At 35.4% G+C, this 72,089-nt stretch overlaps 3 protein-coding genes across 4 annotated transcripts; 2 read left to right on the top strand and 1 right to left on the bottom strand.

Annotated features, from left to right (window-relative positions):
* Nucleotides 1–18,826: 18,826 nt before the first annotated feature.
* Nucleotides 18,827–19,231, top strand: LOC120080343. The gene has a single exon (XM_039034988.1). The coding sequence runs from the start codon at nucleotides 18,827–18,829 to the stop codon at nucleotides 19,229–19,231; it is 405 nt and encodes a 134-aa protein (XP_038890916.1).
* A 14,054-nt stretch (nucleotides 19,232–33,285) lies between these two features.
* LOC120087886 (stress-associated endoplasmic reticulum protein 2-like) lies at nucleotides 33,286–34,671 on the top strand. Its single transcript, XM_039044927.1, has 3 exons — nucleotides 33,286–33,423; nucleotides 33,624–33,780; nucleotides 34,295–34,671. The coding sequence occupies exons 1-3, from the start codon at nucleotides 33,421–33,423 to the stop codon at nucleotides 34,339–34,341; spliced, it is 207 nt and encodes a 68-aa protein (XP_038900855.1). The 5' UTR covers nucleotides 33,286–33,420; the 3' UTR covers nucleotides 34,342–34,671.
* Nucleotides 34,672–59,946: 25,275 nt separating this feature from the next.
* On the bottom strand, nucleotides 59,947–62,855 carry LOC120089154 (pentatricopeptide repeat-containing protein At4g37170). Of its 2 annotated transcripts, XR_005485085.1 has the most exons (3): nucleotides 62,511–62,855; nucleotides 62,110–62,190; nucleotides 61,841–61,977 (listed from the first exon to the last, which is right to left on the bottom strand). XR_005485085.1 is itself a non-coding variant. In XM_039046569.1 (2 exons), the coding sequence occupies exon 2, from the start codon at nucleotides 62,063–62,065 to the stop codon at nucleotides 60,005–60,007; it is 2,061 nt and encodes a 686-aa protein (XP_038902497.1). In that variant the 5' UTR covers nucleotides 62,066–62,190; nucleotides 62,511–62,847; the 3' UTR covers nucleotides 59,947–60,004. The 2 variants fall into 2 exon arrangements, 1 of the variants encoding a protein (XP_038902497.1); XM_039046569.1 differs by having other exon boundaries at nucleotides 59,947–62,190; nucleotides 62,511–62,847.
* Between the last annotated feature and the right edge of the window lie 9,234 nt (nucleotides 62,856–72,089).

Raw genomic sequence — 72,089 nt, 5'->3', positions numbered from 1 at the left:
GTTTCAGTTTATACAACACTGTGCATAAGCAAAAGTGTCTTACGGCTTGAACATTTATGTAGTGTAGATGATTCAGAATATACTAATGTAACCTTTGGTTTTGAACTCTATCTCTAACAGCATCTAACGCTCTAAAGAATTTGCCTAAAAACTCCATAGGAAGCGACCCTCACTTCCACATTCACGTAGGTGAGTCTATCAAGGGTACTCCTAGGCACCCCACTTGTCATCAAGTATACCTTCAGGATATCATCCTTAAACCCTAAGCTCTGTGTTTGGTTTAGCATGATTCACTATATATCAAACCTTACCAGTTCAAAGGATCTGCCAATTTTCATCGGTTTGTATATGAGGGTTGGTAAAAAAATCCCCGAGGCCCCAACCTGTTCAGGTCGGAGATTCCCCGGTTTGACCGAGGATGGGATCAAACAAGGGAAAATATTTGGGTCTCGTCCAAGGATGGGGACGGTATCCCATTAATCTCCGATCCCGATTGTTATATTTATTATTTTATAAATATATATTTGTAATATATAAAAGAATTGATTTATATATATGTTTACTCTTTATTGTTCGGCCAACGCCCAAAACTTGAAAACTAAAAAAACCCCTAAATTAAACACTATTCAACCCTAAATTAAAAAGCCCAGTTGACTGCACCAAAAAGTTTCCCTTTCCACCTTCCCTTCTGTTTTGGCGAAGACCGAAGTCAGAAGTGCCCTACCGCCAACCGCCAGCTCCTACCCTCCTTACCTACCGAGTACGAGTACTGACTATCGTGCCGTCTGCCTACGTCTGTGAGTTCGTGAGCCAAGCGTCTGGGTGTTGCGCGTCTGGCCATCTGGGCTAAGGGCGAAGTGACTGGACTGAAGCCAAACTCTGAAGGGTCTGGCCCGCCGTCTGGTTGTTGCGTCTAGCCATCTGGGTGAGTGTGAAGGAAGACCGAGCATCTGGCCGTCTGGGTGTTGCGTCTAGCCGTCTGGGTGAGCGTAAAGGAAGACCGAGCGTTTGGGTGAAGACTGAAGGCAACTGTCGACTGGCCGTGTCTGGGTGTTGCGTGAAGGAAGACCGAGCGTTTGGGTGAAGACTGAAGGTGACTGCCGACTGGCCGTGTCTGGGTGTTGCGTGAGCCATTTGAGTTCACTTTGGAAAACCTTAAAAACTAGACGTAATTAGTAATACCTAACAAGACTGTCTGTTCAAGGTAATACATGAGTTTGCTTTCAAGACTGTCCATTTGAAAAATAGAAGTATATATTTTGATTGTTTTGTTTTGTTTTCATTTGAAGTGAAGAAGACTTTGTGTTATTCCGAGAGGCGAGATCTGTCCGTTCAAGCTTCAAGCCGGTTCCGTCTGAGATTATTGTCGTTCAAGCCGGTAAAAATTTCTTTTGCCATTTGAAAAGTATGTTTGTGTATGTTTGAATGCTTTGAATTTTAGGCTTGAATATGTTTGAAAAATATGTTTTGAATTTTGAGGTTGAAGCTTTGTATATGTTTGAATGCTTTGAAATGTAAGTCCAAGTCTAAAGAGGGTTTTTAAATTAAATCTTTGGTAGGTTGAAAACAATGTCTTCATCACCTTCTACAAATGAAGATTCTCCAAGTCCAATTCCAAGTCCAATCGCAGATCCAACCCCAAATTCAATCCCAAATTCAACCCCAAATTTAACTCCATGCTCTTTGAATGATGATAAATTGAATGTTGATAATTGTGTTATTCTTGGTGAGGATATTGAGAAGGGATCTTTAAAGAGAAGATTGACATTGGTTGTTCGGAACCATTTTAAGAAACAAAAAATAGATGAAGTAGATAAGGCGGTTTGTAGTTATTGCAAACGAAAATTAGGGGTGAAAGTAAAAATGGAACCAAACATTTGCATGACCATATTAAGATATGTCCATATAAAGGACAAAAGGACAAAAGAACATACTATCCCTATTGAATCCTAACAGAGAGAAGAATAATATATTGAGTTTATATAACTTTGATCAGGAAGCTACAAAAAAAATATTAGCTAGGATGATAATAAAACATGAATATCCTCTTTCAATAGTTGAGCATGAAAGTTTTAGGGAATTTTTTAATGTCATCCAACCATTGTTTAAGATGGTGTCAAGAAACACAATAAAGAAGGAGATTTTGAAAATTTATGAGACTGAAAAGTTGAAAATCATGACATTGTTGAATGAGATCAAAGGAAAAATTGTCCTTACAACGGACATGTGGACTTCCAACAACCAAACAAAAGGTTATATGGTTGTCACTCCACATTTTGTTGATGATAGTTGGGTTTTGCAAAACAAAATAATTAGGTTTATATATGTCCCTTCTCCATGCACATCTGAGATGCTTCATAAAGAAATAATGGAATGTCTATTAGACTGAAATATTGATCGAAAATTGTCATCTGTAACTGTAGATAATTGTGGTACAAATGACTCCATGGTTAATATGTTTGTTGATAGTTTGTGTGAAACTTAATATTGGATGGGAGGATGGGAGTTTATTTTATATGCGGTGTTGTGCTCATATTCTGAACTTAATTGTGAAAGATGGGTTGACAGTGATAGGAGATGGGATCGAAAAAGTACGTAGTAGTGTGTCTTCTTGGGTGCATACACAAAAATAGGAGAAATTTGAGGAAACTACTCGACAGTTGAATGTTTATGATGGTTAGATATTGAGTCTTGATTGTTGTACTAGGTGGAATTCTACATATTTTATGTTAGCCACTACATTAAAGTACAAGGCCGTTTTTTATCGATTAAAACAATGAGACCAAAGTACAAATATTTGCTTTGGATCAAGATTGGGTATTAGAAAAAGCGATATATGAGAAACTGAAAATATTTCATCACGTGACTGAAATATTTTCTGGATAAAAAATCCTACTGCTAATCTTTTTTTTCCAAAAATTTGTAAATTGAAATTGGCTATTTCTGAGTGGACGAATTCTGACATTCAAAAGATAAGAGACATGACATTGTTGAATGAGATCAAAGGAAAAATTGCCCTTACAACGGACATGTGGACTTCCAACCACCAAACAAAAGGTTATATGGTTGTCACAGCACATTTTGTTGATGATAGTTGGGTTTTGCAAAACAAAATAATCAGGTTTATATATGTCCCTTATCCACACTTATGAGATACTTCATGAAGAAATAATGGAATGTCTGTTAGACTGAAATATTGTTCGAAAATTGTCATCTGTAACTGTAGATAATTGTAGTACAAATGACTCCATGATTAAATTGAAATTGGCTATTTCTGAGTGGACGAATTCTGGCACTCAAGAGATAAGAGACATGGCTTCAAATATAATTTCAAAGTTTGATAAGTATTGGAAGAAAATTCATGAGGTAATGGTCATAGTTGCAGTTTTAGATCCATATTACAAATTGAAGTGGATTGAGTTTTACTTCCCTAGAATTTATAGAGATAGTTTTTTTTCTTGAAGCGGAAAGGATTAAAAAAAAATTGTTCATATTTGGAAACGAAATATCAGCTGAAGCATGAAGGTGAAGGTGATGATTATCACTCTAAAAATTTAGATGGAACCTCATAGAATATAGAATTTGATGATTTTAATGATTATGACTTGTTTGTATCAAATTCCAATAATATGAATTAGAAGCGCATATTTGGATGAATCTGTCTTACCTCGAACATTTGATTTTAACATTTTGAGTTGGTGGAAATTGAATGGTGTTAAATATCCAATTTTACAAGAAATTGCAAGAGACATATTAGCCATCTCGTTATATTAGAGTCTGCTTTTAGAACCTGTGGTGGGATTGTAAGCCCATATGTAACAAACTTCATTTGAAGACGATAGAGGCTTTGATATGCGCTCAAAATTGGATTGCAACTAAAGTTTTGACAGTTAGTTTGTTTATTTTGTTTTACCTCTTTTTAGCATTTAATATATTAATAAATATTTTCTTTTATTACAAATATTTGATAATATAAGATACTAGCACGGGAAAAGAAATGGTTAAAATTTAGCAACTATTTTAGAAGATGCAGACGATTCTGATGAAGATGGCGTGGTGACTAAGGTATGCTTAAGGATTAACATTATTTTGTGGTCTAGTTTTTTTTTCTTTTTTTTTTTTGTAACATTATTTGTTAATTACATTTTAAATGTGGGAATGAATAATACTCACAACTGATGGAATGATGCCAAGAAAGGAGAAAAATTTGAATGTGAAGTCATCGTTGAAGAGAGAAAGACGAGTTTGATTGAATTTTAAGTTGTAAACTTATTTGAATGTATAAGACGTTTGCCTTTAATTGACTTTCTTATTCAAACTTTATTGAATTTTAAGTTGTAAACTTATTTAATGGATTTGTTAGCTTTTAAATTGTCAATTATGTTTATTTCATAGATTAGTCTATTATTTTTTGTTTATTTTCTGTAGACTAGTCAAATTTTAAATAAAATAACTTGAATTAAAAAATGAGGAATTCGATAAACTTATTTAATGGATTTTTTGTGGACTAATCAAATTTTAAATAAAAAAATGGAAAATCCCTGCAGATAAATGGGGAATGGAGCCCTACGAAGACCCTGTTTCCCCGATGGGGAATCTCCCCCCCTCCCCACCTTCAAATGGCAGGGACAGAGGCGGGGATGGGGGACGCCCCCCACCCCGCCCCTGCCCCGTTGCCAACCCTACCATATATGATCCACTTTAACTGCACCAGTAGTGAGAAACTCTCTAATGGTATTGTGCTTATGACGTATTTGTCGTTTCTTTTTGTTGTAGTAACGGTTTTGAACTTTTGCAATTGCTGCAGTACTATCGCAATGGATCAATATGGCTGGTACCGACTTTTCCCATAAGAGAATTTCTAATAGCAGACTTCTAAGTCAGCTTGCTTTTTCACTTGTTGTCATTTTTTACTCCATCGTAGATTGGCCTAAAATAGTCTGTTTCTTGGACTTCCAAGAGACTCCATCTGCTTTATTAAAGATATAGTCACTTGTAGCATTTGAATCATCCGAAAAAGTTCCAGTTAGCATCATTGAACCCTTCCAAGACAGCGAGAAACTTTTGATAATATAATCCTAAGTTTTGGGTTTTCTTCAAGTACCTCATTACCCTTTCTATAGCATTCCAATGCTCTTTACTAGGTTTGCTTGTAAAACTGCAAAGTAATCCTACAACACAAGCTATGTCAGGCCTAGTGCAGTCAACAGCGTATCTAAGACTTCTTATGATGCTCGCATATTCAGATTAATTAACACTATCACTAGTGTTCTTGAACAACTTAACACTAGGGTCATAAGAAGTACAGGCTGGTTTACAATCAAAGTAATTATATTTTTTAGAATCTTTTCTATATAGTGAGATTGATCCAAAGAAATTTCTTTTTCAAACCTATTCACTTTTATGCCTAAGATTACACTAGCATTTCCTAAGTCTTTCATGTTGAAGTTTGCACTTAATATTGATTTCACATAATTTATGATGTGCAAGTTCGACCAAGAGATCAACAAATCATCTACATATAGACACAAGATAGTGTAGAGATTATTTTCAAACTTATAGTAGATGCATTTGTCAGTTTCATTAACCTTGAAATCTTTAGATAGGATAAGATCGTCAAATTTTTCATGTCATTGCTTAGGAGCTTGTTTTAGTCCATAGAGAGATTTGTCTAATCTACTCACCTTATTTTCTTAACCATGGACTACAAAACCCTCAGGTTGTTCCATGTAAATCTCTTCTTCAAGTTCATCGTTTAGGAAAGTGGTCTTTACATCCATCTAATATATTACGAGGTTATAAAGGGCAACGAGAGAAAGCAGGACACAGATTGAGGTAATTTTAGTGACAGGGGAGAAGGTATCAAAGAAATCTACATTTTCTCTTTGTCTAAAGCCCTTTGCCACTAACCTAGCTTTAAATTTGTTAACAGTTCCATCAAGTCTAAGTTTCCTCCTTAAGATCCATTTGCACCCTATTGCCTTGCAACTTGGGGGTATATCTACTAAGTGCCAAGTCCTATTTGACTCAAGTGAGTTCATCTCATCATTTATGGCTTCTTGCCATAGGTTGGCATCTACTGAGGATAGGGTAACTTTCAGATCTTTAGGATCTTTTTCTACATTATAGGTTAGGAAGTCATTCCCGAAATCTTTGGCGGTTCTAGCTCTTTTGCTTCTTCTAGGTTCTAGGTCAGTTTCCTCTCTAAGGTTAGGATTTTTAACTATGGTTAGACCACTTGATCTTGAAGCCCCATTATTCCTTGATTTAAAAGGAAATCCATCTTCAAAGAAGTCGGCATCATTTGACTGGTTTACTAGATCATAGAACTTATAGACTCTACTATTTAAGGCATAACTTATAAAGACACACTCGTAAGCTCTACTAGCCAACTTTCTCTTTTTCGGGTCTGGAATCCTTACAAAGGCTAGACAACCCCATGTTCTAAAATAAGACAAGTTTGGTTTCTTATTCTTGAGAATTTCGTAAGGTGAAGTTTTGTTTTTAGACTTTGGGATTCTATTCAGGATATAACACACGGTAAGGATGATTTCACCCCACCAACCAGATAAGACTTCTAAACTAAGTAAAATAGCAATTACTAGCTTAGCTAAAGTTCTATTTTTCCTTTTGGCTTTTCCGTTCATTTCAGGAGAATAAGGTGCGGTCTTTTCATGTATTATTCCATGTGAGTTAAAAAACTCATTAAAACTATCTGAGTCGTACTCAGTTCTCCTACCACTACGAAGTCTTTTAACCTTTCTATTAAACCGATTCTCTACTTTAGAAACAAATAGTTTGAAGGTATCAAAAGCATTACTTTTGTTTTTCAGCAAATATACAAAAGTAAAATAAGAGCAGTCATCAATAAAAGTAATAAAATATCTTTTATTTTTCCTAGTCAAGGTGCCATCAAATTCACATAAATCAGAATAAATTAAATCTAGAGGCTCAGAAATCCTAAGTATAGACTTATATGAAGTTTTAGTAATTTTAGCCTAACTACAATACTCACATTTATCAAATTCATTTGTTCCTAACTTAGGTATCATTTTCAGCCTAATCATGTTACTAATTAAATTCTTATTCACATGATAGAGTCTAGCATGCCAAACATTCATTAAACACAACATATACACAGAAGATTTCATTTTATTAAGGTACAAATTTAATTTGAACATTCCCTCAGTTGCATACCCTTTCCTTATGAATACATTATTTTTTGTAAGGGTATATAGGTCTGCCCCTATAATTTGAGTAAACCCGACTTTATTGAGGAGATAGCCCGAGACCAAATTCTTTCTTATCTCCGGAGTGTGCAGGACGTCTTTCAACGTAAGGGTCTTCTTAGAGGTAAACTTCAGTTCCACCTCGCCGGTTCCAGCAACTTTCGTAGAATGGTGATCCCCCAACAGAATATTCTTATCCTTAGTTTTAGTATAAGTTTTAAAGAGACTAAGGTCATGACAAACATGGCACGTAGCACTAGTGTCTATCCACCACCCTTCACAACCACCAATCACATTTACTTTTGTGATCATGGAGACTAATGGTTCTTTTTTTAGGTTTGCCTGACCAGCAGGACGATGCCTATTCCTACAGTTCCTAGCCATATGCCCAGGTTTATTACAAATAAAGCAGAGGAATTATACCGTTTCTCTTAAAGGATGCTTCTATTTTTTCTGTTGGTTTTGGTTGCTGGAGCCATGGTTCTGACTTGCCTCTTTGTCCCCTTTGATTTTTGGTCAGGTCTAACCATGGTAGAGGCGGGTTTCCTAGATACGGCATTCACCTCCTCCCTCTGGTCCTGCTTTTGGGTTTCCTCCTTAATCCTTAGCTAGGTGATAAGACTTTCCAAGTGTTCTTAAAGTCCTTCCATAAAGGGGGCAACTTATCAATAATAACAGCAACTTGGAATTGTTCGTCTAGAGGCATACCTTCAATATTATCTCGTGGGCTATCTCCTAGAGTTCATGGGTCTAGGCCTCCACAGATTTGTCATCCGTTAGTCGGGTGTCGTATTTATTTTGCAGGGCATCCCTGACCTCCTTCGCTGTCTTCATTATACTATAGTAGTCATACAGATAATCAATTAAACCATTTAAAATAAAGTTCTTACAAAGAAAGTCTTTCTCCTCTCAGTCAATAGCTTTTTTTATCTGTTCTTCAGTTGGTTCTTCTGGTACAAGTGTCGACAACTTTATTGACGGTGAAAAAGAACAGCATCTTTTGCTTCCACCATTTGAAGTTCGCTCATTCGAGTCGAAATGGACGATTGAGGTCAGATATCATAATGTCATTGTTACTAGTGAGGGCCATTAGTGATGTGGCTGGGAAACATCTTAAAATTGTTGGAAACGGCAAGATCCTCAGATGATGAATAGGACAAAAACAAACGGTCAGGTCACGACGGTCGAGCAAAGAACAAAACCTGCAAAACAGAAGTTCGTTATGAGTTGCAGAGCTTGCTCTCTTTAAGACGTTTCACAGCTCTGCCTGAATATGCAAGCAGGTCAAGAATATTGCCACATCGTCCCTAGGATAAAACAACTTAAAAAGAAAACTCGATTGGAAATGCACCGTTATTGATAAGAATATACACCCATTCTAACTAACTACTCGGGAAACGGAAAGTGGAAGAGAAAGTAGGAGATGAGAGCTTTCAATTGAAGAATGGAAGGAAGTGAAGAATGATCTGTTCTCTAAAATGCTGAAGGCCATGCCTTTTATAGGCCTTCAGCATGGAACTATCGCGGGAGAAAGAGGCGGGCAGCCACGGAACATGCAAGGGCATGCCAGAAAAGGCGGTCAGAAGACTCGGCCGGAAAACGTGCCAGAAGATGCGCATGCAGAGGACCAAGTTTTTCCGATTTTAATTATTAAAAGAGATAAAAAAAAATAAAAATAAAAATATTTTTATTAAAAAAATAGTAATCACACACATATCTCACCTCGCCTTGCTCACCCGACCGGATGGACGACGACGGTGGCACGTGTGTGGGACGTCCACCGAACCCACATTATCCACATTGGTTTATCTCCTCCCTCCCTCCAAAACATGGGTACCCCTTGGGGCCCAAACCCAAAGCCCAAGGTTGGAGTAAAAAAGGGAGGCTTCCAAATAAAAAATTTTCAATGTAAGATTTTCCAACTAAAGGTTGGTTCCCTCCTATTTTTGAAAATTAAATTTTCACCCAACAGTTGGCACACTATGGGGTAAGAATTTGGTTGTTTTGGTTAGTTTATGAGGTTTTTTGAAAGATCTTGGTTATTTAGTGAAATTTTGGCTTGACGATTGGTCCATTTTTGTAATTTAAGAGGTTGAGATCGAGGTTATAAGGTGTTGTAGTGGCTACCCAAGTCTTCATTGGTTTATTTTTTTTTGGCAAGTTTTGGGGGTAAGTTGTGCAAGGACTGTCGAATTAAATTGTGTAGGTTTTGGGGATTCGTCCCACAAGTGAACTATATGTTTTTGGTTGGTGTTAGGGACTTTGACTCAAGCTTTTGCTAATTTAGGAGGAAGGTCCGATTGCGTGTTTCCTTTTGCCTAGGCCTAAACCCGAGATAAACGATTTATTATCGGTTTGCCCCCGAACCCAAATATATGTTAAGTATTGGTTTCTACGTTGGTTTGGAATATTTTTGACATGCTTGTTGGTCAGTTGAGATTTTTGGAAGCTTACGATTATGTCATGGAATTTCGATGGTATGTGTTGTTGTAGTGTTTGATTGATGGATAAATTTTGAAACTGCTATGAAACCTAAGCATGATTTAAGACTTGATTGTACGCTTATGCCTATATGAGACTGTTACTGATTGTTAGCACTTCCACCGGCCTATGCATATCGCATGTTGTGAGCCTTCAGGCCCCGTCTTATGCCTACGTATGGTGTTCCCTTAGGTTCACCATTTATGTTTATGATTGTGTGCTCCGGGGTCACAACTTTGAAAGCGTGCCTTCGGGTTTGCCCCTTATGCCTATGCCTATGCCTACGATGTTAGGTTTTATATCCTAAAACTCGTGGTTTGTAAATAATAAACTTATTATGATAAATTCAATAAAGTTGTTGAAGTTTCAACAAAGTTGTATTGAATATATGAATTGCTCATAGCATTTTAGAAATAAATCCAATATACTAAAAGATCCATGACTATTACATGAGTACTTGAACTTTATGTGGAGACATAATAGTGGATCAGGTTCGAGTAAATAGTCTAAATGATCTATAGTATACAAATAAGGTTGGGTGCCTTATTTTGGTAATACTATCAGATGTGGCCCACTTTGTAGTTGTTACAAGGAATTGTAAAGTGCTACAGACGAAGTGATCCTGATTCATATATGTGATGACATGAGGAGTGGAGGCATCCTGTGCAATGAGTTTGCACAATATCGGACCATGGAATAAGTCACTCTTACTTTATAACGTTGTTTACTATTGAAGACTGACTATTTCACAACGATGACCTAGGTAACTTAACCTAAATCCTGAGCTAACAATGAACTCCTGTTTATTTGGCATTATCCTTAGATTTGCATGGATGGGGGTTGGCTTAACAGCACCGACTCAATAAGCCTTCCATTTCAGGGGTAAGATCGGGTAAATAATTGGGGTCATAGGGTACAAGATGGAATTCACTTCTACCTGTTTTACAAATAGTAGAGAGGTTATTTCCTAAAGTGCTGACTTCGGGTCTTGAACGAGGGGCTCCAACCTCTCATTGGCCCGAGAGGGACTCGATTTGATGATCGGATCACAAACCAATTGTTCATTAGAGGATCAATGGGACTTAAGAAACAAGAGGTGATCTCGGGGTAAAAGAACCTTTTGACCCAGCCATTATTGCAAACAACTTGTGAAGGGTTAACTTACTAATCATGGTTATATCGAGCGGACACAATATATCTACAATGAGGGGAGTGCAACTTTGGGCTTTAGTAGAGTGACTCAGTAGTTAACGAATGAGAATTAATTCGGTGTAAAGAGTTTAGCCAATTAATCTCAGATCATTGGAGCCCATGATTTGTAGGTCCACTAGGTCCCCCTACTAGCTCACAAACGAATTAACCTTAGAGTAACATGACAAGTTGATTTGAATCGTTCAAATTAGAATTAAGAGAATTAGTAATTATATGTGATATAATTATACGTTTCATTTTGGGATTAAAAGGAACTGTGTTGGATTGTATCAGCAAGCAGCGGAAGTAACAAATATCAATAAGCACTCTAATTCATTATTTTGGCATAAACTAAAGCATGCTCTTGCAGAAACAAGTGGGTTTCAAATCATACCTTTGTAAAACTTCTTTAAAGCTCAATTCCAGCTGCAGATTTCTCCAAATCTTGGAGTAAACCACCTCAAGATCTTCTCCACTATCCTCTTGGAGCTCTAGATTGAGTTGTGAGACTCAAAATAAGCTTGAATGAAGGGAATTTGGAGAAGAACTCACAGCAACAACCCACTTGAAGAACACCTTCTTCAACCCGATTTTTTCAGCAAAAATTCTATCGATTTCATTGCCTCAATTCCACTCAAATCTTCTAAATATATTGCAGACTATCATGCAAAGAAGATGGCTGCATGAGATGCAGCTCATGCTTGGAGTTATTGAATCCAAAGTTTATGGGTTTTGTGTGAGCAACTATGGAGGTATAATGGAAAAAAACCAAAAATCCATTTTATGTGAATTTAATTCTTTTTCAATTTTTCAATTGATTTAAAAAATCAGTTTGTTTTATAAAATTGAAAATATTAAAATCAATTTTGTTTTCTAAAATTGAAAATATTATTAATTTTACAAAATTAATTTTCTAATAAAATTAATAAATAATTATTTAAACAATTTAATAATTCTAATTAATTTAATATCAAATATTAAATTAATTTTACACAAATCTACCTTCATATATTTAAATTATATTTAAATATTAATTCTCAAATTCCATTTAATTAAAATTAAGTATGTAATTATATCTCATATAATTAATAATTCCTTTAATTCTAATTTGAACGTTTCAAATTAACTTATCACGCTACTCTAAAACTAATCCATTTACGAGCTAGTACGGGGACCTCGCGGACCTACAGATTATGGGCTCCAATGATCCGACATTAATTGGCTAAACTCATTAGATCGAATTAACTCCCATTCGTTAACTAATGGGTCAATCCACTAAAGCCCATAGTTGAACTCCCCCTCACTGTAGATATATTATGTCCACTCGATATAACCATGATTAGTAAGTTAACCTTCATAGGTTGTTCGTAATAACGGCTGGGTCAAATATCTGTTTTACCCCTGAGATTACCTCTTGTTCTTTAAGTCCCAATGATCCTCCAATGAACAATTGATTTGTGATCCAATCAACAAATCAAGTCCCTCTCGGGCCAATGAGAGGGTGGGGCCCTTTGTTCAAGACTCGGAGTCAACACTTAAGGGAACAACCTCTCTACAATCCTTAAAAGTGGGTAGGAGTGAATTTCTTCCACCATATGTCCCCAGCTATCTACCCGGTCTTATCCCTAAAATGAGAGTTTATTAAGCCGTTGTTGAGCCAACCCTCACCTATGAAAATCTAAGGATAATCCTGAATAAACAGGAGTTCATAGTTAGCTCAGGATTAAGGTTAAGTTACCTAGGTCATCGTTTTGAAATAGTCAGTTTTAAACAGTAAACAACATTATAAAGTAAGAATGACTAATTTTGTGGTCCGATCTTGTACAAAGCCTTTTGCACAGGACACCCCCATCCCTCATGTCATAACATGTACAAATTAGGATTACATCGTTTGTAGCACTTTACAACTCTTTGTAACAACTACATGGTAGGCTGCATCCAATAGTGTTACCAGAATAAGACACCCAACCTTATTCATATACTATAGATCATTTTGACTATTTACTCGAACCTGATCCACTTTTATGTCTCTACATAAAGTTCAAGTACTCATGTAATAGTCAAGGGACTTTTAAGTTTATTGGATTTCTAATAAGAAAAATATCTATTTAATAACAACTAATTGAATTTTTAGAATAAGTTTTATTGTTTACAAACCACGAGTTTTAGAACATAAAACCCAACAAATTGGAGAACGATTAATATTTATATATGATTTAAATATTAAAGTCATGAATAAGGATTCATGAAAGGTGGAATTGGTGTTAAATTAATTTAATATTTGATATTAAATTAATTGAATTAATTAAATGATTAAATTATTATTAATTTTATTAGAAAAATTAATTTTGAATGAATTTATGTAAAATTAATATAATTTCAAATCTAATTGTTAAAATAAAAATTGAATTGAATTATAATTTTGAAATTTGTTTCAAAATTTCAAAAATAAAGGAAACTGGAATTTGGAAAACCCACAATGTGGGATATTTCCATTAAGAGTTCCTAAGCATATTATGAAGGAAATCAAACATGAGGATTTCCATGAGCAGCGGAAGCGATCGTTCCAAATTTCATGCAAATGAACACAAACAATTATAGTCTTAAAATGGAAACATACAGGTCATGCACAACAAGAAATTACAGTATGCTAAAGGATGATACAAGGGATAGAGGATGAATACCTCTGAAGAACCATTCTTCTTGAATCCCTCGATCAGTCTAAAGTGTCCAAAGCAACACTCGAATGCAACAACTGGAACAACACGACCAACAACACGAACACAACGAACGACCAACAACTCCTCGAAAACAATCGAGTCACATTCGATTCACAAACTGAGTGAGGACACCACCACAATGGTTACCTTGGTATTCTCGGTGTTAGAATCTAGAAGTTGTGGGCTCTGTATGATCTTGACTTGAGGAAGAGACTGGAGGACTACAATCGAGTAGACGATCGAGTAAGTGGGAGATAACACAGTCTATTGTCTAGACAATGTGCTCGATCGTTTAGTAAATGGTAGATATCATATAGACTTAGACTCGATCGTGTAGCTACCATCAGCTGAATGACTATTGTATAGACAAAGCTGCACGATCATTTAGTCTCTGTCAGCTACCTTTTAGTGAACTCTTTCACTTGATAGCTTAATCTGTGAGTTCTTTTCCAAATGAGGAGACTTCTAATTTAAGGAAAAAAAATTTCCTTTTATCTCACGTTATTCATAAAACTACCAATAATCTCCCACTTAATCGGTTATTAGAGAAAAAGAAATTAATTATCATATAATTAATATATTATAAATAAAATATGATAACAAACTTACCATATTATATTTATAACCTATAGTTTTAATATTTCATCTCATGAAACATATAAACCATAGTTCTTTTTCTATTTTATGGTACTTAATGTAAATCATATTTACTTAATTCCTCCACTTGATGTATCTCATACATCACACCAATTTTGTCATATATAATTGAATTTTCTCTTATTAATTTGAACACTTCAAACTAACCTCAAAAACTGATTCTCAACTTGAATTCATTAAGCTACCAAGGGAACCTTATGGATCTATAGGTTGAAGCTTCAACGGTACATGAATAACTGACTAAACTCTTTAGTCACGGGATCCACCATCCGTTAACTGTCGTCACTCCACTAAAGATCGACAGTTGCACTCTTCTCATTACATATATATTTTTATGTCCATATTAACCAATCAATAGTGCGATAACCCTTCACAAATTGCTCGTAAGTATAGTTGGACCAATTTATCGTTTTGCCCCTGTAGTTACATTTAACTTCTTAAGTACCACTGATTTCTCTAATGAATAATAAGTCATAGTCCTACTATGATTGGGTCCTCTCTTCTAAAGAGATGATGTGGCCACTATGTTCAAGACCTGAAATCAGCTCTTAAGGGAGAAATCTATCTACTTACCCCTACTTTAGAGAATGAGTGAATTCCGTCTTGTGTAACTGAGTTCCCAGCTCTCCAATCAGAAAAATCCACAAAAAGGTAAGCTTGTTGAGTTGGCAATCTGGTCACTCTATACCAATCAAAAGACCGCCCTCAAAGGTAGAAGTTTCCAAAACACTCAAGATTAAGGTCATGTCACCTATGGTCGTTTTAGTGATATGTAAGCCTCAATTATCAATGACGTTATATAAAGAAATGAATCTTCTCGTGGTCTGATCTTATACAAACTCTTTGTATAGGGCACCCCTACTCGCATGTCTCCATATGAATGGTCAGGATCAGATCATCTATAGTATTTCACAACACTTGTAAACCTCTACAAAGCCAACCGTATTCGTAGTGTCACCAGGATAACGTATCCTCCCTTTATCCTTATACTATAGACCTTTTAGGTTATTACTTAAGGCATGATCCACTTGTATATCTCATATATATGCTTAATTTTACATACAATAACCACGGATCTTTGTTTATTGGATATGAGTAAATACAAATAAAATAACTCTTATTTCATTAATAACAATGTGTACAAAGTTTACAAACTACGAGACTCTGGGAGAATTAGGACATCAGTCCCAATATTTTAGTCATCAAAACCCACCTAATTCCACCAAGGAGGAGGTGTAATTCATGCAGGAAATTCATTTTCATGAAAGTCATGCAATATATAGCTCAAAATCTGAGTGGAATGGGCATGCATTGAAGAAATTTTTGTTGAAAAATCTGTTTAAAGAAGTGGTCTTCATTCTGCTGAAAATCAGGAAACCTTTCTCCTCCATTTCCCTAATTCAAGCTTATTTTGAGTCCCACAACCCAATCTAAGGCACCAAAAGGATAGTAGGGAAGACCTTGTGATGGTTCACATCCAAAGGAAGGGAGGATTGCAGTTAGAATTCGTGATTCAAGAGGTACTTCAAAGGTTAGTGTTGAAACCCTTTTTTTAGTTTATGAGCATGCTGAATTTAAAGCCAAAGTTAATGAATTAGAATGCTTAATAAACCCGTTTTCTTCCATTTCATGTTTCCTAAGTCCAACATACGATGCTATTGTACACTCGAGTCCCGATGGTGAAGGAACTCCATTTACAGAGAACCTTTGAGCGGAAGAGGATCGTCCAAATCCCATTGTGATTGAACTCAAACTTTTATAGTCAAATAGAACAGATTATGCATAAATCTTAAATTACAGCATGCTTCTAAAATAAAAACAAAGGATAAGAGATTATACCTTTGAAGAACTGTTCTTCAAGATAATCTCTCGATTATTCACGAACGTGTCGAACAATACAACCTCCCTCGAATAGCAACAACCAGAAATTTGATCCTCGAACCAATTGGACACTACCACTTGGTGACCTTGGTATTCTCGGTGTGAGAATCCAGGAATGGGGGACTCTAGCTAATTTTGGTTAGAGGGAAGTTTGGTGTGGAGGAGGATGATGATCGTAAAGGGAATAACACTGTCGGGACAAATGAGTCTATCGCATAGACTTCCTACTCGATCATTTAGTCTCTCAAGTGATCGTATAGTAACTCGATTACTAATTCCTTGTCTCTCGATCACTTGTTCTTTGGAATTATTAAAACAGTTTTATTTATCCCAATTTTTCATAAAACTAAATAACTACCCGCTAAGGGTGGTTATAGAGGAAAAAAAAGTTAATTATCAAATAATTAATAAATCATAAATAAATATGATAACTAACTTATCATATTATATTTATAACCTATCATTTTAATATTACACTATACACAATATATAAACCATAGTTCTTTTTCTCTATTTTATGACATTTAATATAAATCATATTTATATTAAATTTAATAACTATGAATCTCATTCATAGAAATATATTTGAATCGTATTCAAATATTAGTTCCTTCAATCAAACAATAATATATCAAATATATTATGTCAATTATATCATATATAATCAAATCCCCTCTTATTAATTTGAACATTTCAAATTAACCCAAAAACTGATTCTCAAATAAATTCATTGAGCTACCAAGGGGACTTTATAGACCTGTAGCTTGAAGCTTCAACAGTACGTGAATAACTGACTAAATTCTTTAATCACATTATCCATCATCTGTTAACTACCGGGCACTCCACTAAAGATCAACAGCTGTACTCTTCGCACTACAGATATATTTATATATCCATTGGATATAACCAATCAACAGTACGATGACCCTTCACAAATCACTCATAAGTATAGCTAGGCCAATTTACTATTTTGCCCCTATAGTTACATCTAACTCCTTAAGTACCATTGATCCCTCTAATGAACAACAGATCATAGTCCCATTATGACTAAACCCCTCACGAACCAAGAGAGGGTGTGGCGCCACATTGGTCAAGACCCAAACATGAACCCTAAGAGAGCAATTTATCTACTTACCGCTGCTTCGGGGAAGGAGTGAATTCCATCTTGTGTAACTAAGTTCTCAGCTCCCTAATCAGACGAATCTCCAAAATGGTAGGCTTGTTGAGTCGACGATCTGGCCACTCTCACCCATGCAAATCAAAGAACCGCCCTCATAGGCAGGAGTTCACAACTCACTCAGGATTAAGGTCACCTATGGTCATCCTAGTGAAATGAAAGTCTCAATTATGAACGAAGTTATATAGCGAGACTAAACATTTTGTGGTCCGGTCTTATACAAACTTCTTTGTATAGAATATCCCCGCTAGTATGTCTAATACATGAATGATCAGGATCAGATCATTTGTAGCACTTTACAACATTTGTAACACCAGCAAAGCGGGCCATACTCGTAGTGTCACCAAGATAAGGTGTCCAGCCTTATCCATATACTACAGACCATTTACGTTATCACTTAAACATGATTCACTTGTATGTATCTACATACATGTTCAAGTTACAATGATAACCATAGATCTTAGTTTATTGTTTTGTGGTTAATGCAACTAAAATATCATATATTTCATAGACAATGTGAATACAATATCATATATTATAAATGATAGAAACGTTTGTTCATACAAGTGTTTACAAACTACAGGACTCTACGAAATTTAGGGCATCAACCCCAACAAGGCCAAGTCAGTGATTTTTCAGTATCTGTGGACTAGGGTCTTCTTTATTAAGGACGATTATGCATACCTGCAGATAATGGCCTAAAGAGCGAATTGTTGGCAGAAGCTCGCAACTCCCCATTCTCGATACATCTAGGCAGTACCAAAATGTATCAATATTTGAAACGGTATTACTAGTGGTTCGATATGAAAAGAGAGATAGCTGACTATGTGAGCAAATGTTTAGTCTGTCAACAGGTGAATGCCCTAAGGCAGAAACCAGCGAGCTTACTACAACCATTAAATGTGCCAGAATGGAAGTGGGCGAGCTTATCCATGGATTTTATTACGGGTTTGCCCAGGACATCAAAAGGCTTCTCAATGATATGGGTTGTGGTGGACAGGCTCCCTAAGGTGGCGTAGTTCATTCCAGGGAATCCGATGTATGTGTGAGTAAGTGGGTTCAGTTGTACATGAAGGAGATAGTAAGGTTGCATGGTGTGACGGTGTCAATTGTGTCCGAAAAGGATGCTAATTTTACCTCTAGTTTTTGGAAGTGCCTCCAGAAAGCCTTGGGAACACTGTTAAATTTTAGTACAGCCTTCCACCCTCAGATGGACAGCCAAATAGAACGCTTGAAACAAATGTCGGAATATATGTTGCGCGCTTATGCGTTGGATTTTTCAGGGAGTTGGGACTCCCACTTACATTTGACAGAGTTTGCTTATAATAATAACTATAGGCTACCATTGGCACGTCGCCATTTGAAGCTTTGTACGGTAAAGGTTTCAGGTCTCCTGTGTACTGAGGTAAGGTTGGTGAGAGAAATTTGGTGGGAATTGAGCTAGTGGAGATGAAAAATGAAGCCATGCAAAAGATCAGGTCTGTATGCTAATGGCGCAGAGCAGACAGAAGAGTTACGCTAATGTTAGGCAGAAAGATCTTGAGTTGGAGGCCGATGATAAAGTGTTCCTAAAAATGGCGCCAATGAAGGGTGTCCTGAGGTTTGGAAAGAAGGGAAAACTAAGTCGGCGTTTTGTAGGGCCATTCGAGATCTTGGAGCGAATTGGCTCTATGGCTTATCGTTTGACTTTTCCACCGTCTCTCTCTACGGTCCATAATATCTTTCATGTCTCCATGCTGAGGAAATACATAATGAACCCGTCTCACATAGTGGACTTTGAGCCCTTGCAATTGAATGAAAACTTAAGTTATGAAGAGAAGCCTGCACAGATTGTTGCAAGGGAAGTGAAAGTTTTGCGTAATAGAGAAGTGCCACTAATGAAGGTTTTGTGGTAGAATCATCAGTTTGAGGAAGCAACTTGGGAGCGGGAGGACGAGTTGAGAACACTATACCCAAATCAACTTTGGATTTCTGCATCGAGTACTTAATCAACATCTTGTCAATGTATGGTGTCTGAGGCAGTGCTAGCACTTTTTTTTTTCGATCCCAAAAGATCTGAATACCAAGAACAAACTAAGCCTCTCCTAAATCTTTCATTTGGAATTGGGTTGTTAGCCAGTTCTTAATTAAAGTCTTTAAACCTACATCATTCCCAATGAGTAGGATATTGTCTACATATAACACTAGAAAAACTACTGAGTTGTTAATGATTTTCTTGTAGACACAAGGCTCATCAACGTTCTGGTCAAAGCTGTAAGATTTTATTGCAGTATCAAACCTTATGTTCCAAGATCGAGATGTCTGTTTCAGCCCATAAATGGATCGATTCAGCTTGCAAACCTTTTGCTCTTGACCTTGGGCTATGAATCCCTTGGGTTGCACCATATAAATGGTCTCCTCAAGATTACCATTCAGAAAGGCAGTCTTGGCATCCATTTTCCATATCTTATAGTCATAATATGAGACAATGGATAGGAAGATGTGGATAGACTTCAACATGACAACAGGGGAGAAAGTCTCCTCATAGTCAACTCCCTCCACCTGGGTATAACCCTTTACCACAAGTCTTGTCTTGAAGGTTTGCACCTTTCCATCGGCACCTCGTTTCCTCTTGTATATCCATTTGCAACCTATAGGTTTAATCCTATCAGGTTGATCTACAAGATCCCATACTGAGTTGAACTACATAGACTCCATTTCGAGATCCATGGCTTTGACCCATTCATCTCTGTCAATATCCTCCATTGCCTTCTTGTAAGACAATGGATCCTCAACCTTGCCATCGACTACCATAGCCAGGATTTCAGTTAAACCCATATAGCAAACAGGTGGGTTCGCAACCCTCCCACTATGTCGAGGTTCCCTCAACTCTTGAGATAGATTTGACCTACTAGATGAACTTCCATCAACAACTCTTGTTGGTGTAGCAGGCTCTTTAACAACTCTTGTTGAAGTTTTAGTAGTTTCGTTGGAAAGTTCACGTAACACGACTTTACTTCTTGGACTGTGCTCCCTTATATGATCCTCCTCAAGGAAGGAAGCGTTTGTCGATACAAACACCTTGTTTTCCTTAGGATCATAAAAGTAACCTCCTCGTGTCCCTTTCGGGCAGCCTATAAATAGGCATAGCCTTAAACGTGGTTCCAGTTTCTTAAGATTAGCCTCAAGCACATGTGCTGGGCAACCCCAGATGCCCGTTCTACAACTCCAAAGTTGTTTTGACAACACTCTTGAAGGGAATATAGTTGATGATATAAGCTGCAGTCTCTATTGCAAAATCCCAAAACGAGTCTAGTAAGGAAGCGTAACTCATCTTCGACCGAACCGTGTCCAACAGGGTTCTATTTCTCCTCTCTGATACACCATTCTGCTGAGATATACAAGGTGTTGAGAGTTGGGAAATGATTCCATGTTCTATCAAATAGTTCAGGAACTCAGAATCTAAAAACTCTCCACCCCGATCAGATCGAAGTGTTTTAATCCATTTATCTAATGCATTTTCAACTTCATCGTTGAACTCTTTGAACTTTTCAAAGAATTCTGACTTATGTTGCATTAAATAAACATACTCACACCTCGAATAATCATCAGTAAAAGTGATGAAATACTTGTAGCCTCCCCTGGCTCGCATATTCATCGGACCACAAAGGTCTGAATGCACTAACTCTAGAGGCTCTTTGGCTCGATAACCTTTTCCAGTGAAAGGTCTTTTAGTCATCTTGCCTTCAAGGCATGACTCGCACACAGGTAAAGAATTTTCTTCTAACTCGTGTAGAAGTCCATTCTTCACCAACCTCTCAATCTTATTGAGATTGATGTGGCCTAATCGAAGGTGCCAACGTTGGGCATTTTCCTTAGGAGAAACTTTAAGTCGTTTATTTTGAGTTACGAAAGTTTTAAACATCTCTATGTTATGGAGAGAATTTGTTGCTAATGGCCTTAGCACATACAAATTATTTTCCAGTTTAGCTGAACATATCTCAACATCATCTTTCAGAATAAACACTTTATTCACCGAAAAGTTGAGAGTATATTTACATTCAATCAAGCACTTTACAGAAATCAAGTTCCTCTTTAACTCGGGAAAACCATATACATCATTTAAAATGATAAATCTATTCTGTAAAGTCAACTAGAGGCCTCCCACTGCCACAGCTGAGACAACGTGCCCGGTGCCTACTCGCATCGTCATCTCACCAACCTCAAGCTGCCGCTAGGATCTAATCCCTTAAAAAGAAGAACAAACATGATTAATGGCCCCAGAGCTGTCTCTTATACACATCTAGATGTGTATAAGAGACAGGCCGATAGGATCTAATCCCTTAAAAAGAAGAACAAACATGGTTCGCTGTCTCTTATACACATCTAGATGTGTATAAGAGACAGTCCCTATCGCATCGTCATCTCACCAACCTCAAGCTGCCGCTAGGATCTAATCCCTTAAAAAGAAGAACAAACATGATTAATGGCCCCAGAGTCTATAATCCAGGCAGAATCATCATTATCCACTAAACAAGTTTCCAAAACCAGTTAATCATATTTACCTTGTTTAGCCTTGGCCTTAGCCTTCTTCTTCTCCTTTAATCAACGTGGACAATTCTGCTTCCAGTGCTCATCCTGGTTGCAATGGAAACATTTTTCTTTTTCAACCGGCGTTGGTTGCCTACCTCGCTGTGCGACAAGTTGTGAGTTAGTCGGTGCCTTCCCCTTCCCTTTATTACCTTTCTTCTTCTTCCACTTTTTAGTGTTGGAAGTAGAAGGTGCAGACTTAGTTACTGAGGTCAAACCCCGACGGAACTTCTTAGATGATGAAGCAACATTTGCCTCACCAATCTTTTTCTCCTTGCTGAAAGCAAAGATTGGAATGGTCTACAACTCGTTAAGGAGAGTTTTAAGGGTGTAATAAAATTTGTTCATAACAGCGTTGCTGACAAAGTGTAGGAAGCTTTCTGGCATGTGTGCAGAATAAAGCTAACCTGGCTGCCTTCATCGATGTGAACCCCATTCATCTCTGTCACATTAAAGTTGACCATCATGTTTAGAACATGTTCTCGAACAAATGTATCCCCCTCCATTTTGGAGTTGAAGATGCACTTAAGAGCTTCATGCTTGAGCTATCCGGACGGTTTTCCGAACATTCCCATTAGGGACTCTATGATCTCACGAGAAGAGACCATAGGCTCATGCTTCTTGGCCAAGACATGTTCAGGCTGGCCAAGATGTAAGCTCAGACCTTTTCGTTCGCCCGTGTCCATTTCTCATATGCCTCTCAAACATTTCGAGCGGTGGTTTGAGGACACTCTTCTGTAAGGACGAACCGGAGGTCATCGGTGATTACTATGGTACTAATCATGTTTCTCCAACTAGCGTAGTTTTCGCCAGTCAATTTGTCGGCAGATAATAGAGCTAAAGTGGCAGTTTCCATTTTTAAAGTTGCTAAAAAACATGAACAAACTTAATAAGTCTATTTGCATTACCACTTTTAACACCAATTTTAGGTTTTAGCAAAATAGTTCTAATGTACCCTAAGTGAAAAGACATCTATTTTACAATGATGCCCCAGCAAAGCAGGACAAAAGTCACCGGGATGATCAAATGCCCATTCACCGAGATGAGACATTCTCAACCATTAATCAGAAACAACACTTGTAACTGAATCTAACAGTCACCATTTTTCGGTCTAGAATTTGTTAACAACCTTAACAATTCCACGAAAGTGTAACCCCTCATTTAGGCCCTAGAGTCCTGCCCTAATGTGCCCACCGTAGGGAAAAAGCAGATTAGGATAAGAGATTAAAGCCACCCTATCCTTTTCAGGAGATCAGATAAAAAGTCATGCAAAACTACCATCCTTTAGGGGGACACTCCCAGAGTGCCTCGAGGGATGCACAAAACGTTATCCAACCTAATGAGAGAGACCGTGGAATATGTTGTCACACGTCCTGCTCTCACTTACTATGAACATTCTCTCCATTGACCTTGGTATTGACCTATCAAAAACCATCCTTTAAGGGGACACTCTCAGGATGCCTTGAGGTCGAGGATAGATCTCACAGTGTGAACTTTTAGGGAGAAACGTATAGAGGTTTAAGTGAAGTATCATATACGCCAAGTAACTCCCACTGAATGTTCTACCTAGGGATTCATTAACTTAGACAATCCGACTACTGATTTTATCTAAGTGTGAATTTAATTTGCTAAAAACAACTTTTTCTTTTGATAATTAAACAAGTTCGAATCAAGTTCCATTAAACACTTTAAAAGACTATCATCAAATTTGCATGCATGCAGAAAATCTATCAATTCACCTTTTCAGACAAGTTCCCAGGTAGAGGTATTCCGTTTCTATTAGCTTAAATACCCCAGCCTAGACAGAACCCGTCTTAGACAAAAGGTCTTTTATAGATAGATTTGGTACATATTGAATCTTTTATTCGTCAATTTAATCCTATTAAACTGATTAAAAGATTAAACTTAGGTTTCTAATCTCATTAGAATCATGATCTTAGGTCTATCTCAATCAAATTTTAAAACTCTTTTAAAACATGATTCAAGCCTAAGTTTGCATGCCTTTCTTATTGATTTTAGTTATAATTTCCATTAACTCTTATAAAAGGAAACAACTAAAACCATCCACATTATTAAGCTAGACTAGGTATTTAGAACTTTTATAAATTAACCTATGTGTCATGCCTCATGCAATGTTCATTCATTACTATATATAACTCTTATATAAATTGTAATGAACCAAACATACATGCTTTCATACACCCTTATACTATAACACTTATAATATAAAGATGATGCATGGATATGCTTAATGCATGCATATATTATAACTCTTATATTATATGATGCATGAACATGCTTTAAAGTAATTTAAACATGCAAACTAGACTTATAATATATAGATGATGCATGAATATATGCATAACCTATAGTGGGGTTTAAAAACTATATGGCATACTTTATGAAATATAATTTAAACATACATCACATGTACATTCACTAAAATTAATGGACCGGGATGATTTGCGTCAAGAACCGAAAATAAAAACTATCTATTACATAAACCATCAAGTCAACCGGTTCAAACAGGCGAACTGTGTCTTGAACCACCCGGGCAAAGCCTCGCTCCTTGATCTTGTAGTTATTCCTTGTGATCATCGAGTAGCACTGGTCGAGTAACCACGATCGTGTAGCATGGATCGAGTGCCTTTGACTATGCAATGAAGCATAAAGGCCACTCGATCATGCAGCACACCGAGTATAACACCTACCTAAACGATCGAGTAGACGACAACTACGCGATGAAGCATGATTGCGATAACTTGTAGAAATACAAGTTATTTATGCCACCTTATCTAGATATTGCGGCCAAAATTTAGTAATTATGCGTCAATTATATGAAAATTAGCCTAGTATTACAATAATTATAAATGTTTGCAATTACACCCACTAACACCAAAAAGATGAAAGACAAGCCGAACTTTACTCTGTTTTGCAGGAGACCAAGTCACCGCTTGCGCTCAAGGCTCACGAGAGACTAATCAACGCATCTCTGTCACATTGCGCCCGTCAATCAACAATGAAGAGATGATTACTGCAATGGCGGAGCAATGCAACAGTCGATCCGAGAGCTGTGTTTCAACCGCATGCGATAATAAAAAAAAAAAAAAAAAACACCACATGCGAACCTATGATCGAAAGATGCAGCTGAGCAACGCAAGAGCGGAGGATTGAGACACGTGTACAACTAACGGTTGTGCAGAATTGACGGTCTGATTGCATAACAGAAGGAATAATATCACTCAATCTTCGGAATTACCATAATCATGAGTGGGGACCACAAGGCCAGAGTAAAAGATCTGCACCTATAAATACCCCATTGATTTCAGAGAAAAGATATGCTACTTGATACGGGGCTAAGTGCTGCTAGATTGTAGAGAGACGGCTGAGTTGAGTGCTTAAGAGAAGAAATCCGGAAAGAAGACGAGATAAGGTCGAGAGGTGAATCTCATATCCAACCGGTCAAACACCCGATCGGAAGCTCTGTGCAAAGATCCCTGCTATCGGTAGAGCAAGACTGAGAGGGAAGCTCTTCCTACCATCAAATCCATCCTATCCGGCAAGCAGATCTCCATTAAATCTGTGTCAAGACATTGGCACTTATTTGTATCTGTTCTATCTCTCTTTCATTGTGTATTTCATGTTTTCTTTATCTCTTCATTCACACACCATGTATCAAACGCTTAGTAGAAATATTAAAAGTTTCGATAAATTCCATTTACCATTCTCTGTCTATTTTCGTTCACCCACCAATCACTTTCTTCATGATATCTTCTTAATCCTCTGATGAGCAATATGAATCACTAAGAACTTAATCTGTATTAAAGATATAAAATACGTTTAGCTAAAGCATGCTAGACGACATCTCCACCTGTGAGAGCAGAAGTAAAGGTGTCGTTCTGATCTATCGAGAGAAGGTCAGGAGAATGCGTTAACTAAAGCGAGTAGTACTTCCAGACATGGAAGCAACCTTGCGTTCATTACGTTAGTGTCTGTTTCACCACAGACATGTGGGAGCGCGACCCATCACTGAGAAGTGTACGCCAAGAGAAGAGCAGAACAGTACTTGTACCTTCAATCCAATTAAGAACTTGCGTTGTTTGTATTATTTGTCTTTCTCTTTCTATTCTGTTCATAAGACTTGTCACCGCATCCCATGTCTTTGCATAACTTTCCCAGCCAGCCTATCCTAGCATCCTGTACATGAAGTCTGTATCTTGTATCATCTAGCTTAGGTTTACTGTATTTTTATGTTTTTATCGCATCTTTACTGCTTTCCTTTATTTTATTGCAATTTATATACTTGTACAAACATACTTTTAAAGATTGAAAACTTGGTCGCATACATCATGAACGTACCGCAATAACCTAAACCAGTCCCCGTGTTTGACCTCGGATCACACCGAGAAACTTACGGTGGAATTACACTTAGTTCCATCGTAAGGAAACTTGTGACAACACATGGCATACTACATGAACATCCATAATTAACGCATAATTAGAAATAGTATCGCATCATTGTGAGCAATTTATATCATCAATCCAAACCCGTTACAATCATCTAAACGATCGAGGAGCAAGCGTCAAGTTTTGCATACCGAGGATCGAGTAGCCAGTGACTATGCGATGAGCATGCTGGCCTACTTAATCGTTTAGTGTGCGCGTCTACCATGCAATGAGTATCCCATACTCAATGATCGTTTACTTCCATCATTTACACGATCGAGTAGCCAAAACAACACGATCGAGTGAACTATTTACTCGATTGCGTAGCATCAGCCATGCGATCATTTAACAAATGCTATATGATCGAGTAAAAGTTTTCTACATGATCTCCTAGCCAAATCTAAACGATTGTTTAGCCTGGGCTACACAAATTGACCAACCTTTGGTCTTCTTCCTCGATGTAAACTTCATGCCTTGAAGCTTCATCATGAACGACTCTTACAAACTCAAACACTTTGAATACAGACTCAATAGCAAGTTAATAATGCCCAAAAACATAGGGGCCCTCACAAATTAACTTTGAAATGTAAAAGAAAGTAGTAAACAGAGGCAATCATCCCAGAAACAACTATTAATTCATATCCATAACTACATCTAACACTTAAACGCAATGTAGATATGCTTAAAACCTACCAAGGACGTAAATGCAATTCAATACATCAATGGAATTTGGAATATCAGAACAACCTGGCTCTTATACCAATTGAAGGAACTCTTAAACAAGAGAACCATTGAGCAGAAGTAAGATCATTCCAAAACCCGTTGTGAAAGAACATCACATTTACAATCCAACAAGTATAGTTATGCATTGAGTAAATTACAACATGCTTTCAAGTTAAAAACAAAAGAAATCGAGTGACATACCTTTGAAGAACTATTCTTCACGTATTCCCTCGATTAACACCAGTCACGCGTCCAAGAAAACTCGATCAAGTTCACAAACACAACGAACAACCAGTGCAAATCATGAACTGTCAAATCCTTGAGCACAATCGAGTAACACTCGATCCTCAACCCTCGAATAGAAAAACTCGACACCACCACTCGATTGCCTTGGTATTCTCGATGTGAGAATCCAGGAGGTGTGGGCTCTATGTGGATTTGGTAGAGGGAAGGAGGAACTCAACGATTGAGTAAACGATCGAGTAAGTGGTTGAATGAGAAAGCTCTATCATACAGAGTTGGATACTTGATTGTCTAGCAAATGAAAAGCTATCGTCTAGTAACGAGAAACTTGGTCGTTTACTCTCTCAAAGGCTATCGTATAGCTTTTCTTTCACTCGATCGAATGTGTTGCGATTAATCAAAAAATGAAAATGATTTTCACTTTTATTCTTCAGTTATTAAAACTGATAGTAACTTCCCACTATTCATGGTTAAAGGAGAAAATAATAATCAACCAAACAATTATCTTATAATTGTTTTAATTATAAATAAATGTAATAACTAATTTATCATATTATATTTATAACCTATAGCTTTAATATCACATCATATGTAATATTTAAACCATAGTTCTTTTTCTCCTTAATGACATTTAATATAAATCATATTTATATTAATTCCTCCAATCAATGTATCTAATACATCAAATCAATTATATCACATATAATTGAATCAATTTAATTATATAATATATAATCAAATTCCCTCTTGTTAATTTGAACACTTCAAATTAACCCAAAAACTGATTCTCAACATGAATCCATTGAACTACCAAGGGGACCTTATGGACCTGTAGCTTGAAGCTCTAATAGTACGTGAATAACTGATTAAACTTTTTAATCACGATATCCACCATCCGTTAACTGTCGAGTACTCCACTAAAGACCGGCAGTTATACTCTTCGTACTATAGATATATTTCTATGTCCATTGGATATAACCAATCAATAGTACGATGACCCTTCACAAATCACTCGTAAGTACAACTGAAAAAATTTACCGTTTTGCCCCTATAGTTACATTTAACTCCTTAAGTACCATTGATTCCTCTAATGAACAATACATCATACTCTACTATGAGTGAACACTTCTTGGACCATGAAAATGTTTGACGCCATATTGTTCAAGCCCTAGAATCATCCCTTAAGAGAGCAATTTATCTACTTACCCCTGCTTCAGGGAAAGAGTGAATTCCATCTTGTGTAGCTGAGTTCCCAGCTCCCCAATCAGACGAATCCCCTAAGTGGTAGGTTTGAGTTGGCGATCTGGCCACTCGCACCCATGAAAATCAAAGGACTGCCCTTATAAGCAGGAGTTCCCAACTCACTCAGGATTAAGGTCATATTACCTACGGTCATCCTAGTGAAATGAAAGTCTCTGTCATGAACAACGTTATATAACGAGACTAAACATTTCGTGGCCCGGCCTTATACAAACTTCTTTGTATAGAATACCACTCGCATGTCTCTACATTATTGACCAGGATTAAACCATCTGTAGCACTTTACAACATTTGTAACATCTACAAAGCGGGTCATATCCTAAGTGTCATTGGGATAAGGTTTCCCTCCTTTATCCATATATTACAGACCATTTAGGTTATCATTTAAGGCACAATCCACTTGTTTGTCTACACATACATGCTTAAGTTACAACGATAACCAAGAATCTTAATTTATTGGTTTGTGGTTAATGCAACCAAAATATCTCATATTTCATAGACAGTAGTGAATAAAATATCTCATATTATTACATCACAAATGTTTGTTCATACACATGTTTACAAACTATAGGACCCTATGAGATTTAGGGCATCAACCCCAGCAAGGCCAAGTCAGTGAATTTTTCGTATCTATGGACTAGGGTCATCTGTATCAGGGACGACTATGCGTACCTGCGGATGATAGCCTAAAGAGCGAATTATTGGCAGAAGCTCACAAAACCCCATTCTTGATACATCCAGGCAGTACCAAAATGTACCAAGATTTGAAGCGGTATTACTGGTGGTCCGATATGAAAAGGGAGATAGCTGACTATGTCAGCAAATGTTTAGTCTGCCATCTGGTGAAGCCCCAAGGCAGAAACCAACGGGCTTACTACAACCATTGAATGTGCCAGAATGGAAGTGGGAGAGCGTATCCATGGATTTCATTATGGGTTTGTCTAGGACATCAAAAGGCTTCTCAGTGATATGGGTTGTGGTGGACAGGCTCACTAAGGTGGCGCATTTCATTCCAGGGAAGCCCATGTATGTGGTGAGTAAGTAGGCTCAACTGTACATGAAAGAGATAGTAAGGTTGCAATGTGTGCCAGTGTCAATTATGTCCGACGGGACCCTCATTTTACCTCTAGTTTTTGAATGAGCCTCCAGAAAGCCTTGGGAACGCGGTTAAATTTCAGTACAGTCTTCCAACCTTAGACAGATAGGCAAACAGAACGCTTGAAATAGACGTTGGAAGATATGTTGCATGCTCGTGCGTTGGATTTTTCAGGGAGTTGAGACTCCCACTTGCATTTGGCAGAGTTTGCTTATAATAATAACTATTAGGCTACCATTGGCATGTCACCATTTGAAGCTCTGTACGGTAAAGGTTACAAGTTTCCTGTTTGCTGGGGTGTGGTTGGTGAGAGAAATTTGGTGGGAACTGAGCTAGTGGAGATGACAAATGAAGCCACGCAAAAGATCAGGTCCCGAATGCTAATGGCGTAGAGCAGACAGAAGAGTTATGCTGATGTTAGGTGGAAAGATCTTGAGTTGGAGGCCGGTGATAAAGTGTTCCTAAAAGTGGCGCCAATAAAGGGTTTCATGAGGTTTGGAAAGAAGGGAAAACTAAGTCCACGTTTTGTAGGGCCATTCAAGATCTTGGAGCGAATTGGCCTTGTGGCTTATCGTTTGGCTTTGCCACCGTTTCTCTTTGTGGTCCATAATATTTTTCATGTCTCCATGTTGAGGAAATATATAACCGTCTCACGTGGTGGACTTTGAGCCCTTGCAGTTGAATGAAAACTTAAGTTATGAATAGAAGCCTGCATAGATTGTTGCAAGAGAAGTGAAAGTTTTGTGCAACTGGGAGGTACCACTAGTGAAAGTTTTGTGGCAGAATCATCAGTTTGAGGAAGCAACTTGAGAGCGGGAGGACGAGTTGAGAACACTATACCCAGAGATCTTTTAAGATCAGAACTTTCGAGGACGAAAGTTTCTTAAGGAGGGAAGACTGTAACGCCCCAAAATTTCATGTGAAATTTTGTTTAATTATTTGGGGTTTATTATTGGGTTGATGTTGGTTTTTTAATAATTTATTTGAGATCTTTTGATTTGGAATAATTGGGTGAGGAATTAAATTGTTGTGTTTGTGATTTAATTTTCCTTTAGAATTTTATTTGAATGTTGGAAATAATGAGTTTGTTGGGGAGTTAGGACTAAAGGAATTAAGTCATATGTATATATATATATATGTATGTATGTATGTATGTATGTATGTATATATTAAATCACTTAAGGTTTGATTAAAAAGGGTTAAAGTGGAGCCTCGGTTGGCATGCAAGTAGAAAAAAAAAAGAAAAGAAAAAAAAAAGAAACCTAGCCCTTCACCCCTTCGTGTGCCAACCCCTCCCTCTTCCAAGCCCTCTTCTTCCAACCGCACAAGGAGACTCCACCTCCCAGCCGTAGCCACCATCGACCGCTCACCAGAAGACGTCACCGTTCGAATCGTGCCCGTTAATCATCGTTCTCAGCTGCTATCGCCATTCCAGACGCAAGCCATGCCCGTCCGCAGTCTTCTTTAGCTGTGCTCCATCGTCGTCATTAAGGCTGTCGACATCCGTGACAGTGGTCATCTGAACAGCTTTGGGTCTACTCATGTGGCCCTCTATTCACACACTATGGGGTATGAACTTGGTTTTTTTGGTCAGTTTATGAGGTTTCTTGAAAGATCTTGGCTATTTAGTGAAATTTTGGTTTGACGATTGGTCCAATTTTTTAATTTAGGAGGTTGAAGTCGAGGTTCTAAGGTGTTGTAGCGGCTACCCAAGTCTTCATTGGTTTTTTTTTTGGCAAGTTTTGGGGGTAAGTTGTGCAAACATCGTCGAATTAAATTGTGTAGGTTTTGGGGATTTGTCCCACAAGTGAACTGTGTGTTTTTAGTTGGTGTTAGGGACTTTGACTCAAGCTTTTGCTAATTTAGGAGGAACAAGTTCGATTGCGTGTTTGTTGCCTAGGCCTAAACCCGAGGTAAGTGATTTACTACTGATTCGCCTCCGAACCCAAGTATGTTTTAAGTATTGGTTTCTACGTTGATTTGGAATATTTTTTACATGCTTGTTGGTTAGTTGAGATTCTTGCAAACTTACGCTTATGTCATGGAATTTCGATAGTATGTGCTATTGCAGTGTTTGATTGATGGATAAATTATGAAACTATTATGAAACCTAAGTATGATTTAAGACTTGATTGTACGCTTATGCCTATATGAGACTGTTAGTGACTATTAGCACTTCCATTAGATTATGTATATCGCATGTTATGAGCCTTCGAGCCACGTCTTATGCCTACGTATGGTGTTCCCTTAGATTCACCACTTATGTTTGTGATTGTGCCCTCCATGCCACTACTTTGAAAACGTGCCTTCGGGTTCTCCTTTTATGCATACGCATATGCCTATGCCTACTATGCTATTGTGTAGTCGAGTCTAGATGGGAAGGCTAATAGATTACTGAGTGGGCCCAGTAATGGGTCGCTTACTGAGTATACTTATATACTCATCCTTTTCCTTTCATATTTTTCAAGTAAAGGTAGAGATAGACCGGTGAATGATAAGAGAGATCTGTGACCTTGGCCATTTGGACATGTTGTCGCTTCTGCACTTAGGTTTCATCTGATAGGGTCTGACTTAGAAGTCTAGCATTTCTTTTAAAAAAATTTATGGCTATTCTTTTATTTCATTTGTTAATTTGTTTGATTGATATTTATTTAAAATTTTTGGGTCAAGGGTACCTCGAACGGTATTTTTAGGATTTTTATTATTTGAGCTTTATGTATTCCTTTTATTTAATTATTCTTCAAGAAATGTATTACCAAGCTATGCATGCATATAGTATTGTCCTAGAAACATAATAGAAATTTGAGTCGTTATATTAAATTCCTTTTAACTTTGATTGAATTAATAAAATTGGATACCCTTATAATTTTATAGGTATTGTATCATTTGGTATTTTGGATACATATATTAAATAATTATAATAGAATTTTTAAATCAAATACATGAAAAGAAAGCTTTGATGAGAGGTTTTATAGAAAAAGTAATTAAAAACCATGTTTTTCTCGAAAAACTACAAGATTCATTTAAAAAGAGTTGGCTTTTATTTCTAATATTTTCCTTTCATTCTTTTTTTCCAAAAAAAAAAAAAAAAAAAAATCATTATCTTTGAAGAAGTATATATCAAAGAATTAACCTATAAAATAAAAATTATATTATATTATTGTGTCACATTTCTTTTATTCCATTTATATCATTTATATTTTAGTTTTGTTCATTCATCCATTTCTATATTTCTTTTTCTCTTTTTATATTTTTAAATTTCAGGTTAACTATTTAAAATTTAAATTCAATTATATAAGTATGTTTATATTTAAAAGAAAAAACTATTAAATTACAACTTAAATTTTCGTTCAATTAGTAAATTTAAACGCGCCTATTTTAGGGAGGAAAAAAAAAACAGGACTAAAAAGATCTTTTTGAAAAAAACAAAAAAAGAAAAACAATAGAATATTGCAGCCCTGGCGGGCAGAGACGACCGAGTTGCCATGACCTGGCTCCCATGGTTTGACGCGGACACAAGAACGAGCCAATGTGGCATTAAACAACCAATCAAAATCCGCCACGTATAAAAACGACGTGTTAACGCTACACGTTTAAACTTCAATATAATGTGCCGAAAACAGCCAACGAAAAAAGAAATAAACAAAAAAAAAATCCTGATTTGTTTGTTCATTGGTAAATCTGAAGAATTCATCTCCATTTTTCTGATCCAAACTCATTTCCGCCCCCCAGATCTCTCTCTCACAAATGGTATTAAACCTAAATCCTTCTTCTTCCTTACCCTCGATTCTCTCCTCTCTAGGGTTTTTCTATTTGAGATTTGATCTATGCATTTCTCTTTTCTTTCTCATGATTTTTGGTTCTGCTTCTTGTGTTTGCGGATTTCATGTTATTGGCATTGCTGATTTTCCGATTTATGATTTGATTGACTTGGTTGGTGGGTTTTGTAGACGACATCGCGGCGTCTTGCGGATCGGAAGGTGGAGAGGTTCGAGAAGAACATTTTGAAGAGAGGGGCTGTGCCTGAGACTGCTACAAAGAAGGGAAAAGACTACCCTGTTGGCCCTATTCTTCTTGGATTCTTCGTTTTTGTCGTCATTGGATCATGTGAGTTTTAGATTCTAGATGCTAATTTTTCCCCCTTTCCTCTTTCATGTGCTTATGATTATCTTTTGGCATATTCTGGATTTTTATTCTGTGATTCAACCTTCTGTGCGGTTGTTTATAATTATGTAACAAGAGCATGATATCTAGGCCTTCTATGCAAATTCCCATGAAGACCCGAAATCAAAGTTTGAGAATTTATGTACATATATGTGTGTGTGCGTGTGCGCAAAATATCTTCTGTAATTGTGTAACCTTTGTTTTTAATGATGCGTAGAAAGAATCTTTGTAGCTAGTGATCCGTCCATTTTTTCTCGGATTTCCATGATGTTCTGTTGAAGGGAGTGCAACATGAGTCCAAAATTGTCCAGGATTCGATTTTATTTATTTTTTTCTGGTTCAACAGATGTCATTTAAAATCTTGAATGATTAATGATGAGGTTTATTTTGATGAATTAAGTGGTTTTTGGTTGTGTATCTGTGGGCTGATCTTCTGTTTCATTGTTGAATTGTGCAGCTCTGTTTCAGATAATCAGGACGGCAACAGGTGGAGGAATGGCATGAGAGCCATCTTCACTTCTGAGGAGTAGCAGAAAAGGCAGGACATGAGGTTATAACTTCTTGAGTTATTTGTTTGTACTCTCTGGTCTGTGTCTGTCTGTGCTATCCTCTAGGAGAAGTTTGGTAGTGTAGAAAGAAAGTAAAGACCATTTATGGTCATCCTGTGAAGTACTCTTATTTGAAAAAAAAAAGTAATTTAAATAACAGTGCACATGCCTAAGTGCTATGCTATCCTATATCTAATTTTGTTCATGGTTCATGTCATGATCTCTTAACTCTAAGAGGTGCACATCCTTCTACATTTAAGTTTGAAAAAATTGCTTTCAAGTGAAAGTATCTTTCTTATTTTATAAGCACTTATGGTGGTGGAAGAAACTCACTCCAGAAGTCTTTCACTTTTGTAACCCTCCTTCAAGCACTTCTCACCTGTCTCGTCCCCAGCCCAACCCAAGAATTTCATAGGAGAATTGCCACAAATAGCATGCATCTGTACAGCTTTTAGTTAGAAACCAAACCAATGTGAAAAAAAAAAAATTCGCCTCGTATTCATGCCTACTCTGCAAGGACGTAGAGGGAAGGAGTATCAATTTATAGTAGCCAACCGCTGAGATTTTATATTATACGAATTTTCTTAGCACTTAAATGTTGTAGTGAGATGAGTTGGTATCGACACTCGTATATGTAATTATCAGTTCCTTTCTATGTCGCAAATTGGAAGTCTCAAATGGAATGGATGAATGGAAGAAATATTCTTATTAGTTTTGTTCTTAGGCTTTATAGTCATTATGTTAAAGGTTAAAATACTGGTCACAACATAAACCCTCCAAACATAGATATTGTTTTTAGCCGTTGGCATTTAGAATTCATGCTTATTTACAAACGTGCTTTGTGGCTTTATAGATTAGAGAGGGGCCTTCCTTCTGCATTGATTCAAAATTTAGACTTCACCCTCGACGGGAAGAACTTTTCCATCCCCTTTCCCGGCCCCTACTTCAATCCCATTCCTTCTTGTGGGGGATCATTTTATAAATTCTCAGGACCATTTCCAATATAATTTTCATTTAAATAAAATATTACAAAATTTCCTAACAAAAACAATAATTTACTGTTTGCAAATATATAATTAAAATGTCTAATCTCCGTGATTTCTAAAAGTTAACATTTAAATATTGCCACATTATAGTTTTTCTAACTTAAATATTACAATATTATAATTTTGGCTCTTTTGGTTTTTGAAAATCAAGTTTATTTCCTCCCTATTTCTTATAATGGTCGAATTCTTAGTCAAATTAAAACAAGTTTTTTAAAGGTTGTTTTTTAGTTTTCAAAATTTGGTTTGATTTTTTAAATCATTGGTAAAAAGTAGGTAACAAAGAAAAGGGTAAGTAGTGTCTATAGGCTTAATTTTTATAAACAAAAAATCAAATGATTATCAAACGAGATCCTAAGTATTATAACATTCATGGTCTAAGTACTAGAATGTTCACACACACATGTATGTTGTCAAACCCTACAACATTTGGGTGATGTCTCCTTTTTTACCATGATGGTTTGTATATATAATCAAACGGGCTAGGGACATGTACTTGTTTAGCCAACGAGGAGAAGTATTTCCCCGTTCATTCCATTATTCCCTTTTAATCGAAGATTTTTCGTTTTGTTTATGGCAGGGTCTTGGTAAGGTTAAATGGACATCTTTAGATAGAGATTTGCTTAGAAATTCTACTTCGTTCTAGGTTGGATTACTTAGTTTCCTATTAATAAAAGAAAATATGAAAAACAAAATCACCTTTAGGTTAAACATGGATCGAATTTTGATCACATACTACTTGTGTTGATGAAGCTTTAGTAGATTTTAACTGTTCACAGGACTGAGTTTTTGTGCTTGAAATAATTAGTTCTCTTTCAATGTAAAGAATATAGTTTCACACTCCGTTGACATACTTTGATGATCACTTACACAGTCAAATTTTGACAATCATCTCTGACGATTATTATCTCTAGCGACCAACTTCAACGATTATCTCCGGAGACAAGTCCGATCACCAATTCCATCGATTATCTCCAACGACTAAATCTAATAACCAAATCAGGAAAAAAAAAAAAAAAAGATCAAGGAATGTATTTGTAAACACAAAATCAATTTTTTTAGTTCTTAATATATACTAATTGTTTTATATAGTAATTTAATGACAAACTTGTGTACAAAAATACATTTGAAAAAATACAACCAAAAACATTTGTTTTTTTGTTTTTTTATTTATTTTTTATTTTAAATATTATTTTTAAAAATATTTAAATGTAAATGACTTTTTGAAAAATATTTCACTGCCTATTTGAAAGTTCAACCATGAGTGGATACCCTCATCTTTTGAGGCTCTCTACTTTTTTTTTCAACACTCGAGGATTCTACCTGAATCGGCACTGCTCTAATATCACTTGTTAGAGAATTGACCTCCAAATATCTCTATGATGGTATGATAATGTTCACTTTGGGCATAAATTTTCATGATCTTAATTTTGGTTTCACTTAAAAAGCCTCGTACCATTGGTGATAGTAGTTCTCTCTTATACACCCACGATCATCTTCTTATGTAGCCAATATGAGGCTTTGATTGCATTTCTAACATCGACATACATGCATAATAAACTCTAACCTACAATTTGAAATAAGATGCTATAAAAAGTTATGAATCCCTTGATGACCTTTTTCTTGTGCAAATTACACTCGTACGTTTCATTTCATGAATATAAAAGTATATTCTGATTCTGTTGTTTGTATGAAATAAGAGTATATTTTGTCTAGCTTTGGTATAATGTTACATGTAAAAAATTGTAACATATATGTGAAGGTTTTAAGTTGGCATCTCAATTAAGTATTTAAAATTTCGAAAATATATGTGCAATTGAAGGGTGAAAACAAAAAGTTTGCGAGCATAAATAACCACTAGAAAAGCATACTTGTATAGATTATGACAAACTGCACTTGATATCTTTAACTTTATTAATTAACTCGGTACCCTAAACACAGACTCCTAACTAAACTCAAGACTAAACAACTTTACAAGCCCTAAGGTAGACTTCCAAATTATACAGATATATTAACTCTAAACTTCAGAACTCAACTCAATATACCCAAAACAACCCTAAATTAAAAAAGGAATATATTCTCTATGGTTTTTTAAAACGAAAATATAGTCTTTATGGTTTATTTCCTAAAATACTTTTGAGAAATTATTAATCAGACCATATGGACAAAATTCTAATTATAAACTATATGAATTAAATTCTAACTTTCTTCGAAGCCCAAAATTTAAATATAAAAAAAGAATATTTTGAAAATTAGGAATAAATAGAAATCAAAATCAAAATTGAGAGGTAACTAGGTAATTATTAACTCTTGCTCTTTTATTCTCTCGATCAGTTTCGATCTTGCAATTTCTGTCATTTGCTTTCTTTTAATAAAAAGAGCAAGATCAAAAAAATAAAGAGTGAGAGCAAAAACAAGAATGAATTGTTAGAGAAAATAGAGAGAATGAAGGGTGAGAAAACCTAAAACCTAAGAAACGGGAGATTCTAACCCACATAAGATCAAAAGCCATTGGGTAAAGATATTATTTGGACCTTCTATTGACTTCCATTTGGAATTGGATCAATATTGAAAGATATGGCGAATGAACATAGGGTTGCTATGTTTAAAGACTTTTGCATGGCCAACTCTTTAGTTACCCATTGCAATTTTATCTATTTTCATTGTGGTGTTGTCATTAATAGTTTCACTTCTGAGATTTGATGACATTTTTTAGTCAGCTTTCAATGATTAATTATTTTTAGGGCTCGTCAAAATTATTTTTTTCGTTTTTAAAATCACTCGAAAACATATTTTCAATTATTCAAAATTAATTTAGTTTTCATTTTACATTTTTAAATACAATTTTCATATGATCAAAATTAGTTTTCAAAGATTAAAAACATGTTTTACGGTGATTTTGAAAATAACAAAAGTGATTTTAGTCATTTTAAAATTACTCCTAAACATGTTCTTATTCAGGGTTTTCATAACCGATATGCACATTAAATCATTTAAATAAAGTTTTAAGGTTTCTAATTGATTGAACCTACAAGGTGTAATGTTTTAATTCATGAAATTGGTTTAGTATTTAAATTGAGTATTCAATCTACAAAAGCTTAGGGTTTCAATTGATGAAACTATGAATTAAGGATTATGATTGATTTAACTTACAAATTTAGGAGTATAAATTGATTTTCTTCCTAAAATTAATTCATTTCAATTATTTATTTGAGGAACAACTCCCTTTCTATGTTGGTTTAGTATGTCAATTTGAATTTCAAACTTCCAAAATTGTCATATTAAACTCTAAAATTGGACAATTTGCGTAAAATATACCTCCTTAAAACCTCGGTTTCGATAGCTTCAAAATTTCGGTAGCAAGAAATTTCAAATTTTCCCCAATTTTTCAAAATTATGAAATTTTCATTGATATTTTTTTTAGCAATTAGCTTAAGGGAAGTGCAATGGAAGTTTTTTTTCCAGCTTTTTTATCATAAAAATCTTTCTTTTCAAGAAACTAAATATTTTCGTTCAAATATTTTTTTCTATTGAATTTTTACATCATTTCATCTCAAATTGAACACATATTAACAAATGAATATCCACAAATAGTCTTATCTAAAAATAATTAACTAATCAAGGGATATTAATTGTATTGTTTATATATGTTTACAACTGAATTGGATAGAATTGAAAATTTAAAATAAGGAGAAAATTTAAATTATAGTCAAAACAAGTATAACTCAACTGACATATAATGTGTTAACAACCAAGAGATCTACAGTTCGAATCTCTCGCCTCCATATTGTACTCAAAAAAAAAAATAAAAAAAAAATAAACTATATTAATACATACCTTTTGGTAATTTGGTGTATATGGGCCTTGAGAAGGCTTAATAATGGTGGAAGGAGAGAAAAAAATGTGGAACATGAGAGATAAGAGGGTGTGATATTAGCCAAGGAGACTGCCTACAAAAACCAAACAATAAACCTATTTCTTCAACTCTCATCTTTATGTTATTAGTTATATGCAGGCAAGTCATCCTTGGCTACAACACCACCCTCTACATTCTCATGCACCACCATTCTTCCCATTTTATACTATATATCTTCATAGACAACAAAAAAAATATATACCGTCAAACTGAGTATAGCTCAACTGATATTACGAATAGTGACCAAGAGTTACGTGGTTCAGATCTCCTTACTCCTATTGTACTAAACAAACCAAAAAAAAAAAAACACACACACCCTTCTTCTTCTTGTATCAAAATTGATAGAGAATGAAGGTGAGTTTTATAGGAGAAGTTGAGGACATGGGAGGAGGGATGTGATTGGGTTTTTGGAATATATTCTTACTCTGCCCATGCAGCAGAGAGAGAGAGTGAGAGAAAAGAGATACTCATTTCCAAAATGCCCATTTTTTTTTTCAATTCTCTCTCTTTTTTGTGGTATAACCAAACAAATAGTGGAATCCAACACTTGTCATCCTCACATTATTACTTTCCTTTTTTTCCCAATTAAGACTTTACTTCTTTAACCCTCACTAGCTCCTTTGCCTTTTGCTTTTGTGGACCTACTCAGCTTGCTCATTGCATGGTGCAAATTGTGTACTAAGATCATCTTTTTTTGTGAGTGATGGAAAAAGATTTGTAACTAAAAGTAGAAGCCAATCTATGTGAATGCTACTTGACTTCTACTAATATATGCTATGTTAGTGTCTATATATATATGTACTTGATGGTTGAGTTTTTGGGTTATGGTTATTTTATATTTTCAACCGATCTATGTGAATACTACTTGGCTTCTACTAGTGTATGCTATGTTAGTGTCTATTTATATGTACTTGATGATTGAGTTTTTGGGTTATGATTATTTTATATTTTCAACCGTTAGAGCGACATAATTTAAGGCCATCTTTTAGTCATTACTATTGTCGTTTTGCAAGTCTTTGTTGTTTCGTTGTTGCACTTTAAGTGGTGATGTTTTCTCTTGACCTCGTTTTTGCTTGATTCATGTATTTCTCTTGAACCATTCATTGGAGCATCATTTCGCTAATCATTGATTTTGTCTCGAGTGATTGAATACGTTATGTGGACATCTCTACTGTATGTTATGTCCTAAACCCTCACAATTAGTAACTTTGCTCTACCTAAGATTTTCAAAATTATATCCTATCTCCAAAGAGTGTGCAAAATTTACACTACTAAATTAAGTAGTCGAAAAGCTCTCGCAGCATCCCTTTTTCTCTCTTCATGCTTTTCTTCTTTTGAGTCTCTTCTCTCAATTTTTTTAGTTCAAAGAAAAATGAAATGAGTATTCAAATTTTTAATCTTTTAATTGATAATATATCCTGCTTGTTAGTTTATATTCTATTATCAAAATGCATTTTCAATATTTTATTTGTTCAAGAAAAGTGCAATAATCACTTCTTTTTTTTAATTATTATTCCAATCAAATATATATATATATATATATTTGGATTTAAAAGTGGATAACAAGAAAAAACGAGACGAAAGAGAAAAAGAAGGTTCAATTACAATAATACTTATATAGACTTTACCATCTTTTTCCTAAAAAAAAAATACATTTTTTCAAAAGTTACAGTGTTACACTTTATATTTCATAAATATTTCGAAAAACTGTAATTGAAGTAAAAATCCACTAGAATATTGAATATATATTGAGACATAAAACATTGTGAATGACCTAGAGCAATTGGCGGTGTTCAAGTTTAAGTTTTCATTTTAGATTACCATCAGATCATTCTTTAAACATTTGGATGTAAGGAATAAAGTTGTGAACTCAAAAAAGTTGTAAAATCGATAAATGTGAATGTCTAAAGTCATCAATATTAAGAAGATAAAAAGATATAATAAATTAATCTTTTTTAATTATGTCACCTACACGAAGTCGTTAGACCAAATACCTCTATTAGATAATATTAAAATATTAAAAAATTAGTTATTTTTATGACAAAATTAAAAGCTTATTGATATATATAATTTAGAGGATAGAGGAGAGAGGGAAAAAAAAAAAAGTTATCCTCGCTTGTCAGAAAGCGCTATGGACGTGGGATAGAGTCTATTATTCTCCTTACCCATAAAATCTAGAAGACTATAGTCACCATTTTTTCTATTTTATTTTATTTTATTTTTCTGATTGTGACTATAGTAATAATTTCAATGGAGTTTAAAAATTACTTTTAATTTCTGAATTTTGGTAGAAATAATATTTATGCTCTAAATTTTGATTTATAACCATATATTCTTTATATACCATCATAATTTTTAATAATTTAAACTTTATTTGGTAATCATTTCGCTTTCATTTTTTGTTTTTAAAAATTAAGTCATTTTTTTCCATTTTCTTACAATAATTTACACCATTATCAAGTACAATGGTTAAATTCTTAGCTAAATTTTAAAAATAATATCAAGTTTTTAAAAGCTACAATCTCATTCGGTAACCATTTCATTTTTTTTTTTTAAATTAAGTCTATTTTCTCTCTATTTCTTACAATGATTTGCATATTTACTAAGTAGAGGTTAAATTCTTAGCCAAATTTTAAAAACAAAACAAATTTTTAAAAAATACTTTTTTTTAGTTTTCAAAATTTGGCTTTTTTTTTTTTTTTAATCATTAGTAAAAGGTAGATAACTAATGAAGAAATTTGGAGGTGGAAGTAATGTCTATACGCCAATTTTCAAAAACAAAATGTTTACCAAACATGGCCTACATTTTTTAGTTTTCAAATTTTGGTTCGGTTTTTTAAACCATTGAAAAAAGTAGATAGTCAAAGAAGAAATTTGGAGGTGGAAGCAATATCGATAGACTTAATTTTAAAAAACAAAAATAAAAAAAAATCAAATAATTACCAAATTAGACTTTAGTTCTTAAAACTTTAGCATACAACAATTTGACTCGTATACTTTCAAATTTTTAATAATTTAGCCTCTATCGTTAAAAAAAAAATCATCAAATTTGTCTAATTTACAAACAAATTGGACCCTCAATCATTTAATGTATGACAATAAACACTTTCAATATGTGAATGAACACTAGGATAAATACATATTTAATCTCTCATGATTGTTGTCCAATTAAACCCAATTATTTTTAAAAAAAATAATAATAATAACATCAAGTCATCTTAAAAAAAGGGCATTCTAAAATTCTAAAAACGTGTTAAAAAATTTGTATCAATTCACTAACAATCATGCCATATAAGCTTATTTTCAACCAAATTGAACGAACCAATACAAAGGGTATAATTGAAAAATATTAAAATATGACTAAATTGAAAATAGGTCAAAACATTAGGAACAAAACTATATATCAAGTTACAAATATTATACCAATCTTCTTCAATAAAGAGAGAATATTTTGAAAAGAAAGACTTCCATATTTGTGTTCTTTCTCTATCTTTTTCTATTTATAAGACTTCAAAAAGCATATTTCCACTACTCTTCTTATTGCCAATATAATTATGGTTCCCACTTAATTTCAATGTACATTTTTCATCAAGTCCAACTTTATTTTAGATACGGCTAAAGTACTTACTTTTTATCATGTTATTTTTAGATTTTGGGAGTGGTTTTTAAATTTAATTGAGCAAAAGGGGTGGTTTGAAGTTATTTAGAGAAAAAATGTTGTTTTTTTATCATCATCCGAATGCATCTCTTTCACCATTATTTTATTATGTTTTTTCTCTGTGCATTAATATATATATATATATATATATATATATATATCAGAATGTGTCTGTTCAATGGACACATTCTGACCAATTTGTCTTATTCCGCCTCCTTCCACCATAAAACAACCCTCTTCCTTTTCATTTTTTTTATCTATACGAATTCATTTTCCCCTTCATCACCGAAGCTCTCATTTCATCTTCACCCAAAAGAAATTTATCTTCCCCTTCATCACCGAAGCCCTCATTTCATCTTCACCCAAAAGAAAATTCCCTTCATTTCTTCCACCTTCTTTCTTTATTTTCAAATACCGATAATCTTTTACCTTCATTTCCACCTTCATATTATTAATTTGTTTCAGTGTAGTGTTTTATTTGGTAAGTTGATATATTTTTTGTTATTTAACAAAAAATTAAGTTTTTGATAATTTTTAATAATTTTTAATATTTATTTTGTTTACAGTGGAAATTATATTAAGAAAAGTTCTACAAACCATTATTCAAAGTTTTTTTTTGGTAAGGTCCAATATTTTTCTTTTAATAAGTTGATATATTTTTTATACTGGGTTAATTTCTTTTGTATTGATTCTCATTTTTTTTGTATTGGTTTAATTTCATAGATTATCATAAGGGAGAATTACATGTGATCAACATCGTGCTATATATGTTGGGGTTAAGTATTAAAAATAACTCTAATAACTCTAATAAATTTTAATTTGGTTTGCTTTACTACTGAATTTATGTCTCATTTACCTTCTTTTGTCTCTACAAATTTGGAAGATTTGAGAAAAATTTGGTACTCTTGCTTTTCTTGTTGGTATTTGGTATTTGGTATTTGGTTGGTATTTAACAATCAAAATGAGTATGTCTTCTTTGGTTTTTATCTACTTCTTTAAAATAATTACCTTGCAATTTTATTGCTACTTTGGTTTTTTTTTTTAGTATGAAAAATTTTATTGAGTTGATTTTAAATGGAATCAAACAAAAATAGCTACCAAATCAACGATGAAAATGTTTAAATTAATTTACAAGTAAACGTTAGGGATATAATTTGATATTTACCTATTTTTTTGGTTAAATATAATAAACTGTAAGTATGTCTTCTTTAATATTTTTTTTATGAGATCAGATGGATGAGAATGTTACCACAGGGTCATACAACGACTCGATTTTGTACTTATAGCGCAACCATAGATCCGAGGCTATTTGGGAAGACGAGCTATCGATGCAATGCATTGTCGACGAAGATAGGCTGTTATTCGAAGGTACGAGAACCCAGACCCTCGTATATTGAACTATCTACGAGCTGCAGGATTCTACGGAGTCTCTTTTATAAAATTTATACAACTAGACTGGCATCTGATAATGACATTAGTAGAACGATGGCGGTAGGAGACACACACTTTCCACATGTTGCATGAAGAGTGTACAATTACACTTCAAGATGTAGCTATCCAATTTGTACTCCCGATTAATGGAAGACCATTGATCAGGTCACTAAATTATGACTGAGAACAACTTTGTATCCTTCTTTTAGGCGTAACCAAGAACGACGTCGTTCTTAAAGGAGGTCGTCTAAACCTATCATGGTTAGCTGATCAATTTAACAACTTCGCCCATCTACCAGACAATGCAGATGAAGAGGATCTACAACGATATGCTCGAGCATATATTCTCACGTTGATTGGAGAATTGGTATTTTCTGACAAATCTAACAGCAGAGTGCACCTGATGTATCTTCCTCTCTTGGTAGATTTTAATGTTATCGGGACTTACAGTTGGGGCATTGGATGTCTTGCATTATAGGCAACTATGCAAGGGTGTAGTTATAGATGGAAAATACATTGTAGGCCCACTTTTATTGCTGCAGATTTAGGCATGGGATCGATTTCCTCTTCTAGCGCCTCGGCGACTCCATCGATACGAGAACAACTTAGGTGACAGACTACTTACAGTAAGGTAAACATATTTAGCTCATTATTGTTGTGTTCATTATGAAATACTAATAGCTAAAATTCAACTTATGATTATTGTAGATAGAATGACAATTATTCTATAATTAGAGCATCGACACATGTTCTAGTACAGTATAGGCACATACTAGATACACATATGCCTAACTAGATAATATTTTATTCATTCATATATCATATATTCATAATGTTTCAATCTTCTAATTCATTCATATTTTGACACATATGCATGCAGATTATTTGGGAGCAATATAATCATCTTATCCAATTATTGTCGTCATACTATCTCGATGGAAGTGAGATGTGGACATCCAGATGTCCACTCATATGCTTCTTTGTTGTGGAGTGGCATCACCCAGATCGTGTGATACGTCAATTTGGGATGTTGCAACAAATTCCTCAACCTTGCAACACAGACGCCCGACTTCATTCACACGATCTAAAGGATAGGCCTGAGCGAGACTGGATTGCATCTTTGGCTCCTCAAATTTCAATTTGGGAAAATCGTCAGAGTTTGGTTGTTAATGGACCTCCTATTAACAACGGTGTAGGTATCGAGCTTGGATATATTGAATGGTATTCCACTGTGAGCAAGCGTACATAACTAAAGCAGGAGCATTGACAACTGGTAGAAATACAGGTTATTAAAGCTCAAATTATTAAAACAATGGGAGAAAGTGATGGTGAATAGGCAATATTACAATTGAATGCGCCAAACTAAAAGAAAAATTGCGATCGCTAACTCTCATTGCATAAAAGCAGTTATTCTGTACAGGAACAACGCGATAGCACGTTTTGAGTTTGCGATCCAAGGGTACCTCAAAGATGATCACATGATGACCTTACATAAAGGCGGTGGCCTAATATAATAAAACGTGATGGGACGTAAAACCGATAACGGTCAAATCAGAAATTCAATTGACGGTCGTTGAAGACCATACCATTGCAAATACATTGAACTTCTAGTGACTATCAGATGGTGCAATAGGGTATGAAAGTTAATGCTACCCATCCACGTAACTACTAGTGAGAAGAACTGTTTTGTCTGGAAGTCTACCCAATGCTACCAAACCAGGAGGACTTCCAAGCGAGACGAAGCTGAGGAAAGAGAATTCTTGAGAAGAAATTAATTTTCGGAGAGGTCGAGAGACTGCCAGAAACAACACAGAGGAGAGACATCAAACCCTTGCGAGAGCAAGAGTTTACAACTTGGGAAAGACTTGAAGTGATAAGAGTGGTGTAAACGCCAGAGGAAGCAAAACATTGCTTACCTGGCTTAATACTTACACCATTTATTGTTTTGTACTTAAACACTTTATTTGCAAGAATGGAAACTTCATTTCAATTTATGTTCAGTCTCTTCACATCATACATAGTAGCTAAATTTGTGAATGGGTTAAGAAGTACTTAGATAGCATGACCTAAGTTATGCACTTTATGCGATCATCTTGTCTTATGTATGCTTCATTCATCATTTGGAGTACTTGATAGAGTAGTCTAAAGACAGAATCTAGGCTTGAGAGAGTCGGATTAGATCATATAAGCAAGAGTAAAGACTTAGAAATAAGTTCTATCTGCTGCATTCCATACACATCGCATACATCTTAGACATAGGAAATGTGTCATTATGCATTGAGAAATGTAGTGCTTAATATTTGTGTATAGCATGATCGTATGACTTGTACAATATCTTAAGAAATGCTAGCAAAACCTCTTCTCAACCCCTTTATCGAATATTTTTTTACAACACCACCCTTTCATCGTTGTATATTTAATTCCATCGTATTAGAAAATCAAAGTTAAATCACTATCTACTTCTTAATCACCATCGCAATAAGATCAGAGAGTCTGTCGCATATCTATTTAGTAATCCTTGCATTCGACCTTGGACTTACCAGGACCCTAAGAAGGCTTATACTTGGGCTTTGTTAAGAAAACTTGCATGATCATCACATCCACACATCCTTTCATCGTATGATAAATCAAAGCATCAAGTTTTTGGCACCGTTGCCGGGGATTACGATATAGATTGCGCTAACATCAAACCTCTTTGATCTTTGCAACTTTTGACCTTTGGAGTATTGCCATTCCTCCTGTGAAGGAAGAAGCAAGCATCGTATGAGCGAAGGAAATACTCTTGAGCTTAAGTACGACCCAGAGATTGAAAGAACTTTTCGCAAAAGGCAGAGAAAAAGACGTAAACGACAAGGAAGAGTTCGTAGAATGGCTGAACAACCTGAAGAACGAGTAAGGAATGAAAACAACATGATGGCAAATCCCATCCTACTGGCTAATGATTGCAATAGACCCATTCGAGACTATGCGTCAACAAATTTGTATGATTTCTCCTCAGGAATCATGAGACCATCATTGGATGGATCAAGGATCGAGATGAAACCGGTAATGTTATAAATGATACAAACAGTAGGATAGTTCGGAGGATGGCGTGGTGAAGATCCACACGCTCATCTACAAAGTTTCATTAAAATCTACAACACTTTTGTGTTCCCTAATATTTCTCTAGAAAAGGTTCGACTCATGTTATTTCTATTTTCACTATGCGATAAAACGAGAAAATGGGAATTCTCTCTCGAACCAGGAGAGATAACGTCATGGAACAAGTTATGGAGAAATTTATGAAAAAGTATTTCCCTCCCACAAAAAAATGCTAGAAGGGGGAAATGATCACCAATTTTGAACAAGAAGAAGAGGAATCGCTCAATGACGCATGGGTGAGATTCAAGAGACTAGTACGCAACTGCCCACATAATGGGTTACTGGATTGCCTCCAAATGGAGATTTTCTATCATGGACTCAACTTTGCATCACAGACAGCTACCAATGCAGCAACAGCAGGAGGTCTTCTGGACAAAACATATGATGAATCAAAGAATATTCTTAATCGCATCTCAAAAAACCATGAAGACTGACAAGAAAGCGATTAAAGAACGAAGCCCGGAGAAGGTAATTCGAGTAATGGTGCCATCGCATCACTACAAAATCAGATGAATGCAATGATAAACTTGTTGCAAGGCATCACAATAAACAATTCAGGAGCTCGAAATGGGCAAGTCAATGCGATAGATGAAACAAACACCAACTCTGTCTTATGTGAAGAATCGCATTCTTTTAAGCAATGCCCACAAAATCCTCAATCAGTTTACTTTGTCAAAAAAAATCCTTTTTCAAACACTTACAACCCAGGGTGGCGAAATCACCCTAATTTTTCTTGGAAGAATAACCAATAGCAAAGCAGTCAGTCTGTGGTTCAGAGAGAGGGACCGCCAGGGTTTTTCCATAGATCTAATGGACAACAACAAGCTAGCAGTTCTCAACCACCATCTTCATCATCCCTAGAAAACTTATTGAAGTAATACATTGAAAAGAATGAAACAGTCCTTCAAAACCAAGCTACATCCATTCGCAATTTGGAAATTCAAATGGGATAAATTGTGGGAGGGCTAAAGAACAGACCCCAAGGGACATTGCCTAGCTCAACGGAGCTTCCACACAATCCAGGGAATGTTGGGAAAGAACATTGCCAAGCAATCACCCTAAGGAGTGGAAAGGCGGCCATAAAAGTTAAAAAGAAGCCTTGCAAGACTGAGTCAAAGGAGCAACCTGCGATTGAATAAAAAAAAACCTCTATCGCAGACTGAATGAAAGGAGTCCGAGACTAGGGAACCAGAAGATACGACCACCTTTAAGCCTCCAAACCATGAAACATTGGAAGTGCAGTTACCTCCATTTCCTCAAAGACTGAAAAAGAAACATAATGATGAAGGCTGTATCAGCGCTTCTTGGAAATATTGAAACAATTGCACATCAATATTCCATTCATAGAAGTGATAGAGCAGATTTCGGTGTATGCGAAATTTTTTAAGGACATTATCTCGAAGAAGAGAAGCACGAGAAGATTCGCCACGTTGGCATTGTGCTTTCACAAGTGTAGATGCCATTTCGCCTATCGAGAGAGGGTTGGAAGAATGCGTTCACTAAAGCGAGAAGTACTTCCAGAGATGGAAGCAACCTTGCATTCACCATGTTCATCCCTGTTTCACCAAAAAAATATGGGAACACGACCGATCGCCGAGAGGTGTACGCCAAGGGAAAGCGGTACCTTAGTTGTATCTTTAACGCAATTAACAAACTTGCGATGTTTGTACTAATTATTCTTTCTCTTTCTGATTCATCCATAAAGCCTTGTCATCGCATACCACGATCCTTTGTATAAACTTCACAGCCAGTATCAAATTCAGCATCATGTATATCATGTATCTTGTATCTTGCATCACGTTAGCTTAGGTTTATCGCACTTTATTTTATTACCGCAACTTTAGTTCATCTGCACAATTTTACTTTACCGCAAGTTATTTTCCTGTACAAACACACAATCTTTGTTAATTATAAAAACCCCGGTAGCATGTATCACAAATGTAGCACATTAACGACAATAATCCCTGTGTTCGACCTCGGATCACTTCGAGAAACTTGCGTTGGAATTTTACTCGGTTTCAACGCAAGAAAACTTGTGAAAAAGCATAGCATACTACAAGCATTTCATAAATAACGCATACATCTAGAAGTAGTATCACATAAAGTGTCAATAAGCATAACACAGCATCCACATTCCATCTCCATCTTTCCAAGTCATCAAGATTATGGCAACATGAGCTTGTATGATTCACATTCATAATTATCCATATTTATCCACATGCTTATTTTAAAGACAATCAAATTCAGTGTTACAAGTTTATGGCGCCGTTACCGGGGACTGGTAACGGTCAGTGTTGAATCATAATGGTTAGTGTTGCCGGAGACTGGTATTCAACACTAACCGTTACCAGTCCCCGGCAACGGTGCCATAAACTTGTAACGCTGAATTTGATTGTCTTTTTCCGGGGACTGGTAACGGTCAGTGTTGAATCATAACGGTTAGTGTTGCCGGAGACTTGTATTCAACACTAACCGTTACCAGTCCCCGGCAATGGCGCCATAAACTTGTAACGCTGAATTTGATTGTCTTTAAAATAAGCATGTGAACAAATATGGATAATGATGAATGTGAATCATACAAGCTCATATTGCCATAAACTTGATGACTTGGAAAGATGGAGATGGAGTGTGGATGCTGTGTTATGCTTATTGACACTTTATGCGATACTACTTCTAGATGTATGCATTATTAATGAAATGCTTGTAGTATGCTATATGTTGTCACAAGTTTCCTTGCATTGAAACCGAGTATAATTCCAACGCCATTTTCTCAAAATGATCCGAGGTTGAACATAGGGATTGTTGTCGTTAATGTGCTAAATTTGTGATATATGCGACCGGGGTTTTTACAATTAACAAAGATTGTGTGTTTGTACAGGAAAATAACTTGCAGTAAAGTAAAATTGTGCAGATGAACTAAAGTTGCGATAATAAAATAAAGTGCGATAAACCTAAACTAACGTGATGCAAGATACAAGATACATGATATACATGAAAGTTCGAGACTGACTGTGAAGTTTATACAAAGGATTGTGGTATGCGATGGCAAGGCTTTATGGATGAATCAAAATGAGAAAGAATAATTAGTACAAACATCCAAGTTTGTTAATTGCGTTAAAGATACAACTAAGGTTCCATTTTTCCTTGGCATACACCTCTCGGCAATCGGCCGTGTTCCCATATTTCTATGGTGAAATAGGGATGAATGTGGTGAATGCAAGGTTGCTTCCATCTCTGGAAGTACTTCTCGTTTTAGTGAACGCATTCTTTCAACCCTCTCTCGATAGGCAGAATGGCATCTACACTTCTGCTTTCACAAGTGAAGATGCTGTCTAGCATGCTTTGACTAATTAATTACTTCCTTAACCCAATTAATTGATTTGCTCATTTATTGCTAATTATCCAAGGGATTAAGAAAATATCGTGGGGAAAGTGAAAAATGGATGAACGGAAATAGGCAAAGAGATAGAGATGAAAATGGTCATAACATTTAATTATAGAATTAAGCGTCTGATACATGGTGTGAATGATAGAGATTAAGAAGTTGAATACAATTGATGATAAAGAGATAGAAACAAATACAGAAGAGTGTCAACGTTTTGACACAGATCTAGACGGTGGATTTTCTTGCGGGCATGTGGAGTGGATGAAGAGAAGAGTTTCCCTCTCAGGTTTGCTCGTCCAGTAGAAGTGACCTTCGTACAGAGCTTCAACGGCGGGGATCGGAAGGATTCTTGCCCTGAGACTCACCTCTCGGCCTTGTCTCTTAATTCTTCCCAGATTTACTTTGATTAATCGCTCAACCAGTCTCTCTCTTAGATCAGTATATACACTTTTCTCTGTATTCAAGCATGTCTTTTCAGTGCAATGGCCGAATCTATTTATAGGCTCAGCTTTATCTCTTTGCATTGTGGTCCCCACTGTATTATTAAGGCAGTTCCGGAAATGGTGGAGTGAGTATTCCTTCTATTACGCAATCAATCTCTTCAGAAATGCAGAACGGCTAGTTGTACACGCGTCAGAATCTTCTGCAATTGCATTGCTCTTTACATCTTCGATCGTTTGCCCGCATGCAGTGTTGTTTTTTATTACCGCATGCGGTTGAGATTGCGTTGATCACTTAGCTCTTGATCGATTGTCGCATGTGCCGTCATTGCGTTGATCGTCTATTCATTCTTGAATGATGGGCGCAATGCGACATAGATGCGTTGTTCAATTTATCTTGAGCCATGAACGTATGCGGTGACTTGATTTCCTGTAAAACAGACTTGAAACATTCTTTTCTACCATCACAATGGTGTCAGTGGGTGTATTGACGACAATTTATAATTCTCGTATTTCTTAGCTAATTTTCATACAATTGACACAACTTTCCTTTCTTTTGGCCCAATATCTAAATAAAACAGTATAAATAACTTGTATTTCTACAAGTTATCACATTGACACAAGAATACAACACTATAATTCCACCAAAGATGCACGACCTAGGCAGTTTCACAATACCCTGCTCAATAGGAGGAATCTATATTGGTCATGCATTATGCGATCTTGGGGCAAGCATAAACTTAATGCCCCTTTCAATTTTCAAAAGATTGAATATGGGACAACTAACACCCACAACGGTGACTCTTCAACTCGCCTATAGATCCTTGGTGCACCCTGAAGGGAAATTAAAGGATGTCTTGGTAACAATAGACAGATTCATTCTACTTGTAGACTTCATTATCTTAGATTATGAGGCGGATAAAGATGTTCGAATCATATTGGGACGACCATTCTTGTCAACTGATCGTGCTTAAATAGATGTGCACAAGGGAGAAATCACAATGAGCGTCAACGGAAAGAAGCTCAGGTTCAATATTATCAAGGCAATGAAGTTCCCAGATAAGGAAGGCTTATCAGATTCCAATGATGAACAAACTTACGTTGAAAATTGGGAGTCTGAATAAGAGAATTAAGAAAGAGAGGATGCGACAACATCCATTGAGACAGGCCATGTGATAACAGAGATGTTGAAGAATGATAAAATGTTGAATTTGGATGAAGAAAGAAAAGCACATAAGCCCTCTTTAGAACAACCACCTACACTAAAACTAAAAACTCACCAACCCACTTGAAGTACGTATTTCTCGGCCAGAATGGAACCTTACCAGTCATCATATCCTCTGCATTTCCTGAAGAAAAAGAAACTGCACTGATTAGTGTTTTAAAAAAAATATATTAGAGCAATCAGATGGACGCTCGCAGACATCAGGGGTATTAGCCCAACATATTGCATGCATCGAATCCGGCTTGAAGAAAATCAGAAGGGTTTAATAGAACCTCAATGTAGACTGAACCCTACGATGAAAGTGGTTGTCAAAAAATAAATCATCAAATGGTTATATGCCGACACTATCTACCCTATCGCAGATAGCACGTGGGTCAGCCTCGTGCAATGTGTTCCCAAAAAGGGTGGGATGACAGTGGTTCCTAACAAAAACAACAAATTGATCTCCATGAGGACCGTCACGGATTGGCGGATTTGTATGGACTACAGGAAACTCAACGCGGTGACAAAGAAAGAACATTTCCTCTACCTTTCATTGATCAAATGCTCAACAGATTAGCGGGAAATGATTATTTTTGCTTCCTTAATGGGTACACAGGCTATAACCAAATTATGATCGCACCAGAGGATCAAGAAAAGACCATGTTCACATGTCCATATGGAACATTCGCCTTTCGTCGCATGCCTTTTGGATTATGCGATGCACTCATTACGTTTCAAAGGTGTATGATGGTGATCTTCTCCAAGTACCTTGAAGACTCGGCTGAAATCTTTATGGATGACTTCTCAGTCTATGGACAAACACATGAAATCTGTCTGCAAAACCTAGAAAGAATACTGAAAAAATGTGAGGAAACTAATCTGGTGTTAAACTGGGAAAAGTGCCATTTTATGATCAAGAAAGGAATTGTGCTTTGGCATAAGGTTTCAAGGAATGGGTTAGAAGTGGACAAAGCAAAGATTGAAGCTATAGAAAAACTTCCACCTCCAACGAATGTGAAAGCTTTAAATAGTTTCCTAGGACACGTGGGGTTTTACAGAAGGTTTGTGAAGGACTTTTCCATAATCGCTCGACCTTTGAATGTGTCGTTGGAAGCTGATAGACCCTTTGATTTCGATTCACACTGCCTTACTGCATTTAAAACACTAAAAGACGCTTTTACTACAACGCCAATTCTAATCGCACCTGATTGTGCGAAGCCATTTAAGCTGATGCGCGATGCCAGCGGATATGCGATGGAGGTAGTCTTGGCACAAAAAGTAAAGGTAATGTTACACCCCATCGCATATGCTAGCAGAACGCTAAACTCTAGGCAGGTGAATTCCACCACCACCAAGAAGGAACTTTTAGCGCTGATTTTTGCGATTGAAAAATTCAGACCTAATTTGTTGGGGTTAAAAGTGATTGTCCACACAAAACACTCTACGATAAGATATTTGATGACAAAAAAAAATGCGAAGCCTAGACTAATTTGATGGGTTCTCTTACTCCAAGAATTTAATATGGAAATAATCGACCGAAAGGGAACAGAGAACAAAGTCGCTGACAATTTATCGCGATTAGAAAATCCATAAGTGGATCGCATCCAATTGGAGGTGAACGCCTCATTTCCTAATGAGCAGTTGCTTAAGATTGAAAAACTACCCTGGTATGCGGATATTGTCAACTTTTTGGTCTGCAAACAATTCCCTGAAAACTACACATCCCATCAAAAGAAAAGGCTCATACACAAATGTAAATTTTACTACTGGGACGATCTAAATCTCTACAAAATGGGTCAGACCAGATATTGAGACTCTGTGTTCCAGAAACTGCTTTCCATCGCATATTGTTTCATTGTCATGATTCACCCTATGGAGGTCATTTCGACGGACAGTACACGACAACGAAAGTTTTGCAATGTGGTTATTATTGACCCACTCTATTTAAAGATGCACGAGAATACTCCATGAAATGCGATAAATGCCAATGCACTTGAAGCATTTCAGAAAAAAAATGCAATGCCAATGAACATCATTTTAGAGGTGGAGCTATTCGACATTTGGAGAAGAGATTTCATGGGAACATTTCCATCGTCAAATGGTCATAAATACATTCTATTGGTTGTCGACTATGTTTCCAAATAGATTGAAGCTATTTCATGTGTTGCAAACGATGTGGCAATAGTGTCTAATTTCTTGCAGAAAAACATCTTTGCTCATTTTGGCACCCCACGTGCCATAATAAGTGACGAAGGGACCCACTTTGTGAATCGCATTGTTAGTAAACTATTGATCAAATATAATGTCCACCAGAAGGTCGTCACCGCGTATCACCCCCAAACAAACGGACAAGCAGAGGTTTCTAATAGAGAAATAAAGACAATCTTAGAGAAGGTGGTGAACCCATCACGGAAGGATTGGACCATGAAACTAGATGATGCGTGGGCATATCGGACTGCTTATAAGACACCCATAGGCATGTCACCATATGCGTTGGTGTTTGGAAAGGCTTGTCATCTACCGTTGGAACTGGAATATAAGACGATGTGGGCAATTAAGAAACTTAACTTTGATCTTAAGGTTGCAGGAAAAGAGAGAAAATTTCAACTACTAGAACTGGACGAATGGAGATTACAAGCGTATGAAAATTCCAAAATTTAAAAAGAACACACCAAGCGATGGCATGCTAAGCGTCTTTGTGAGAAAAACCACAAGGCAGGTCAAAAAGTATTGTTGATCAAGGCTGCGTCTCTTTCCTGGAAAACTGAAGTCGCGTTGGTTCGGGCCTTTCATAATCAAGGAAGTATTCCCGCATGGAGCGGTGGAATTGACCAATGAAGATGGGACCAACGCATTTAAAGTGAATGGACAAAGAGTAAGCTGTATCATGGAGGGGATTTCCAACGTGAGAATACCTCCATTGACTTGGGTAGGTCAGAATAAAGAAGAAACACTCAGTCCTTGTGATGATAAGCGACATACATTCATCAGGGATGAAGTATACTCTTTTGTGTATCCTTTTTGTTTTTCTTTCAATAATGTATTTTACTTTCTGCATAATTACTACTTTTTATGATTGTCAACTCTTTTCTTCGTACTATCTTTCAAAAGCTCAATCGATCGCATGTTTTAAGCCCATCGCATCACTCTGTCGCGCTCATTTATTGCGATCAAAATGATGCTGGTGAAAATTAAATTTAAGGGTTGTGTCCTTCCTTGCCTCATCTTATTTCAATTCTTGTACTTCTCAGTTTCAATTTAATATTGTTGAATTCTACTATCGCATTCTCTCTCGTTTGACTCAATTTTGAATTTTTTATTGTTTTATTTGGTCACCGCATTCATCCTTTGTCCATTACGACTTCAATGATGAAATATATGCCTCTTTTCTTATCGCATGAACTAGCGTCAAATTAATTTTAGGTCATTCAATTCACAAAGCATTTCTAAAATTTAGTTGGTCTGCCAACTTTACTTTAAAACTATTTTTACAAAAATTTTCGAGCTCAGATCTTGCTTGTAGTTGGATGTCCGCATGACACCCGTGGGGGGCAAGCCAAAACGAAGGTGGGAATCGTGATCAGATAAGTGATTGCAAATCCGTTGCCAAATAAAAATATGGGCATAAGTTTTGACTGAAAAAGAGGGTCTCGCTCGTAGTTGGATGTCCGCATGACACCCATGGGGGCAAGCCAAAATGAAGGTTGGGCACTGGGATTAGTGCAAGATCACAAAACTACTATCTAAATCATACGAAGGCCAAAACCACTTGAACACCCCCGTTTATAAAATTTGAAATAAATCATGCGATGTCCTGGGAAATGAGTAAAGATTTTTTTTTTTTAGATTAAGCTCGTGGTCCCTAAAGGTTAGAAATATTTTAGGAAGACATTAGGATAGAAATTAATAATGACAACGGTTCGGCGGTTTGAATAAGACATCATGAGAAGCCTAGGCAGGGTAAAGACAATTGAAAATTTGAGAAATCTTTAGTTTATACTTGAGGGCAAACATTGTTTTAAATTTGGAGGTGTGATAACTCGTAGAAATACAAGTTATTAAAGCTCAAATTATTAAAACAATGGGAGAAAGCGATGGTGAATAGACAATATTACGATTGAATACGTCAAACTAAAAGAAAAATTACAGTCACTAACGTTCATCGCATAAAAGCAGTTATTCTGTGCAAGAACAATACGATAGCGCGTTTTGAGTTTGCGGTCCAAGGGTACCTCAAAGATGATCGCGTAATGACCTTACATAAAGGTGGTGGCCTAATGTAATAAAACGTGATGAGACGTAAAGCCGATAATGGTCAAATCAGAAATTCAGTGACGGCCGTTGAAGACCATACCGTTGCAAATACATTGAACTTCTGGTGACTATCAGACGGAACAACAGGGTATGAAAATTAATGTTGCCCATCCACGCAATCAAAGTGAGAAGAATTGTTTTGTCTGAAAGTCTATAAATACTCAATGCTACCAAACCAGGAGGACTTCCAAGCGAGACGAAGCTGAGGAAAGGAAATTCTTTAGAAGAAATTAATTTTTGGAGAGGTCGATAGACTACCGGAAACAACACAGAGGAGAGACACTAAACCATTGCGAGAGTAAGAGTTTACAACTTGGGAAAGAATTGAAGTGATAAGAGTAGTGTAAACGCCAGAGGAAACAAGACATTGCTTACCTGGCTTGATACTTACACCATTTATTGTTTTGTACTTAAACACTTTATTTGCAAGAATGGAAACTTCAATTCAATTTATGTTCAGTCTCTTCACACCATATATGAGTAGCTAAATTTATGAATGGGTTGAGAAGTACTTAGCTAGCATGACTTAAGCTATGCACTTTATGCGATCATCTTGTCTTATGTATGCTATATTCATCATTTGGAGTACTTGAGAGAGTAGTCTAAAGACAGAATCTAAGCTTGAGAGAGTCGGATTAGATCGCATAAGCAAGAGTAAAGAATTAGAAATAAGTTACATTCCATACACATCGCATGCATCCTAGACATAGGAAATGTGTCATTATGCATTGAGAAATGTAGTGCTTAATATTTGTGTATAACATGATCGCATGACTTGTACAATATCTTAAGAAATGCTAGCAAAACCTTTTTTCAACCCCTCTATCGCATATTTGTTACAACACCACCTTTTCATCATTGTGCATTTAATTCCATCGCATTAGAAAATTAAAGTTAAATCACCATCTACTTCTTAATCACCATCGCAATAAGATCAGAGAGTCTGTTGTATATCGATTTAGTAATCCCTGCGTTCGACCCTAGACTTACCAGGACCCTAAAAAGGCTTATATTTGAGCTTTGTTAGAAAAACTTGCATGATCATTGCATCCACACATCTTTTCATCGTATGATAAATCAACGCATCAAGCATCATATCACTTGTTGGTATGAGTTTATTGTTTACTAGGATTGTTTGATTTTATTTTTTCACTGCATACCAAAATAAATTTTAAAGTCATTAACTTGTTATTAAATTTTTTTTTCAGGCCGAGCTTCCAAATTTGCCATTATCTGCTCAAAGGGCCTTACGTAGACTCACCTCTATATATCAAGTGCGATATTTCGATGGTGATGTTCCAATGGAAGAACAAGATGATCTAGTAAGACATGAGGATGTTCTTATTCAACCTAATGTTCGAAATGAATATCCAACAACACCACTCAATCATTTTACACATACTTCCATGATGTCCTTTCCCTCAACATTTGAATTTTTTCCAACAACCCTTATCGACAATGTAGTGAGGGTATACACTTTGTAGAGGAAAGTCAACCATCAAGTGTAAGAGGACGTGGCGATCGTGGACACTATGTGACTCAACATGATCGATCTAGACATAATAGAGAATCTTCTTCCAGACGTGAATAAAGAACATTGTACATATGATTAAATTTATTAATGAAATTCAATCACGAAAATGCACTTACAGTCTACAACACATCCTAAAGAACCTTGAATATTATTTACAATAGTCCAAAGTTAATATCTATATTTTTACATAAGTTTCTAACAACTTTAAACAAAAATAATAATTTGAAATTAAAAATTAATATTGAGTATATCAAATCAATCATAGAAATTTCTTAATCTCAAAATAACATTATTGTTTATACTGTTAAAAAACTAGTAATATTACTATCAAAATAAAAAACGAGATTAGTAATATAGTTGATTTTAGGTAACAATGATTTAGAATTAAACAAATGGAATATTTTGTTTTTGAAAGGTATTGTAATTAAAGTGTGAGGTGGGAGAGTCGAACCTCAAACCTTGAGGTCAATAATATAAACAAATGGAATATTATTAATCGTTAAAAAACAAAGTAATGAAAGAGTTGGGTTTCAGATTGTTAAAAGAATGAAAAAAATAAAAGCAAAAATATTTTATTATTTTATTAATGAAAGAGTTGTGTTTCGGATTATTTTATTACTATTCTTTTTTTAAGAATGCGTCTCTTTTTTTTTTTTTTTAAATGAATGCATCTCTTGCGAGGAAAAAGATAATAAGATAATGGCAAACAAGAGACGCATTCAGTCAGGAAAAAATTAATAAAATAATGGTGAATTCGTTTCGGGTGGGGACAAAAACACAACCACTTTCCCCTAAATAACTTCAAACCACCCATTTTTCCCTCATTAAATTTAAAAATCACCCCCAAAATCTAAATAACCCTTTTATCAACAAGAGATTGAAAAGATACTACTAAGTTTATGAGACTTTCTATTTCTACAACTTTGGATCCTTAATAAGCTTATCTAAATGATACTAGATTAACAACCGTCAAAATAGTTCAACGGACATAAAACTTGTACTATCGATGTCGAGGTCAGAAAATTTAATTATTTCAACTCACATATTGTTAAAAAAGAAAATACTGCACTATTAGATATGATTTAATTTTCAAATAAATAATGGTTTTAAATTCAAGGTTTAATGAACTCTCGACGATTTTTCGTAAACAAGAGTTCAAATTTTTGGTGGTGACAACAAAAAAATTGACTGATAAATCATCTTTATTGCCACTTGATATTACTCTAAATGAGATTGTGACGTTGGAGTGTAAAGTTAAAGTTGGAAATTTTGACCAAAAAAAAAACTGCAATTTGGAGTATATTTGTCTGTCGATTCAGTTTTCTAAAGTATAAAATTGTAAATAGTCGATTCAATATGATTTGGATAGATTTTGTCGATTTTGATCCATGGATTCTTCAAAAAGAAAGAAAAGTATCAAAATGAACTAGACCAACCAAACTTAAATATTTCATGGTTGGAACGGATTAAACCAATCATATAACCAAAGTTGTTTAGATTGAACAAATTTCAATTTGAAGAAGATTTTAATAAATCCCAACCAATCATAATCACCAATAGTCCTTGCATGAACAACTACCAGCTTCAAAACAATGAAACCTATTTGAATCTCTCACAAGTATTTTTCTCCTTGTGATCTTGGAAATAAGCTTAATTGCATTATGACAGTCTACACAAGTTCTTAGATTCTTGAAAACCTTGATTGTTGTACCTGAAGGGGTTGAAATTATTCCAAATGCAACTGCCAGTTTCTCACTATGGTAAGAAAGGTTCTGTTCTTTCTGTTCCAATTCCACATCATGTAGCACAAAGTTTGTATCAGGTACATAACCAACTTCTTTCATTCTCTTCGAGAGCTCATCTAAATACTCGAGTATTTCATTCGATCTCGGATGCGAGTTATCGCCAACAGTAAACACATGAACCTCTCTCTTGATCTCTATCCAACTCAAACCAGGCTTCTTCACTATTCCCCTACTATCCATGGTTTTTCTGATTTTTGCTTCTTCAGCCCACCTACCAGCAGTGGCATAAATATTGGCTAGGGTAATATAAGTGGCTGGATTCTCAGGCTCTATTTCAAATAAAGATTTTGCTGCTCTTTCTGCTAGTTCAAAGTTTCCATGTATTCTACATCCACCAAGTAAAGCAGCCCATAAAAACTTATCTGGCTTCATAGGCATTTTGTCAATTATGCTCTCTGCTTCTGTAAACCGACCAGCACGGGCCAGTAGGTCAATTATACAAGCATAGTGATCAGCGGTATGAATCAAACCATGCTTTTCCTTGATGGAGTGAAAATACTCAAGTCCCTTATCGATTAACCCAGCATGAGTACAAGCAGACAAAACACCAACGAAAGTAATATGATCTGGCTTAGTACCTGATTTAAGTAGCAATTCAAAGAAATGGAGGGCCTTGTCATGTTGACCATTTTGTGCGTGACCAACAATTAATGAAGTCCAGGAAACCAAATCGGGTCGGGGCATTCCTTCAAACACACTCTTGGCATTCTCGATGTTCCCACACTTTGAATACATATGAACAAGAGCACTAGCTGCAAATGAAAGGGGGTTGAATCCTACACGCATCATGAAGCCATGAATTTGTTTACCTAAATCCTCAGCTGCGTGATCAGCACAAGCATTCAAGACACCAGCAAATGTGAACTCATTTGGTTTGATATTCGAATTCATTAAGTGTCTAAATAAAGCAAATCCCTCCTCTCTCTGCCCATCTTCGAAGTACCTATCAATCATTGTTGTCCATGAAACAACATCTTTTTTCACAATCTTGTCAAAAATGTATCTAGCTTCCCCTATACTTCCACATTTTCCATACATATCCAATAGGGAGCTCCAAACTACCTCATCTGAATCCAACTCCATTCTCATAATATGACCATGTATCTCCTTTCCGATGTGTAAACTTGGAATAGCTGCTGAAGCAGCAAGTGCACTAGATATAGTAAACTTGTTAGATTTCGAGTTCTCATGCTTTTGCATCAATCTATATAACTCCAATGCCTCTTCAGGACGGTTATATCGAACACAACCAGATATAATTGCTGTCCAAGAAAAGTTATCTCTCTCAGGCATTTTGTCAAACAATTTTCTTGCTTTTTCAAAATGCCCTCCTTTGACATAACCAGAAATCATGGTATTCCAAGAACACAGATCCCTTGCAACCATTTCATCAAAGACCTTCTCCGCATCCACCAAACTCCCACATTTAGAATACATATCAAGCAAACGATTCGAAATGTATAATCCAGGTATGAACCTGGAGGCTTTGATGTGGGCATGGACTTGTTTACCCTCTTCAAGAGCTCGATGTTGAAGACAAAATTGTAATAAAGTCGAGTATATTGAAGCAGAGGGTTTCTCAATGTGATAGAGCAATTGAACTGCCTCTCTTAAACATCTTCGCCCCAAGAGAATGTCTATAGCCTCTTTGAATTGTTTGTCATTACAAAGACGGTTTACGTTCGCATCTTTCCCATCAAACAAGATAAACTTTTTTCCTATATGGGTTTGAGAAGGAGTAGTTAAATCTCTAGTTAAGATTCTTTGAGATAAATGTGGAACAACTTTGAGAAGCAGAAATGTCATAGCTTATAGAGTAATTGATGAAAGCTAGAAAAGAGAAGCATTACTTCATATCCTCAAGCTTGGAACAACCATACAGTGCAAATTTCGCACCCAAAAATCTTCATCCTTTTCATATTTCCTTTACACTGCAACCAAAGAGAGGAAAAGAAATCATCACATACACTCATATCTAAATAAAAAAAAATAAAAAAAAATCAATATCTGTTTCTTTGATACAAACACATAGAGGGAGTGGGAGTCAACCACTAAAAAGGCAGTCTGATTTTATTCAATGAAAACAGGATTAGCTCATTTTTTGGGAATTCCTCCTCCAAACCCCATCATCCAAGAACCCCCAGTTTTGGAATTTGGATCAATGTCCCCATTGAACAAATAAAACATGGGATAAATTTTAAATTAAAAGACATAAGATGAAGAAACAAAAGTCTCAGACGAGAGCCTTAACCTCTTTGCCGTCGATTTCCACCACTTGAGTCTGAAACTCGACGACGATAGAGGCCTTGTAGTTATTATCAAACCCATTCCCACGGAATCGCGAGAGGAGCTTCGAGTTCCCGACAACAGAGTCGCCGATTAGAACAAGCTAGAACATGCCCACCCAGGTTCTGATGGACCACCATTAATGAAGAGGAAGAAGGTTGCAATGGAGGATTTTGGTAGCCATGTGAAACTAAAGAGAGAACAAAGGACGGGAGAGATTGTTTCAAACTGATTTGAGCGAAACCCTTACAATCAGGGTTCTAGGAATATTTGTACCGATAGCCCAAAAATTGACCCAAATTTTTTAAAAAAACAAATGGTTTTCTCATGTCATATATAATATATTAGTGACCTTCAGTCTTTTTTTCTCTTTGTTCTCATCTTTCCTTTCCTCTTCTTCGCCAAATCGATTCGACAAAAATCTTTTATTCTTTTTTCTCTTTCATTCTTCTTAGTGTCGTTAAAAAACCAACCTACGGGACATCAAATGTTCTTCTTCTTCATCGATGATGCTCGCGACTTCTTCTCTAACCAACTTCGATAGTATGAAAGAAAACGAGAAAGTGGAAACAAGAGAGAGAGTAAGAGATATAGAGAGAATAGTGATTCTTGAGTGAGAAAAAGAAAAGAGAGAGCGAAAGCCCGATGCTTTTGCACGAGTATATTTGACGTCAGGAAAGATCATTCAAATTTTTTAAAAAAATTGAGTCATTTGACAAGTTTGGCCAATTTTTGGGTGATCTGTACAAAAACCCTAGGATTTTAGCAGTTACGAAAAATCGATTTGATTCGGTTTGAATATATTTAACAATCGATCCGAAACAAACAAAAAAAATCAAATTATTACCGAACGAGATCTAGACTTTTCATTTTTCATGGGTGTCTTAACTTTCAATTTCGAGTCTAATATATTCATTTTTTTTTATTTTTTTAACTAATTTCTTTATTAGATATATATATATATATATATAAAAGAATTCTATGTCTAATAAAACTCTAAATTTTTAATTTTATATATAGTAAATTTGTAAATTTTAAAAATTCAAAAGTTTCAAGATCAATTGAACACAAACATCAAAGTTTGGAGACAAAATTTGTAATTTAACCTTCGTTTTGTTAAATAATTCCAAATCTAATCAACGAACTTTTTAATTTTAAATAGGTGTTTTAGCTTTCCAAAGTGTTTAATACAAACATTACAAACATAATTACGGATTAAATTCAAGAATATGGTAGTTTTTATAAAAAAAAAATGACAAAAATAAGGTAGTGATAATTTTTTTTTAAAAAAAATAATGTAATTTAAAAAACAAATTTCAAGAATAAAGTTGAAGCAGAAACTATTGACAAAAATGTAGTTGGTAAATCGTAAACGGGTACATGATTTTTATTTAAAATCCTGGACCTTGTCCATGATTTACCAAGAATATTTCTTATCCTTGATTTTCCTCGTTTATTTCCTTGTTTGAAGAGAAAGAAAATTTGGAATTTTCCTTATTTGAAGAAGATCGAAATTTTGGGAGAAATTCTCTATGATTTTTCTTTTTTATTTTTAGGCAATCGTGTTTATTTTCTTATTTGAAGAAGAATGAAATTTTGGGAGAGAAATGTGGACTAAAATCGTGAAGAAAAGGAAACGGAATAATTAACGTGATTAAGAAGAAAAAATATAAAGGGTCTACGATTTTAGTCCGAGAATAATTCAAAGATTTGATTGTTACAATTTGAGGTAGAGTATTATTTCTTGTCTCAGAACTCAACAACTCTCTCTCACTCTCTCTCCCCCGGTTTTCCCAAATCCCATATTGCAAAAAATTCTTGCTTCCTCCACGACTCCATCACCGACATGGAACCTGGAATCTCCTCTCGCCCTTTCTTCTCCAAAAGCTTCTATTCCCTCTCTCTCTCCTCCTCCACCGGGATTTGAATTATTTTTGGTCAAAAATAGTAGACCCGGTCTACGATTTTGGTCTTTTGTCAAAAATTTTCTACCCACCTTATTTCTGTCCTTAGGTATTAAAAAAAAATAACATTATTTTTTTTTTATATAAAAAATCCATAATTACGTTTGAATCGGCAGTAAAAAGAGTATTTTTCACAAATGTAACTTGTTTTAAACATTTTTTTTTATAATGCAGTTTTGGTTGGTTTAATCCACACTCAAATTGCTTTTACAAACATAAAATTACTATAAATATGAGTATTAAACAGAACGAACAAATAATTTTAAATTTGCATTTTAAACGTTGTGATTGGCAATGGTTGGTGGGAGTGATCTGTTGTTGGGAGTAGATGGCAGTGTGCAACAACAGTTGTCAGTGATAGTTTACGGCATCGGGGCCATGAGGAAGTGAGGGTGTGAGGGTATTTTGGTCATTTTAATATGCCATAAAAGTTTGGAAAGAATTCCCAATTACATAATAACAAATAGAATGTGGACTTACATGGACACCAAACATGAATAAGTACATGACACATAGACAATATGAATCATTTGGGACACTAAGCAATGGACATCTATTTTTTATTATAATATTCATAATAGATTCAAGTGTTTTCTCAAAATAATTTATTTCTCAAAACTCATTTTGTGAAAAGGTCATTTTGTTTGGTTGTCAAACACCAAACTTTATATTTTCAAGATAAATTTTTGGCAATAAGTCAAATATGGTGGAGTTCAGTATTGAACTTCGAGTTTCTCAACGATGTTATCTGACACTAAGGACATATTTGGAATGATGAAATAAAATGGGTTTGCAATGGATTTTTATTCCAAGTCCATGTTTCGATTGCGCGTTTTTTGCCCGATTTGTAATACCAAATTCATTCCCTTCCCATAGTTTTCAATTCAACCCTCTTTTCTACTGTTTTCACTGTTGGGGTTGATGCCCTAAATCTTGTAAGATTCTATAGTTTGTAATTGTATTGTACAAACATTTTATTATTTAATAGAACATGAAATATTTTATTTAACATTTAGTAGCATTAAACCCACAAACCAATAAATTAATATCCAGGTTATCATATGTAACTTAAACATGTATGTAGATGAAGGATCTCATACCGAGAGTTCCATGAACGTGTTCAGATCACTCCGATCTCACCGTGAACGAAATACAAATTATATACATTCAACACATACAGTTATGCAAATATATCGACATGCTCAGAACAAGATAATTAACAGGGAAAGGGTTCCATACCAGTTAACGACTATCTTCGAACTTCAAAACCCCAATGCAACGGATCCCTCCAACAGATCTACCAACACCCGACGAGAACGTCGACTGCAGCAGCACGATCAACGCGAACACGAACGTCGCAATGGGGACGACACCACCACTAATGAGCCCCGGGTATTCTCGGAGTGAAAACCTAAAGGGTGGGCTTTGGTGAATTTGGTAGAGGACGGAGGACAAATGAGTCTTGTAGGCGATAAGCAAGTGGAGAGAAAACAGTGCTATCATATAGCAGAAGTGCTTATCGCATAAGGAGCTACACGATCGTGTAGGAAATGCTGAACGATCGTTTAGGAAAAACGTTATACGATCGTTTAGACGGAGAAAGCAAACTATCGTATAGGCTCTTGGGCGATCGTTTCACAAAATCTTTGGGGCGGCAAGAATCAACTATCGTATGCACCATCCAAAATGAAAACTTTTTTCCATTTTAAACCCATCGGTTACCATAACCAACACTGCCCACTACCCACGTCCGAACGTAGAAAAATGATTAATTATCATATAATTAATCAATTAATTAATAAATAAAATAATCATATTATATTTATATCCTATATCTACTATAGTATTTTCTCCTCGACTTAATATAAATCATATTTATATCTAATTTCCTCCAAAAAAATGTATCTCATACATTTAGCCAATTATATCATATATAATTAACCAATCCAATTATATCTTCATATAATTGAACTTTCTCTTGTCAATTTGAACATTTCAAATTAACCCAAATACTGTATTCTCGACTTTATCTAAGCTACCCAGGGGACCTAATGGACCTGTGGCTCGAAGCTCCAACGGTACGTGAATAGCTGACTAAACTCTTTAGCCACGAGATCCACCATCCGTTAACTGTCAGTGATTCCACTAAAGACCAACAACTGAACTCTTCTTACCACAGATATATTTTGATGTCCATCAGATATAACCAATCACGAGTACGATGATCCTTCACAGTCCTCGAAATACAGTTGGGCCAATTTACTATTTGTCCCCGTAGTTACATCTCACTCCTTAAGTACCACTGATCCCTCTAATGAACAATACGACATAGTCCAACTATGTGTGAACACCTCTCGGGCTAGGAAAAGGTGTGTGCTGCCAATCGTTCAAGCCTAGAATCAGCCCTTAAGGGAGCCATCTATCTACTTACCCCTGCCTCAGGGAAGGAGTGAATTCCATCTTGTGTAGCTGAGTTTCCCAGCTCCCAAATCAGACGAATCCCCAAAATGGTAGGTTATCGAACGACCTGGCCACTCGCACCCAACAAATCAAAGGACCACCCTCAATGGCAGGAGTTCCCAATTCACTCAAGATTGAGGTCATGTTACCTATGGTCATCCTGGTATGTGAAGTCTCTGTCATGAACGTGTTATATAACGAGACGTTAACACTTCGTGGTCAGGTCTTATACAAAATCTTTGTATAAGACGCCCCCGCTCGCATGTCCCCAACACGAATGATCAGGATCAGACCATCTATGACAAGTCACAACACTGTGACTATTTCACAAAGCAGGTCGCTGTCCGTAGCATTACCAGGATAAGGTTTCCTTTCTTTATCTATATACTACAGACCGTTTTGGTTATCACTCAAGACATGATCCACTTGTATGTCAACACATACATGCTTAAGTCACATACAGATAATCAGGGATTTTATGTTTATTGATTTGTGGTAAAGCAAATAAAACAAGTAAATGAGCAAAATACAAGATGTGAAATAAATATCATATATTAAAAACACAAGCGTTTGTTTACAAACTACAGGACACGAGACTTTAGAGCATCAACCCCAGCAGTAGAGACATACAGGTGGATCATGTTTAAGTGATAACCTAAATGGTCTGTAGTAGATGGATAAGGCTGGATACCTTATCCTGCTGACACTATGAATACAACCTGCTTTGTAGGTGTTACAATTGTTGTAAAGTGCTATAAATGATATGATCTTGATCATTCATGTGGAGACATGTGAGTAGGGATTTTCTATACAAAGGAGTTTGTATAAAACTGGACTACGAAATGACTAGTCTCATTATATAACATCGTTCACAATAGAGACTTATATTTCACCAGAATGACCATAGATGACATGACCTGAATCTTGAGTGAGTTGTGAACTTCTACCTATGAAGGCAGTCCTTTGATTTGTGTGGGTGAGATGGCTAGATCGCTAACTCAATAAGCCTACCATTTTAGGGATTCGTCTGATTGGGGAGTTGGGAACATAGCTACCCAAGACGAAATTCACTCATTCCCCAATGTCGGGGTAAGTAGATAAATTGCTCCCTTAAGGGTTGATTCTAGGACTTGAACAATATGGCGTCACACCCTTTGCTGGCCCGAGAGGGATATGATCATAGTTGGACTATGACTTATTGTTCATTAGAGGGATCAGTGGTTCTTAAGGAGTTAGGTGTAACTATAGGGGCAAAATGGTAATTTTGGTCTAGCTGTACTTACAAGCATTTGTGAAGGGACATCGCACTGTTGAATGGTCATATCCAATGGACACAGAAATATATCCGTAGTACGAAGAGTGCAACTGTCGGTTTTTAGTGGAGTGCTCGACAGTTAATTGATGTTGAATAATTTAATTAAACTCTGAAAATTTTAATTAAAGAAATTTAATTAATTCTTCAAATACCATTGAAGCTTCAATCAACAGGTCTATGAGGTCCTCTCTGTAGCTCAACAGAGATTTAATGAGAATCAATTTTGGATTAATTTGAATTGTTCAAATTAATTGGGAGAATTAATTATATGTGATTTAATTAGTTTAACTTAATTATATATGATTTAATTAATATAATGTATTTGATAAATTAATATAAAGTTTATTTGAGAGGAAATAGATATTTGAATGTGATTCAAATATTAATTATGTGAATTGAATTCATATAATTGAATTTAATATAAATGAGATTTATATTAAATATCATTGGTGAAAGAATTAAAACTATAGGTTATATTGTATATGATCCAATATTAAACCATAGGTTATATGTTATATATGATATAACATATAGTTGTACATATATATGATAGGTTAGTTATTATATATATATATATATAATAGTTTTAATTTTTAAATTAAAATTAATTTATTAATTATATTAATTTTGATTTGATTTTGAATTTTAGGGAGAGAAATAACTTTCGTCCTGACCTCTCTCAACTCACGTAACTAGTGGGAGGTTACGTGAGATTTGGTGTGAGATTTTTCTTTTACCGGAGAATATGTAGTTTCTTCTTCTTCTTGGTCTTTACAAAAAAAGAGAATTGTTCTCTGAGAGAAAATCCCATAGTGCTCTCCCCCTCCTCTCAATTTCCTCTCCCTCTCCTCTCAAATTTCAAAAATTGTTCTTGGTGGTGGTCATTTTGATTGTTTGTGGATTATTCGTGGCAATTTGGAAGAGGAAGTTCGTGAAGAAGATTGGATCTTCAAGGGTAAGGTTTCTTAAATCCAATTTTTCTTTTTCTCAATTTTTTGGCATGCTGTAATCTTGTGATTTTGCATAATTTATATTCTGTATTTTTCGATTATGTGAAAACCAAAATTGGGATGATCCACGTTTCCACTCAAGACCATTCTTTCATTCACGCTTTACGATCTCATTTATGTTTTGTCCTCGATTCTTCACTTATTCCAATGCCTCTTAAATTCTTAGAAATCCTAATTACATTCCAATTTTTTAAACAATCCCTAAATTGTTTTTTTTTTTGGTGCGTATTCTTTCATCTAACTATTCATTCTAGTGTGTTTTAAACTATATCTATAGAACAAAGGTATGAATTCAAAATTGAAAATATTAGTATATAAAAGAGGAAATTGAAATGTCGGGATTGATTGAAGTGGTTTTGTAACAAACTCTAATGATAAGGTTGATTTGCTTGCCCCATTGACAAGGATGAAGAAAAAAATATTGTTTATAAATATATAAAATTAATGAATAAAGAGAGTGCTTGCCCATTATAATCATCCAACATTTTTTTTAGGACTTAAAATTCTCCAACATTCAAGCCAAAGTCCACTTTTATGTAAATAGTACTCAATCATAATTACAAAGCAACCCTTGTTTGACAAAATCAATACCACTAAAGTTTCTTATTATAACCTCACAAGGTCCCAATTAAAAAATTTTAATCTACTTCTGTTAATGTTTTTATGGTATCATCGATAAAGAATCTGAATTACTGACCAAATAGGTCCTTAGTGTTATGATGTATGCTCTAAAGTCTTATAGTTAATAAGTTATTCGAAATAATGGTTAATTATTTTATATATGTAATTATCCATTAAGAAAAAATTCAAGATTATTTCATGAGAATTGAATAGTATGCCGTGGACATATGGTTGGATCATGTTTAAGTAATAACCTAAATGTCTCTATATAGATTGATATAGTTGACATTCAATATACAAAAGCTATTTGGAACTTAAGCACTCGAATTACATTAATTTTAGTAAAGAAACATGCAAGTTCATAAAATACATAAATAGGGTTTCAAGAACACGACCTTTGATGAATCCTCAAATTGCTCCAAATCTCCACGAATTTCTTTTTCAAGCCTTGAAGTAGACTACCACGAGAGCTTTCTCTACTATTCTTGGGCTTTAGATTGGGTGGTGAAACCCAAATTGAGTGAGATTTTGGATGAATTTAGAAGGTTTTTAGAGAGTGTTCAACAACAAGTTTTTTTCTTCTGAATTTTGGATTGCATGGACCCAGAAATAAATTAAATTCAATCATTTTATAGGTCTTAATCATGCAAATTAAATTCAACAAGAATTTGCCAATTAATCTCCCACTTAGATAAGTGGACTAGGTGTGATTTAAATGGAAAATGTAGGATTATCCCACTTTCCATTTAATCATTTTCTTTTTAATACTAATTGGAACAATTTCCAAAATATATTAAATGAGAAAAAATCAATTTTATATTTTGAATTCCATAAATTCAAAATTCAATAAAATTAATTTGGATAAATAATTAATTAAACCATTTAATTAATTAATTTGAGATTAATTTAATATCAAATATTAAATTAATAAAATGCTTAATTAAAATATTTAAATAATATATAAAATATTACCAATTCTCTAAAATTGTAACGTTCTTGATAATTAAATGTTAATTATATCGAATAAAATAAACTAAACCTTAAACCGAATTTGAACATTTCAAAAACTCTCAATACATTATTTTAAGGTTTCATCATTTTACAAGCTAGTAGAGGGATCTAATGGACCTATAGATCATGAGCTCAACTATTTGAGATTAATTAGTTAAACTCTTTAAATCGAATTAATCAATGTTCGTTAACTATCGAGACACTCCACTATAGCTTCATAGTTGCACTCTTCTCACTATAGATATATTTATGTCCACTTGATTTAACCCTAATCAGTAGGTTGATTCTTCACAGGTTGTTCGTATTTACAACTAAGTCATAATTAATGTTTTACCCCTATAATACATCTTGCTCTTAAGTCTCCACTGATCCTCTAATGAACAATTGATTTATAGTCCTACCAATAAACAGAGTCCCACTCATCCATAGAGAGGGCGGGGCCCCTTTGTTCAAAACCAAAAGTCAATACTTAAGGGAACAACCTATCTGCTAACCCTAAAATGGGTAGGAATGAATTCCATCTTGCAGGACTATGTCCCTAGCTATCTATCCAGTCTTATCCCTAAAATGGAAGGCTTATTGAGCGGTGATGTTGAACCACTCTCACCCATACAGATTAAAGGATAATCTCAAATAAATAGGAGTTCATAGTTAGCTCAGGATTGAGATCGTGTTACCTTTGGTCATCGAATTGAAATAGTCGATTTTGAAAGTAAATGATCGTTATAAAGAAAAGTAACTATTTCGTGGCCCGGTCTTATGAAAACATCTTTTACACAGGATGCCTCCACTCACATATCTTCACACGAACAACTTTGGGATCATATCGTTTGTATCACTATACAAAGCAGGCTACATCCATAGTATCTCCAGGATAAGGTAACCAACCTTATTCATATACTTATAGACTGTTTTGGCTATATACTCAAACTTGATCCTCTTTTATGTCTCTACATAAAGTTTAAGTATTCATGTTATCGCCATGGGTTTGTTAGTTTATCGAATTTAGGAATCTATAAATGCAATTTATATGTTCAATAAAAATTTTATTGAAACAATCTTAATAACATCTTTATTGTAAATAAAATATGTTTAAAGTTTACAAACTGTGAGTTTTAGGACATATAACTCAACAAACTCCCACATAGACTAAAACTCCAATG

The sequence above is a fragment of the Benincasa hispida genome, chromosome 1 (assembly GCF_009727055.1).
Source record: "Benincasa hispida cultivar B227 chromosome 1, ASM972705v1, whole genome shotgun sequence".
Taxonomy (NCBI): domain Eukaryota; kingdom Viridiplantae; phylum Streptophyta; class Magnoliopsida; order Cucurbitales; family Cucurbitaceae; genus Benincasa; species Benincasa hispida.
The sequence above is the reverse complement of the archived record's forward strand: the minus strand, read 5'-3'. Positions and strand labels throughout refer to the sequence as shown.

Bases quoted from the DNA above. Each gene is read 5' to 3' on its own strand.
- LOC120080343 (XM_039034988.1), top strand. From the start codon at position 18,827: ATGGCGCAGAGCAGACAGAAGAGTTACGCTAATGTTAGGCAGAAAGAT.
- LOC120087886 (XM_039044927.1), top strand. The intron at 33,781-34,294 runs GTGAGTTTTAGA...TGAATTGTGCAG, and splicing joins TTTTGTCGTCATTGGATCAT to CTCTGTTTCAGATAATCAGG.
- LOC120089154 (XM_039046569.1), bottom strand. From the start codon at position 62,065: ATGACATTTCTGCTTCTCAAAGTTGTTCCACATTTATCTCAAAGAATC.